Source organism: Rutilus rutilus (genome assembly GCF_951802725.1).
Source record: "Rutilus rutilus genome assembly, chromosome: 2".
Taxonomy (NCBI): domain Eukaryota; kingdom Metazoa; phylum Chordata; class Actinopteri; order Cypriniformes; family Leuciscidae; genus Rutilus; species Rutilus rutilus.
The window spans coordinates 31415782-31482199 of record NC_140210.1 but is presented as its reverse complement, the minus strand read 5'-3'; the positions used below and the strand labels follow the sequence as shown (position 1 = coordinate 31482199).

Sequence of the window (66418 nt, the reverse complement as noted above, 5' to 3'; positions counted from 1 at the left end):
GGGATAGATTGGCATATTCCCCCACACTCACACCACCAGTTCGTGTTGGCTCTCATCCTCACGTCCTCAGGCTGTTGAGCGATCGTGACCTCCTCCTCCTGTCATTCTATTTCCAAAGCACGCAGCTCATCTTCTGAAAACTCAGGTATGGTTCTAGCTCTGGCTCTTGACTGTCTGAGAAGTCACCCTCTTTGTCTTTCACAAAATTAGCCATGTTCATTGCCATTCATGTACTGTAGGAAAAATAGCCAGCTACTATTCACGCCGGTATGTTGACGGAAGTCGTGTGATTTCATGTGTTGCGTGATATCTCTGTGCCCAAGTAGCAGTGCTTCGCCTAAGCAGCAGTGCTTCGCCTGTGCTTCCCCCTAATATAGTCCCAAGTCAATATCTGCCTAGGAAATCGCCTAGTGTTAATCTGCATCGCTATTTGTACTTGTTGTGAATACGCAGGCCACAAGAAGTAATTAGGTGTGGTTTTATTTTATTTTTTTATCACTTTTACTCAGGACATGCTAGCTGGCAACAAAGGATTCCATTCATTGTGCTAAGCTAAACTAGCGCCGACCCTGTCAAACTAAAACAATGCATGCACTGAGACAAAAATGCATTTGCCCACCTATTTAAATGTGGGAAAGAAGGTGAATAAGCCCTATTTCAAAAAACGGTGGAGTGTTCCTTTAAACACCTTTTGAGCAGTTTAGGTCTTTCAACAACCATGTTAAGCCCCTTCATATGAAGTATTTGCCACAATTAAAATTATTATATTTATTGGACAATTGATAAAGGAGGCTAATTCGTACGAATTCAGAAGATTTTTGCTAAATCGTACATATTCTACGAGTTGACCAATTCGTATGAATTCGTACGAATGACCTACCCATGACCCCGCCCCTAAACCTACCCATCACTGGGGTTTAGACAAATCGTACGAATTAGCCACCTTTTACTCACTCGTACGAACTGGTCGTGAAATAGCGTTGGGAAATAATGCCTCATGAAAAAGAGGGTGTATTCTTGTTGTATGAATGCTGCATGGTTTTCAGCATTTTACTTTCCTGTTTTATCAGTGTCTTGAGGTCATTTTGAGGCACATAATTTTATGTTTCGATACCAGCTATCATTAGTGAGTAATCTCCACAAACACCCTCCATATTAATGTTAGGAGCCTGTTAGTTGGTGGTGGCTTCAAGCCCAGAGAGAGAGTGAGAGAGAGAGCTGGCTGGCAGATGGCCCACTCATGAGACTGTCTGTGGGGGGCTGACTCAGTGGAGTTGCCCTGCCCCCCTCCAACAGTACCACTTCAAGGGTCAGTGCTTTGCTGCCGAGTTAACACACCACCTCATCTGACATTTATTTGCCCTGTCCCGTTTCCTTTTCCTTTCCACCTCTTTCCTCCCTGTCCATGTTACCTCCATGTTTGATTTGCTCAGGCATTGTCTCTTCGCAACGCTCATAATTTCATAATTTGACTGTATGATGTCAGCATCCTAATTCTACATAATTGAATTAAACAGCCCTGTCCTTGTATTTCAATGCAAATACCATATTGCCTGCGCTAAGTGACCACAGCAGCTGCAAACCCGCTAATTAGAGGAGCTGCTTAGCAAATGTGCTAAGGCAAATATTTAGCTAATTATCCATTTTTAATGCCGTTTTCTAACACTGGGCCCTCTCCGAAGGTCCAGCAGATGCTATTAAATTTCACCCCATAGATACACAGTTATGACATGTAATAACTACATGAGTATAAAAGAGATTAATAATTTAGAAGGAGCTAACAAATTAGGGCCATCATTAAAAAGGAGGAAAGAGACAGAAGGGAAAAAAAAGGATCAGCCTCACACCATTTGCATTAAACTCCAAATCTAAGGTAATACTGGCTTCACTTTCTCTGTCTCTTGCCCACGATAAAGAATTACTGCATTAATTCTGCAAAGTGAACTTATTGCGCCTATTCGTTTCAGGGTTCCCTGGAGCATTCAAAGACTACACAATGATAACTGCATTTCAGGGGACAATAACTCTTACTGTAGATATCCATTTCCTCATCAGACTCAGTCTTACTTTGACCAAAAAGGGATCATGGATATTATTCAGCGCTGTCTAGGTGACGGTTTCCACCATTTGAGCATGAGATCTGCTGAGCGTACACGGGCTCGGGCATTTCCCCTTGAGGGAATAAACGCCGCTTACCTTCTATTGTTCTGATGTGTAAACATACTGACCTCTCTCAGCTTGAATCAAAGTAGACCCAATCATGTCTGTTTCTAGGTTAACATCTTAATTAACCTTAAAAGCCTTGTTTTTAACAAGCTATCCACTTGCGTTGGCTGCTTGTACCGTATCTGCGTAGATATGCTCATAAGGATGGATGTTGAGTGTTTATGGTTTGGTTGCGTGTACAGTGTCATTTACATAATGGGATTTATCAGTGTCAGAAAATATATTTGTTTATCTTAATGTTCTGTCAAGTGAGCATAGTCAGAGAAAAGCATCTCATACACCTTTAAATGCAGACATGAAGGTGAATTCAATTCCCCATGTGTAAACATCACCCACGATGATTTGAAAGAACAGAGGTGTCTTCTGAAAAACATTCTGTTAACAGTGTGCAACGCTGGAGGCACTGTCTCAAAATTGTGATATTGTGAGATTTCTTCCCCCACATGGTTTAGAATTTCAATTTGAATTATGAGGAAAAGGATCAGTCAAGGTGTATGCGTGCAGTCGTTGTTTAACCCCAGGTTTCCTCGACTAACATTCTCTTTTGAGAGCTGCCAGATGACTTGACACAGTGCTTTATACTACACGAAAGCCTTTTGGGAGAAAACCTGTGCCAGGATATAAAAAAAGCGTTTTCCCCAAGGGTATGCATGCAAGTGGGTGGAAAACATCAAGAGGCCAACTTTGAACATTCAGATCCCAGGCCTTTGTGGATCTGATGTCAAATGGCATTGTGGATTTGATGTCAGAAGCCTGGGCTGGTGTAGGTGAATTTTACTGTACACAGATCAGTTTGTGTTTCATGAGTTTTAAAAGCTTTGACTTTTTTAAATGGATCTAGAGTACTATAATACATCATGTTTGAAGACAAATATGAACTAAAAACATAGGATAACACCTATATCAGTAAGGACCATGATGAGGAAGTTAGTGATTCTTAATGGAACATTCCAACCCAATCTCACGGCTCTTCGTACTTATTTTACATGGTGGCTATTTCGTACGAATTCGTACAAATTTGTAATATTTTTGCTCCATAGAATGTATTTTACGAGTTGCCCAATTCGTATGAACCCCTGACCCCGCCCCTATACCTACCCTAAACCTACCCGTCACTGGGGTTTAGACAAATCGTACGAATTCGTACGAGGAAGGTCGTACGAATTAAGCACCTCGTAAAATACGTACGAATTGGTCGTGAGATAGCGTTGAGTCTGTAGTGTTCACATGTAACTTCTGTTCCTTGTTTTCTGTTCAACATCAGACTGTGATGTAAGCATGTATTAGTACGAAAGAAAGCATACGTGTTTGCCATGTGGTACAAAGTGAAGGCAAAAAAAGTAAACTGCACGTTTGAGAGCAACTCTTCCTGTCAATGTGTGCTTTCGTTTATTAGACAAGAAAGACTCTACAAAGTCAACCCGATCTCATAAGAAAACAAAACTATTTACGAGGTGATTATTTTGTGTAGATATGAATTCGTACGTTTTTACTCATACAGAAATGTGTGATTATAAAAAAAAACAATGTAATCATTATGGTCCACCCCTAAACCTGTCAGAGTAGCATAAGCAGGTTTGTATGAAAACATGCCAATGATATTGTACAATATTGTTCATATAAAGTAGCCACCAGTTCACCAAAATGTAAAATGTGATGAATTGTGTGTTGCTTAAGCTCAGACAACATGATGTTGATACAATGGTAATAATGTTGATACAATGGTAAATGGAGTCAATTCTTGGTGATCAAAAAAATCACACAAAAATAAATAAATATTATCACTCTTACAAAAATGTTAACACATATTGTTTATGTATTGATTATACTTTTGAAACAGTGAGTATTTTATCGTTTATGGATTTGCCCTGTTCATTAAAAAAAGACGGAAGGGGGTGGGGGGACAAGTGGAAATGAATTTTTGTGATAACATTTATTATCAAGTGAACTTAAATTATAATATATATAACATATGTTGTGTTTGAAAACTGTGCCTTATACACCTTAGTTGAGAGGAAACCAGTCCTGTCCCTTCAGGCTATTTTATAGTCACCCCACGTTTGTCCCTGTTGAAAGCAGTGAGTCTTGTGAACATTAGGGAGGGGATGTTTGAGTACATATTTCTACTGATTGTGCATGAGCTCACCAAAACAACAAAGAGACTCATAGGAGCAGCCTGAAGACATTTATCTCATTTTATATGTATGTCTTGCAGCATAGCTCTCTCAGAAGACATGAGATTGAAATCACAATTAAGTGTTTGGTATCCTCTGTGATCATAACTTTATTGCTGTTTGAATGCTTTTAAATCCAGTGACAAAGGGCATCAATGGGGAACCAAGCATCTTCCTTACTTCAAATCAGGTAATTAATTAATTCAGGGGTTCCAAAACTTTTTTGTTAGCCGAAGCACTTGACCTAAAATATTTACAGAAATGTTAACCTTATGTTAGTAAGGATAAACAAACTGTATTTAATCACATATCCACGGAAACACTCAGGAGAACACAACCACATTTAACATTGATGACACTGAACAATGAACTGAGGAAACTAAGGGTATAAATACACAGACTAGACAATTAACAAGAACCAAAACAGGTGAACAGGGTAATATGAAACCATGGAAACTATATAGCAATGGGAACACAGGCAAACCGGAAAATAGAATATAGAAAATAGAAATAGAAATAAAAAATAGAACACAATAATAATAAAACAGAACTATATAGAACATAACTGTTACAGTAGCTCCCCCCTCCCGGCTCTGGAGAAGGACAAGGAGTAGATTGAGGAAGACACCACAGAGACTAAGACCAGAGGAACCAGGGAGGATAAAAAGGTGGGACGAGCCAGGGTGCGGACAGGAGAATGATCCAAAGCCCAGCAAGGATAAACGCCCAAGGCAGATCCAATGGTGGGAGGAGCCAGGGTGGAGTCAGACATCTGAACACCAGCGGTGAATCCAGGAGAGTAGGAGAGACCCAGATGGAGACAAGAAGCCATGGAGACCGGGCGACATTGATGGTTTTGGAGACTGAGGTGGAGCTGCAGCAAGACTGATCCGGATGGACAAGGGTGCCCGATGGAGAAATAAGGAAGATGGTCTCAGGTGAAGCCGAGGGAGGGAGGAGCCAAGGTGGAGCCAACTGTTGAATGAGCCAAGTTGGAGTGGAGGCGAAAAGGAGCCGAGGGACTGAGGGAAACAGCGGAGCTAGGGCCAAGGAACTGGCTTTTATATGCAGAGGAGGTAGAAGAGGGAGGTGGGGTGGGTTCAGCGGAGACACAGGAAACTTGGAGCTGGGCAAATCCAGCAGAGACATAGGGGACTTGGAGCTGGGTGGGACCAGCGGAGACACAGGGGACTAATCAGCGGGGACGGGAGACTCCTCCTCCAATTCTTCATAACAGTATGCAGAGGCCAACTGCAGCTCACCCTCAGCTGCGAGAGTGTAGGTGGGGCTCCATTCCATCCACGAGTACACTCACTGGCACAGATGATATTGCCAGCTCGCACACCTGGTCAGACTTCAAGTTGGGCTCAGACTCCAGGATGTTGGTTGGCTCAGTCCTTACTACTGGCTCGTTCATTGCGATAGGCTCAGGCTCTGCGTCTGCTCTGGGCTCTGGCATTAGTTCAGTGCAGAGTGGGGGCGGTGGCTGGCTGGGCTCTGGGTTTGGAGTGGAGCAGGTTATGTCCTCATCCACGAGGGTAACGGTCATGTAGGAGTTGTTGTTGGCCAGCTACCCACCCCACGAACGTAGTGAAATCCCCCCCGAGGGTTAACGCTGGGCAGGAAAGCCTTGCTCCTTTAGCTCGCTAGAAAAAACACACACAGGGTTAAAAGTTAAACGGTCAGGGAAGGTGGTAAGGCACGCCAGGTCTAAGAAGTTCTTGGTTTTGTCAGAGATTACATTGTTCTTGCTCCAAACAGAGCAGGCGGACGGCTGGTAAGTCCATTCTTTGTCTCGGTTCCATGTTCTGTCACATACTGGTGGCTGTAATGAAGTGCACAATGCAGGAGATGCAGAGAAATAAACTGCATTTAATTATTTATCCATAGAAACACTCAGGAGAATACAACTGCATTTAACATTGATGACACGGAACAATGAACTGAGGAAACTAAGGGAATAAATACACGTACTAGATAATTAACAAGAACCGAAACAGGAACGTGACTAATTTGAAACAAAACTAATAAGCAATGGAAACACATACAAACTGGAACATATAACAAAACAAAATGATAATAAAAAATATGCAGAACTTAACCGTTACAGTTGAAATGACTGTTACAGTTTTACCAGAAAAGTGTTGCAACCTTTCAACATATGTATATAATAAAAATATATATGAAAATACTTAAAATAAATACAATTAGTAGGATTTTAAAATCACATGTATAGGTATTAAAACTGACCCATAAGGAAAGTGCTAATGAGACTAAATAAATAAATAAAAACACACAAGGTCGTCTTCGTAAGAGTCAAAAATTTCATTGCTGTGGGGCGCAAGAGACAGAACTTTTTGTTTTAGTAGACTGCCCATCAAATAAGCATAATTACCATCAGAATTCACATGGTGTTCAAAGACTCCTGAAGGCAATCGGCTACACTCGAATTAGCAACTACGATAAATCACCATTAATTAGCTAATAAAAGCCAGCAGGTGGTTGGGAGCCCACAGCCATTCCCTGGTTGTTTGAATTATGTATATTACATTGTTGCGGCAGTGAAGTAAATGAGAGAGCGAGAATAACAGACAAGAGTCTTTGAGGCCCTTGCGAAAGAAAAGGGGATATTACCTGATTCAAATATCCCACAATTCCCAGCATTCCACCCAGAGGACTACAAGTCCCTTTGACCCCTGCTCAAATAATGGAACCAGATGGTTTTTTAGGCACTAAGCGTATTTGAGCTGTCATTATGAGCACAGACTCTTAAGCCACAATTCATTGTAAACCTTAGGCTTACTCAACTAGTTCTCTGCTTTAATAATCCTTCACCTGTGAAGTGGGATCCATTTAATGGTTTAATGGTTATTAGTGATACAGTGTGGAGCCTATTGGACGCCCAACAGATTTGGCTAATTTGATGGTAGACCTAATGAGGCTGATGGATTTCAGGGTTTTCTTCAACAAATATTATGAACAGATTGATTGATTGTTTGAAGTTTTCAATGAAATTATTAATTAAAAAAAAAAATCAAGGATTTATATAGATATGTAAGCAATATCACTGTCTGTGCTGCTGTCCCAGAGTGTGATTTGCATGAAGATGCAGTTAATCACAGCCATGCTCATATTGCGGGTGATCTCCGTGCAACTAAATGAATCAATGTTTTTGAACTAATCGATAGAGTAAATTATTTATTGGCTAATTTTCATTCCTGAAATTGAATCAGTTGAGTGAATGATTCAATGACCCGCTCATAAAGATAGTAACTTGTTGCCATCTACTGATTTATCTATATGTAAGAGTCACTTAAAAATCCCCATCACTAATGCACAGACTGGCAGTCTATCAATCAGGAAGCAACAATTATTTAAGCAGTGGCTTATTGGTTTCAAGGCACCCCAATGGTGGCTTGACAGTTTTTAATTAAATTTTCCAGAGATATTACACTCTTAAGGTGTAGTCACGTCAGTGAAATTTTGTGGGGAAAACGGTCCCTTATCAAGTGCCACAACTCATCAGTGCATATGTTTCATCTTTATTAATTTGTTATTTTTGATGACCTTGAAATGTTTAATCAAAATAGCATAACTGGAGCGTCCAGTGAAAACAGCAGACTTCTCTTTGGTGACTGTATGCAAATCCTACATTTTTGCTTTTCCCATAATCTGTTACACTTACATCTTCACAAAATACAGAAGATAAGCTCTGTAGCTTCTTCCATTTTATTGCAACCTAAGCATTTTTTTTTAATCTCGTATCTCTGTTCGCTAGAACAGATGCCGTTGTTTGTTAACTACACTATCAAAGATGATTAACCTAGCATGGATTAACCTTAAACAGGCAATTTGGTAACACTTTACATTAAGGTTCCATTTGTTAATATTAGTTAGTTAAAATGAATTAACAATGACAAATACTTCTAAAGCATTTTTTTTTTTTTTTAATCTTAGTTAATGTTAATTTCAGCATTTACTAATACATGATTAAAATCAAAAGTTATTTCTTATTTAATATGAATAGCTAATTTAATAAATAGCTAATATGAACAGTTGTATTTTTATTACATTAACAAAGATTAATGCCTACTATTACCGATGTAGGTAACACTTTATAATAACTGTACACTATGAATCATTAGTTAAGCATTAGTCAATAGCATTTATAAATCATTGTCCCTATATTAATAGACATTAATAAGCCATTTATAAATATAGCTAAATGCTTTATTCTTGATTTATTAGCAAATCTATAATATGTTTAATAATTGTATTTTCATACTTTATTTATTATCAACTTATTTATAAATATAATATTATTAGCATTATATTATTTACAAACCAGTTATTTAGGAGTTCAAGATCATTTAGAAAGTGTAAGTAAATGATTAATAAACTATTTAAAGGTACATTTATACATCTTATTATTTAGATATATTGTAATTGTTACTACGTGTGTTAATAAATGCTTTATTAACATGTATTCATTCTGTAATTCATGATTAATTCAGGTAGTTATAATACATTTAGTAGTGGTCAGTTATCTATTTTTGTGAGGTCATCTAAAGTGAGGACTATGTATGCCTCGTAAAGCTTTTACAAAAGAGATTTAAAGGCTCAGTTATCTTCTAAACAGAAAAAGGAAACACACACAACACAGAGTAATACAGAACAGACATTTTTATTTCAAGATGCAAAAATTTTTTTTGAAACTGTACACTTGATATAAAATAAAAAATAAACATATGCAATATCATATAAAAAAGGAACTAAATAAGTAACACAATAAGCAAGAAAGTGAATATAAATAAATAAGCAAAACAATGAATATACGTCAACAAAATAAGCAACAACAAAATGTAGAAAATAGGCTACATTTTTTGGTGTAGTAAGGTTTTCTTGTTTATTGCTTATTTTGTTGACGTATATTCATTTTGTTGCTTATATCCACTTTCTTGCTTTTGTTCATTTTGTTGCTTATTTAGTTCCTTTTTTATATGATATTGCAGAGGTCAATTGCACAGTTGTACATATGTGCTTATAAATCAAGAATAAAACATTTATAGTTGTATTTATAAACTGCTTACTAATGTTTATCAATGTAGGGACAATGCTTTATAAATGATAAATTAACTATTTACCAATGATTCATAGTGTGCTGTTATTATAAAGTGTAACCCAAATGTATTACTCGTTTTCAGTTAAGCATTAACTAACAATAACTAATGGGACCTTACTGTAAAGAGATACAGGTAATTTGTTAACACACCAAGTCTCTGAAACCTTAATGATCTAGAAGTAGCACTTGATTATCAGTGACAAACACACATAATGTCAGTAATTTAACGCAAATAGTGGCGAAGAGAGCAGATGAGCTGATGCAGCATTACATCTTTGCCCCCATGAGCTACTGCTCCTCTCCCAGTGGATTCTGCTGTTTAAGTAATAGAAAATGGGTTGCTCATTGTATCATCCTGCCAATTCATAATTAATGATTTCTGTTTGTTTTTATTTTGTTTGTTTTTTTCAGCCCTGAAATTAAGTACTGTTTATTTTGAGAAGCAATAACAAAGTGGTGCTTAATTATGTTCATAAGAACAATTTATTGTGTTTTTGGATGATGGTTTGCTCAAGTATGTGTTACGTATCCTTTGGCAGACACTATATTCAAAGTTACTCTCTGGAGCACCTTGTTGTCTCTTTCAAAGCCGTGATGGTCTATCTTTGCCCACTTCTACCTAGAAATGTTAACACTCTTCAATCTTAAAATATTTGTGTTGCCAGCTTAGACTTGTTGACTGCTAACCAACCGTTTTTCTTTAAAGAAAGATATGATTTTACAGTGCCAAAGACAACAAAGTTTGTAGCCTATATCTTAATGTGGATTTTAATAATACAGAAGATGTTCTCATTTCAACTTCTCTGTGTAACGCATTAATTGTATGTGAGGCAATGAGACAGAATTCTAAACTAGCGTGTCTTTGAGATAGCTGCCTACCATGCCATTTTCTTGCCGTAACAACTTTTCTCTCTCTTCATTTTTCTTCCTCGGAAAATGGGTCCTTTTCTTGGGGACTCGTGTCCTCAGGCACTTGCTTGGCACAGGGTAAAAGAAGTGGCGACATACGTTCATGTAAGTGGGCCATAGTAGCAGATGGGACACTGATTGCTCTGTTGTTTACAGCTGTTTGTGTCCCTTCATGTGACTCAAACTAGCAGCAAAACAAGGCAATGTTGCACCCAAGTGCAAAAAATATTTGTGGCCCCCATTATGAAGTGGGCCAAGTGCTCCAAACTGTAATGGACCTTTGGCAAAATGGTCTTTTTCATTTGAAGATTGTTAGTGTGGTATTGCTGCAGATAAACTGGCCTTAAAGTGACACTATAATTCTCAGAGACCTTCTACGTGACAGAAAATTCCAAATGTCCGTGATTCATTTTCAAGGAATAACAATCATCGTGATTGTGAATTGCTCCAAAATACGTAATGATACTGCAAAAAAAAAATCTCCTTGACTACAAGTCAGCAGCACTAGGTTTGGTAGCCCGCAGCCATCAGTTGATGTATTACAACAGTAATCAACCTTTTACACTTTGGAGACTCTTACTGCTACAAGGATGTAGTTCAGTATAAAACACTCCATTTATTTAGTTATTTATTTCTTTTTTTCCTAAAATATCCCCTCTGTCATCTTAGTGTGGGGTAAAAGGCGAATATTTTAATGCATTTGAGTACACGTTGCATTTACATTTAATCATTTAGAAGACGCTTTTATCCAAAGCGACGTACAAACGAGGAGAACAATAGAAGCAGTCTATTGTAATCTATCAATATTGCGTGGATTTGTGGAATTGAGAAATGGAATTGTTTGCTTAGTTTAACTGTAGTATGTATTGTAATACATTCAAACCAATGCTTTACATGTATTTATCTTCAATTCAAATGCATTAAGTGTTAATAACGGTCAAATGTCGTATAAGAACACATCCTGCTTTTACCACAAGGAGCGAAGCATTTCATGTCGCGTGCGAAATGCAGGGATATCCTTGTTGTGTTTCGTGTAATTGTGCGTTGAAGTAAACAAACTGCACTCCAGCGTAATAATCGGCTGCCTCAAGTATAGAGATTAGTTTATTTTTAATTACATCCTAAGCCTTTTTTCCAGCACCTGTCAAAGTGCATGGAGCCCTATAAGAGCTCTTTAGTATAATAAAGATAGCTTTAAAGGTCCTATAGTAACAGTTCTGTTCAGAACCATATTGTCCTGAAGAACGCTTTTATTCTAAAATGGTTTGAGTTTAGGGTTCTTTATTCCCGCCATCTGGAACTGGCAAAAAATTCTTTCAAAGCCACCTTTTTGTTGATTTTTTTTTTTTTCCTGGAGCTCAATCATTCAACTTACACAGATTGTCAGCACGCTCTCAACAGTCAGGTACTTGATATCTTTCTTAAAAATGTCTGTAAATGTTAACTTTCAAACTGTAACTGGTTTCCCATCAATCATGTCTTTTTTTCTCTTTTCATTTTTTTTTTTTTATATATTTTTTACAGAACATATAGCTTAAGTGTGACCAGCTTTCTTCATTTAAGGACATTCCGCTCTTCTTCTCGAGTAAGCAAGTTAAGTGACAGATATTGAATTTGTGACCATATTATAAAAGTTTTCAATTATTATTTGGGTTGATGCATAAACCTGCCCAGTCCCAAAAATATTAGTCACCCCATGACTTTTGTTCCCCACTTTTTCCTATTAACATTGCGAAGGGCTCACATACTGTCACAGTGGCTACTGTTTGCTATTTTACATAAACAAATGGAAGAAACACATTGCAGAGAGAAACTGCCTCTGTTACACTGAAATACACACATAATGATGGGCATGAAATATTTTACTGGAACTTTATTACGTTTTTTTTTTTTTTTTTTTTTTTTTTTTTTTTTCATGTTGTATTCATTGTAGTCATGTTCAATGTCAATTATCAGTTATAAATGTAAAAAACTGTTAGAGCACTGCCATTTTTGTTGCAATTTCCCGTCAATAAAAAGTAAAGGTACATTATTTATTTATTCACATGACTTGCAATACATATTTATTTAAGAACACCACTAGATAGTAACAAATAAATAATAATAATAATAAACTTTAAAAAATGCATTTTCGAAGCATTGTTCTTTATGGAATCTTATATAAAATTTTTTTTTTTTTTTTTTTTCATTGTTACAAATCATCCCAATGGGGTAAGATTTAGACTATTCTGTACTATTAGTACTATTACTTATACTATTCTGCTTTATAATTATAATTAATAATAATAATACTAATAATAATATACACCTCTCTTAATAAGTGAGATGTTTTCAGTTTTCACAAAGAGCTACAATATTGTACCTTAGGCTATAGTTAGTGAATGGTGGCATGTTTTCCTTCCGTATTCTGTAGTCAGCATTTCCAGCATCTGTGATTAGTGATGTGAGCAGTGAAAGAAAACAAGGGGAGAGGCGGCTGGGGTACAATAAAGCCCTACTAATGGGTAGCCAGGTAAACCTCTACTGAACATCTCATTAGTGAAGAGAGGGATCAGACAGAGAAGTGAAAGCTCTTTAAACAGGGCAGCTCTTACACACTCTCTCTTTTTCTGTGTTTCTTTCTTTCTCTGTGTCTGTTTCATTGGCCTAGATCTCTTCACTCTGAGCTTGAATAAAACACAACCCCAGTGTCTTAAACAATTACATCACTTGAGGGTGTGACATTACAATGAGGCTCTATATTGTGAAGGACTGGTGTCACAGTCAACCTGAATTCACCCTATATAATGTTTCATTCGCCCGGCGCATTACATGCATGCATAATGCAATATAGCCAGAAATGCTTTAAACACGTTTTAGGTTTTTATGGCACTCCATCGAAGTCATTTAGTACATTCTGCCTTGGTCTGTCGCTGTAGCCCCGGGCCTCTGGCGCTTGGCCGGCCGTCGTGTCATCACACCAACTGGGTTTTTGATGAGAACCTGACCCCAGCGCCTCATCTCTCACCACTATCTCATTGCTTTTATTTACATCTGTCTTTAGCATTCTAATTACGCACTTTATTGCTTTAGCCTGGAGGAGTCCACGGAAGCAACGACGGGACGCTTGAGTTTTTAACTAATAATAAGGACCCGATAAGTCCCACCCACGGGCTGACAGCACATCACTAATTATGGAGGACAGATCATGATAAGAATCACATTTCCTAATAGTATTGATGTGCGAGTAATACAGTGACTTCCAGGGGGTCAAATATGTACAAGGGAAATCTAAGGCTCATTGTAAAAAGACAAAAGTGTGGGCTGTTAACAGTTTTCGTGAAATATACGTGTGATATGTGATAGGCCTATGAGTATACCTATACAATGTATCGTGCTAGCTACATAGACAAATAGCGAACAGAAATCGCGTTATTGTGTTTGTCGGCGGTTTAAAATGCTATATTTTTGGTAACTTTACCCTCTCCTCAACCACCACCAGTTATACAAATAGTTAAATACTCTTGAGTTTGCGTGTTTTTGTTGTGTTTAAAGGGTGATTTTCTTAATTATTTCTGAATGCAATTCGTGATTTAGATTCAAAATCATTTTTGCAAACCAGCATGTCGGTTTTATTGCATGTTACAACTTAATGCACCTGCCAGAACCCAATTACCCTACAGGATTTTGTGATCTCCCCAATATGTTACTTAACATTAGGCTAGATGTTATTCCCCGCCACTGTCTCGTTGAGTACAGCGCGTAAGACCTACACTAACATAACTTTCTAATTGGAAACAATGGTGCATCCATCCTGGTGCTCAGGAAACCATAGATCACTCAGTTGTAGGAGGAAGAGAAAACTTTTAAACGGTCCTTCACGCTTTGCAGAATTTTATAAAATAGCATCAATACCAGGGCGCAGAGTCTTTTAATGAGCTCTCAACTTTAAAGACTTGAAGGATATTAACAAGCTGCTTGACAAATGGTGCTTAGAAGCACATTAAAGACGCGGCTAATGGGGCGCATAATGACGGCTAATTTTCGATCAGATATAAATTAGAGCCCCCAACAGTTATTTGCCTTAAGGACTTTATGTAAATGATTCTGTTCTGTATAAACTGAGGACACAGAGAGAGAGAGAGAGAGAGAGAGAGAGAGAGAGAGCGTGGGGCAGTCCTTGCGGGTATGATGAATAGATCTGCAGCGGAGCACGGCTGTCAAACCTCAATGAACACACACATCCAGCAGACAGCTCTACCACCTTCTCATTATTGCCAAATGCGCGATCTAACTGCGACTTGCTCATTTGGAACGGCGCAACAGCGTCTGAGAATAAGAGAACGCAACGTGCTGTGCGTTAAAGCCTAAATGAATTTCATGACGTGCAGGAAGAAACCCAGAACTGGGCGAGAAACATACAGGCTCATCCTAGGCTCTTTAATATTTAATCACCATAGGCCTCTTTTGAAGACACAAATTTCAACAGTATATGCCACAGTCTGTACTTACAGCGTAAGAATACTAAACTGAGTTTGCTGTGAAGTAAGAATGATGTTCAATTGTTGTGTGCATTTCTTCGTTTGGGCTATAGCTGGCAGATTGGCAGATCTGCCAGTTTATAGTACATACATAGTATATACTATAATATAGCCTATACATTCACATATATATAAAATCTGCCAGCTGATGGTTATTGAGTTGTTTGATACATCGAATAAGATTTATATGTTATACTATTAGTTCAATATCAAATAAACCCTGAGGCGAATGATTTGTCGGTTGGCGTTTATCACGTTTATCACATTTCGTTTATATATATATATATATATATATATATATATATATATATATATATATATATATATATATATATACACTTGTTTTGCAATAGCTTGTGTGCTTAAATATTTATTTGGACATCTCTTTAAATTGTTTAGCATGTGTCAAAATATAATACGCTTTATAATGAACAAAGGTGCACGTAAAGACAGGTAAGAACTTCAATTCTGCAAGTCTGGAAATAATTGACAACGTTTCGTTGTTGTTTTTCAGAGCAAAATTGATAATAATTATGTAAACCGTTAGGCTAAATATTATGAGACGACACAGACCTTTTTTTAAATGACACTTTAACTGCTATTTATCCTTTTTGTATTGTTGTTATTTTTTATTTTTGCACAAATATGATTTGTTAATCATTTAAAAAGGTCTGTACTATTGTTTTACAATTCTAGATTTAGTATTTCACGTATTATCATCATCACAACTATTGTTTTTCCCATGTAATCAATTATGCCTATAACTGTATGTCGCCTTTGGCACGAGTGTGTGTGAGAGAAGAGTTCAAGACATGGTGAACTTAATCGTTCATATAGCCTATATACTTGTAATTTGTTTTGTTGAAGGTGTTTTACGATTATTGCACCTCTGTGAAAAATGTGGGGGCATTTAGCCAAACTATTTAATTTAAAATGTAATTCCTTATATTTGCCCCAGTTAAACGAACGAAATTCTTAGAATTATACCATCAATATCCTACTGCCCTTGAAAAAAAAAAAAAAAATCAAAATGCAATGGACATCAGTGACAATAGAATAAATGTTCAAGTGCTAAATAAGGGGCTCCAACACGTCAGAGGCCTGTGGTTTGTCTTAACGTGCTTTGATGGCAAACACTTGGGGTAAATGTACAGTTAAAATATTCTATTCGTAGGTCCCCAGGCGGAGCACCGACAGTCCCTGGCTTCATTAAAATTTCATCACTATCCCTATGAAAGGGGGGAAATGTTCAGGGGAAAGAGATAGAAAACAGAAGATCTAATTATAACAAAGGAAAACAGCGCTGCCCTTTCGTTTTTTGAGTGTGACCACCATGGTTTTTAAAGCATGAGAATCACATGCATGCGATACCGCTAACAGGTCAGTGCTCCCCCTTGGATCAGTCTAGTAAAGGAAGGTAGAATAAAATGACACATTCAATTTTCTTGGAAATATACATTTAAGCGCACCCGTGTGTGTATTGAATGATCCTATATTTTAGTACCTCTCTGTTTCTCCCAGACTGATTTGGTTAAAAAAGGAATAAAATCCGATCGATATTTTTCGCACCTATCTGAAAGTTAAAGAGTAGCTGGCTCAGAATCGTCCATAAGTGTCAAGCAATCAGATTAATTTCCATTCCCGAGCCTCTCCACGTACAGCCCTCCAAGACCGACTGTAATTAACAGCTCCAGTTAATGATTACTTACTTAGTGCTAGTAATTATCTGATTTTCATAATTCCATGTGTAATTTAATAATTCGTTCGTATTATCGTGTTAAGTGATCAGCTCGTTTATAGGATAACTGATTTTTTCCTTTGAAGCAGGTTAGAATTGATGAGAACTTTTGGGTCTATTTAGTCAGAGAGCTTCTATAAAATTATCTATGGCACCAAGTAATAAATTGAATGATGTTATCATTGTTATAAGGCTCTACACTTATAAATAAAAATAATTGCGGATTTAATGGAATGTTTTGGAAAATAACTATAATAGTCTACGTAACATCGAGGTTTGGGCAAAAAATATGAATTTTATTTCGACTAGATATTTTCAGAGAATTTGTCCCAGTATAGCTTAAAAAAAGTAATATTATGTCAAAAGTACTTGTTCATGTTTCAAAGGCGTTCAAAAAATGTTATTTCAAAACTTAAATAAAAACAATATACAATTCTGCTAAAAATATATTACGTTCATGTTTTTTCAAAAGAACAAAACGAAATGCAAATTGCATTCGTCATCTGTTAAATCCCTTTGAAAATCGGCAGGAAACATCAATGGCGAAACCTCTTCTATTCAGGCGGCTGTCCGTGGTGCTGAAAGCAATTGGTACGCCTAGAATGCCATGACATGAGCGGCGCTACTGAGATGACACTCCCGTCTCTTTTTTATTTTTTTATTTTTTTTTCCCTTTTTCATACGGCCTAACAGTGAACTGAGTCAGTCTTCAAAGGGCTGCCTATGTCGGCAGAAGAACGAGAACCATCGACTGTGGATTTAAATGGAGCCCGGCACGTTGGCAGGCGAGGTGTTTTTCTGGCGGCCTGACATCTGGCAGCGCTGTGCTCGAGGGACCTCCCCAGATCTCTATAGACTTCATGATTAGACTCTAATAGAATATTAGCATTTGCTCTCAGGTAGGCTTCTAAGGGTTGTGAATGCTAGCAGCAGCAAGTCGTTCGTGAATACACCAAGCGTAGCTCTACAGCTCAAGATGTCAAGACGTCTTTTTTAAGCAAACAGCAAGATACTAAACTAATCTGAGAGCTTATTTGTGTCTTGCAACAGATATAAGAAAAAATGCAAATTGGTGTTTAAGACACGTGTAATCCACACATTGATCGACATAAGATTGAGGCAAACATTTACATATTATTTATAACATATAGCCCACATGTGTATATTGAAACGTTGGACGTTTGAAAACTCTGTTTAGGCCTTTGAATATAAATGAACCCATTGAGAACGTTCAATAAAATGTTAAAATTTTGTTCTTTAATGAAACACATAGTTCAATTCAATTATCAAATAGTAACTTAAATATACATTGATGTAATAAATTAATGAATTGATCCGACAATTAAACCTAAAGCAACAGACATTACAGTTACCGCAGCTAAAACAGCAATACAGCAAATACCTGTACGGATATTTTATGTGTATGTCCAAATGAGATATTTACATTTTACGTGAATGCTTCCATGAAACTCATCTTTTTCATTAAGAAAACATTACTAAACATGGTGAATTTAACAAGCAACGACTCCATAACTGTACGCGTATATTTATACAAATAAATAAGCAGATAACATACATGAAAATAATTTCAAAGAAAATGTTCTCATATATCTCTCGATTGTGCCTTCTCGAAACAACGAAAGAAAGAAATGAACAGTGGCCTGTTTCAAGCAGTTTCCCCATTTGCTGAGGGCCACGTTTTCCTTGTTGTCTCAATATGATTTTCTCAAGCAAAAACGTGGAGGGAATCCCAATAAATATGTAATGAAGTAAACATTACCTCACATGATAAATAGTTCATAAGAAACATAGCCAGAGCGCAGGCGTATTGCAACAGATATTTGGCGGAACAAATCCCATTACTAAAAACAATTGAGCCTCACCTCGTGTTCAGTATATCCAGTATGTTCTATTTGAATAACTAAGAGGTCAGTTATAGCGAATGTATACGTCCTAAATCCATATGCTTTCACATTAAAAATACATGGATATTCTCATCGCCAATTGCCTAATTGTAGGCTATGTTTATCATTATTAAAATCACAGAAGTGGAATTAAGAAGACGACAGACAAAATTATGCATGTAACAGCTAAATCAATAATTTACAAGGAGCTGTTGGTTATCGTCTAATAATGTTGCAGAATCGTTCGTGGAGTTAATTCGTGTTGTCCTTTTTTCTTCTTCTAATGAACCCTGAAGTAACACCAGATTGAAGCGTGACATACTGAGAAATAAATATTTCAAATGAAAAACATTGACAAGACACTGTCACCCTTTTGACCTGAAGTTTTTCCCCCCTTAGGGGTGATCAGTTTATAATTACTGGTGTTGTGTGTAGCTTGATACAGAACACTTTCTGGTAAATGACTAAAATATGTTATTTCGCTTCAGGCAGTCTGTCTGATTGAGGCTTAAAGAGTCTCACTCCTCTGCTATAGAAAGTGTGCTGGAATAAGTGAGGAAAAACGAATGGTCTTACTTGATCAGTCAAACGATCCTTTAAATGATTCCACATCCCCTTTGCGTAATACGTGACAGTGATTTGGTATTTTCAAATGTCTTTTTTGAATGTCATGAAATTCTGGTTCAATGCACAAGTTATTGATGATTGAAAAAGGTGTGAGATAAGAAATATTTTACAAATCGTCTCTAAACAGTTTTAGGAGTCTCTCGACACGTCGTGTTGGTCTTCTGCTCGAGCTAGACGCAGGCCGAGTATTTCATGCGTTTTTGTTTCTGCCTCTGGTTGCAAAACCAAACCCGCACAACGTTCTTTTTGAGGTCCAGCTTCTCTGCGATGGCTGCGATTTTCTCTGAGGATGGACGAGGCTGAATAGCAAAATAAGCTTCGAGGGACCTTTTCTCGGGAGCCGCGATGGAGGTCCGCTTCCTCTTCTTCTCGGCCCCGTTGAAGAGCTCGGGTTTGTTCAGTTTCTCCCGGTGAGACTTTTCAGCCTCCTCCAGCCAGGCTTGCAGGATGGGCTTCAGGGCGATCATGTTGTTGTGGGACAACGTGAGAGATTCAAACCGGCAGATGGTACTCTGGCTTAAAGAGCCTACGCCAGGAATCTTCAGGTTGGCCAGCGCTGACCCTACATCCGCTTGGGTCACGCCGAGTTTGATCCGACGCTGTTTAAAGCGCTCAGCGAATGCCTCCAAGTCTCTGGGATCTGCATCCACGTCGCTCATGCAGCCCATGTGGGATTGCAGCCCATGGGCGTGAGCCATGTTGATGGCAGCTTGGTGCATGTGGTTCATGCCTGCCATGTGGGCAGGGTGCGCAGGCGTGGAGACCACCGAGCCGTCTGGCCCGGCCATGGCTCCAGCAAGTGCCAGTCCCGGGGTGATGTGGTCCAGCAGGTCGCCCTCCAGTCCCTGATGCGGCTGGTGATGGTGGTGATGATGGTGGTGGTGGTGATGGCTCCCGAGAGCTGACGGGTGCGAGATGGGCACGGACGACGAGGAAGACGAGGAGGTGCACGGAAGCGTGTTCATGGTGTGGTAGGTTGCGTCCGGCTTGTAGGGGCTGTGATGAGGAGGGTGATGATGGCTTTTGGTCTGCGAGACTATATCCACCGCCGCCAGAGCTTCCGCGCGGGCCAACAAACTCTCATCCAATCCGCCGAATATATTGCTCTGCAATTGCAAATAGAATGCACACATAACTGTCAGCAGGGAATTCGCGCTCCACTCCGAGCTTTTAAAACATTTCCAGCATGTAAAAAAAAAAAAGAAATCCTAAAAAAGAACACACAAAACAAGACACATGCAACATCCCAGGTCATAAAAATTAATACGAAAGGCAAACCCGGCTGAATACATAAGTTGGGGGGGAAAATGGAGGTGTTGGGTGATTTGCTGTGCAGGCATGAAAAAAACATCAAGCAGAAAAAGTGGGCTGTCAAAATGTGCCTTTAAGCGGTGATTATGCAGAATACGTACCGGTGGGGTTGGGAGACATGCTCGGCGCATCGCCTCGGAGCTGCCGCCGCCGCTGCTGATCGTGTTGCTGTGTCTGGACGACGAGCAGGACGAGGGCGCGTTGGAAGTCAAAGTGGAAGAGGACGAGGAATGCAAACTGGAGTATTTGGCCTCGGCCAAACTGGTGTGGGTCATGGCGAAAGCCTGCTTGCTGTTCAGAGACATCATCATCATATTTGCGATCGAGTCTTGGCGAGTTCCTTTTAATAAGTTAAGACTCCGCCTTCTTCTTCTTCGACTGGAGTTCAAGCCCAGTCGCTGCGCGGAAGCCTCAAGTCTCTGGCGCTGCAACGAACGTGGAGAGGATGATGCACCAAGTCTCTAGATAGCTCATCTAGTGCTGCCTGATGCTCTCAGAGAACGCTCTCCTGGTCGCTCCGTTGCGTGCCGTGGCTTGAGATGTGTCGCGAGCACCAGTAAGCCATGCAACCTGTCGGTAAACTCCTTCAAAGATTACGTCAACTCTATTAAAACGCTCCACAGAATTTTCCTCCGCCCTCACAAAATATCGTACATTTGTCACAGCGGAATCTGATGCCTTTGGTGAGTTTGTCTTTACTCACGTTTTTAGAACGAGTGCAAAAAGTTTCTCCTCTCCTTCTCTTCGCACAAATCTCCAAAACGACGTTGCTCAAAACAATATCGCTCGTTAACCTTTATCCCGAATCTTGTTGAATTTGATTATGGGATAAAGGTGACAGTCGACTACATTCAATGCTGCGGGGACTCGATCTGTCTGTGCTCCAAGGCGAAGGGCAGGCTGCGTCTCTCTCTCTCTCTCTCTCTCTCTCTCTCTCTCTCTCTCTCGCTCGCCCATTCTCTTACTCCCTCTCTTCTTACTCTCTCGGCTGTACCTGAAAAACCTTTCATGATTTATTATTCTTCATTAGCCACAGCGCCGCTGGGGACTCTGCGCATGGGCAGTTGCAATGACTGCAGCTGGTATTGTATGATTCTTCAATAAAGTTATTGTGGAAACCACAATGGTTAAATGAATAAAAGGCAACGCAGAACTGTATTCTAAAATCAAACATTTTATATTTCAGTGTCCATGTTCAACAATAATACCAAGAAAGTATATTTAGAAGAAATATATCTGCACGTTGTCGTTTATGTTGCACAGACTTGCATGTGTGATTAACTTTAACTGTGATACAAATTATTCGAAAGATTATGTGTGTTTTTTTATTTTATTTTATTTTTTATTACGCATGTAGCCTATAAGCTTTTGTCTCAGAGAAACGTGGATGAATATAAAGAAATCACCACAGACAGCCTCATCATCCGCTGTCCCTGTTGGGCGAAATAAATCAAAGTAAAACGCACGACTATCATTCCATTATAGCGAGGTAATTTGATATACCGACACGCATTAAACAAATTATGTCCAGTCGGATTTAGAAATATTGAATTTAAATTTAATTTGTGTATTTGTTCGAGAACCATTCACTAATTAACCTGCTTTGATTTTATTTAGAAAATACACTGTTGACGAATTTATTAGTTTTCCCGGTTATTGAAATAATAAATAGGAAAGACATCTTAGTTACTATTGAGCGTGTATTATGAATTTGATGTCTCAACAGAATGTGAAGTATTTCATTAATGACACTAAAAAGCAGATTTTTTACAACTCTTTAGGATTTAATTGCAAACCCAATACAATTATATACTCGTCGCAGCGGGCTATTATCATATCTTCGTTCTAATTAGACTACTTCATCAGTGATTTAATTAAAAACCTTTAATCATGTTCTAATTAACAAGGCAAGTCTAATTTGTTTAATCTATTCGAGTCCACTGGATGGGGTAATTGATGCATCATAGCGACCGACTATAGCCTCGTGTGTAAAAGTGCACAGCTAACGCGAGATGATCCAAATTTGAACTTAAACTAAAAATATTTAAATGCATGCAATTATCATTTCTTATTTTCAACATTTTTTATAAACGGTAATGACAAATCATAGTTTGACAATAATGAGTTAATATCTGTCGCATATATGCCACATGCGCAACATTAAAATACCTAATTACGCAAATGCATTATTCTGTGGAGATGCTTTGACTTGTTCACGTAGCCTATGTGTAGCCTATATACTGAATATAGCCTACCAGTATGAATCATTATCAATGTCTTAAAGGGTTGTTTAATTTGGAAATTAAATTAAATAATGTTCTGCATCATGTCTCTGTTGGGGAAAACGCACCCTTACACGTTGTCTATAACAAGAAATAATTTGACAATAACTTAAGTCTAAGGGCTAAATTAAGAAAAATGAAGAAAAGTCTCAGTTTCAGATGTGTGTGTATATATATATATATATATATATACATATAAACACTGTCACGGATTCTTATGTACAGTATGTGTGTCGACGTGACATTTGTCCCATGGCAATGATAACATTGCCGATGGTGCAGAAGCCAGAAGTACGGTATACCTCTCCAAAGGGAGGGCCACCCCACGCGCCTGCTCAGGAGACTTCAAGGCCCAATCAATGTCTCCTTGTATATACCCAGAGACTGATTTATGATGAAACTTTAACGAAATCATTTATATTTCACCACCCCTAAATCGGCAAATGAAATTTTCATTCACAATGAAGCACACAAAAGTATATCTAACGTCAAATAAATCAATTGGGCTCCGCTCTGAGGCGATTGAGTTTGAGGAGTAGTTTTTGCTCACTGTAGCGTATTTATCAGGGCGATTTAAGTGCTCAGCTTTAATACATCAGGTTAAAAGGAATCTAGGGCCAGTTATAAACATTGCCGCTAAGTGAAGAACTAAGACCATTTAGTAAGACATTGCCGCTAAGTTAAGAACTATGACCATTTAGTAATTAGTTAAGGCTAATCATTCTTACATTTCTGATTCAAAGCCTTTTTATCTAATTGACTTAAAATAAGTCTTGAAAAAAAAAAAAATAGATGACTAACTTGTAAGACCAAATAGTTTATGCAGCCGGCTACTGAATTTTAATAAAACACATAACTTCAGTACCAGTAGCCACATATGCGTCGTTTGCACGTGCACGTGCAGAGCGCCCTCTGTACACAGTCTACAAATAATACATCGATTTGAAAGTGCATTACATACCAGTAATCATTGACATTTAGCCTTTTAACATAAACAAATATACATATCACTTTTTTTTTAGGAATTTCTTCAACCCCCTTCCTCCGTTTTTTTTTTTTTTTTTTTTTGTCTCTTTCTGTGTCTATTTGATGATATTGTGCTTCAATTTGTATTACCAGACAGGTGCTTTTAGCAGCTAGGTTTGCAAAGATTTTTCTCCTCCTTCAAAAGCCTTGTCCGCATACTCATAAATACACTTTTATTTTCCCCACTAAGAAAGGGTGCTCTCATAGGAATTCTGACTAAAATTGAGCTTCATAGACATTTTCTTTTACATATAAATAAGAGTGCACCAGTAGCAACAACCCAAAACAGGAGGAGGGGGGGAAAAAAAAATAACAGCCAGACTTGATGTACAGTAGCTCAGGTGACTTGTTTGCTTTTTTTGACGTACATCAAAATCAAGGTATGCCGCTGTGGAGCTTGTGTGCTTTACACAAAGACATTCTCATGAGCATCCCTCAGGAGCCGAGCACGTTAACAATCCCAATTACATCCGGACCACCAGAGACAGCTGTTTTAATACCCACCGCTCCTTTGTGCCACCAACACAGTCACTGCAGCTTGCTCTAAGAACACAGGGACAAAGGATGCATCACCGGAATGTGAGAGGGAAAGAGAAAGCTTGAGATAAAGTAAAGGAGAGATAAAGAGTAAAAAGAAACATTGCGAATGTGCCATGCATGTGGGAGTGTGCAGGATATTTAGAGAGAGAGAGAGAGAGAGAGAGAGAGAGGGGAATCAAGAATGTGTGCGTGAGGAGAAGACTCAGAGAATGTGTTTGTGTGTGTGAGAGAGTAAGAAAGAGAGACAATTCTCTTTTTCTTCCCTGTTCTCAGTAGCTGGAGTTAAATTCGCAGCAACCTTTCTCAATATGCTGTTGACACTCACTAGGAACCAGCGAACGCAAAAAGGGCATGGCTTTAGTAATTATCTCCAAATAAGCAACATTAGACCTCCCTCTGTCCCTTTTCCCTCCGAGTTTTTAATATTTGAAACGGAAGAGGCAATGGTAATGCATTTCCGCTCAAACTGGAGGCTTTGAGAACGATATATTACTTCCTCAAATGTAAGTAAAACCAGGCAGTTTGAGTTTGAGAGACAGGACGTCATCCAAGCAGATTACATGCCTAAAAAATGTTTCTTTGACACCAGTAACTACCAGCCTATAGTAGCAAAGCCAGAGTCTCGATCTCAGTAATGTTCATCTACTCTAAGACTTCAGGGCAGAGCAGGAGAAGGTCAATCCTCATAATGATGTCACATACCTCTAGGTCCTCCAAATCAATATACTGTAGAGGGGTTCACTGCACCTGTCACTGCATCAAATAAGGCACTGGTAAAGAATCGTGGCTTTGTATTGGTCTCACTGGATGATATGAAAAATATCAACTTCCCTTTTGGCATTATTCATTATTTAATTGTAAATCTAGGAGTTCAAGCCACCATAAACCATAATAAATAAATAAATAGATGAGATCCATGTATGTCATTTCCGTATTCTTAATTTGTTTGTTTATTAAAAAAAAAAAAAAAAAAATCTTTCACCAGAGTTAATTGCAATTACACACACACACATACACACGTATGTATATCTGCCATCGTGAATGTGCAGGTATGTCAGCTGTTTTCCTTATGATTGCTCATGGACTGCTTTTGAATTCAATCCAATACAGCTGAAAATTCTCTCTTCCTCTCTCATTAATCTGGCTGTACCAGGTAATAATATATAGCGTGTCATGGGTTGTCTAATGCTTGATGCTAATTGACCCCCTTTCCGCCTCTCTTTCGCACAAATGAAAAGGTTTTCCCCATCCTCTGATGGAGCGTGTCACTATCTGATCCAACAAATTAAAGAGCTCTCACTTGTCACACTGTCACTGCATGCAGGCTCCCGCTCATCAGCCATAATTATCATTTTCCCCTCTTCATCCAATCGCCTGCCAAACACGCTATTTAAAGTTACACTGAGGCGCAACATGCCTGTATTTGTGTGACATGATTTTGAGAAGTACCTTATGTTATGGTATCTGAGAATGTGCAGAGATTCTGACTTTTTTTAAGGGGTGTCTAGCTGTTTCTAGCACAGGTTAACTGCTAACACATTAAATGTGTTCACGTTCCTGACATCTACGTAATGGAGATCAAAATCAGGTAGGACCCAATATTTTGAAGCACAAACTATGATTATCAGACATCTTTGGTTATAGCTGATGGTGGTATCTCCATCGTTGTCGCTTTTAATATTTGTATGCTTGAAAATATTCAAATTTAGTTTACACTGGTCAATTGCAGCTCTTTTTATTTTATTTTTTTTTTATCAAAAACCTCTGTTCGTTTTTGCTACAGTCGTATGACTCCCTTATGTTTCTCCCTCACATCTCATTATGTGTGATGAATCTCATCTTTGTAACAAAGTGCTCGGTTTCTAAGTCATTGAAACATCACAGAACAGTGTGTATTCTGACAGTTCCCCTCCCATCCCACTTCTTGGAAAATGAAACATTTATTAAGATGTCAGTTAGGTGAGCAGAACTATACAAAAAATACAGAAATGCATTGAGCTTGTTTCATAATCGGGGCAGAGAGTAGGATTTCATAAGATAAAAACTCCTCAGAACTTTAACAGCGTGTTTTACAATACAGCGCACTCACCGGCAGGGTCAACCTCAATGAACGTGATGCGGTATTAATGATGTAAGGTCATACAAAAGCTTTGTTATTGATCATAAGCCTTTATTTCAGATGCAGTACTTCACAATTATTGGACATCATAGTCAGTAAATGTAGAATTTTCCTCAAGTTCATGTTGTGTTGGATAAGCAAGTTATTGATGAGTTCATGCATTGATACTCAACGACGTGTGAGTTTGTTCATTGCCCAGGATGTCCAAACAGAAATGCTAATTAGGTCAGAACAATGCATAGACTCTTATTATACATGACACTTTACCTGCTGACTTTGTGTGAGTAACTTTATAATGTATGCACTGTACCCTTGCTATTGACAAAAATGCCTGGGCCTGATCAAAGCACAGTATTCAGTGGATTTGTCAGGGCCATGAAGACAGGGTCTGTAACACTAATGATCTTCAAACGCTTCCCCATTGCACCAGGAGCTGCATGACTTCCAGGCAAGTCCCCCCTCCACCCCCAAGAGAAGCCTTAATTGTGCTTGGCTTGTAGGGTGACAGGTGTCAGAGGGCCCCCTCCTCATCCAGCTCATCCCTCTGAACAGAGGGCCGAGTCTTTTGCAGCCCTCCATAAGCTCATTATTAGCATGATAATATAACAACGTGATGTTGTTCTAACATGCTGATGACAGTCCTCAGAAAATCTACCAAACACGTAATCTTCACGATGATAAATTTGGACTAGTCCAAATTCACAAAAAAAAAAATGTGTAGCCTTACTAGGGGTGCGCTGATGTTATGGCTGATGACTGATAAAATTCTATAATCTATACTATATATATTTTTAAATGAATTTAGTTGTTTTAAATACGTAATTTAGAATTCACAACATTATAATGTACAGTACTTTTTATTCATTACTGTATATTATGTTTGCTATGTCTAAATTCATATAGAAATATTCATTTTGAGGCAAAAAGTTTAACCGTTCTTAAAATATTAATATTTTCATTATTGAAATACTGTTATAGTTTGCATTTATATTTTGTGTTTAGCCAATTTTAATCATTTTTTTTATATATTTGGTAATTTTGTTGTGCGATTATTTTAAAAACGTTTTTTTAAAATAATATGTCTGTCATTTTTATTCATTTTATTTCAATTTTAGTACTTTAAGTTAAACTAAACAAAAAAGAGAAATGTTGTAATAGTTTTTTAAATATTTTATTTTATCTAAGTAAGACAAAAGGTTTTTTTTTTTTTTTTTTTTACAAAAATAATCCTACATTTCAGCAAAGGTAATCTAATAACTATTTTCTATATTATATATTGTATTTTGTATTATATATTATTATATATGTTAATATATAATATTGGCAGATAACTGATATGTATTGTGTAACCAATATATTGTGCATCCCTCCACCTAAAATACCTGAAATGACAAATGTTCTTGTTTGTGAAACTGTATAGTGATTAAATATATACAGATAACAAGGCACAGTGTGATGTGTTCGAAAGACCAACACTGTCTGCTGCACATATCTTCAAAGCCTTACCACAGCTGGTCTGAATCTCATGGGCTGGCATCCAGTGTAGTGGTGAATAGGAGATTAACGATAACGAGCATCTGATAGCTAGCATCGCTTTAAACCTGGAGATGGTGCCCTTACCCTCGATTCATTTGGAAATAAAGAGAGAGAGAGAGAGAGAGAGAGACAGAGAGCAGGGGGGAGGGAGTAACCTTTCCTAGCCAAGGTCCACATGGACAGTGTGTGTACAGTGAGGAGAGGAGTTTGTCTTACATATCCAGCTTGTCATCAGCTACACAATCCGTGGAGGGCTGCCATCAGTACCACATACTGAATAAACATGAATATAACATGAGCTTTTGCTTATGTAACATTTAGTGGTCACAGTGTGTCTGTCGTGATAAAGAGACGGACAGAGAAATGACAGAGGATTGACACAAGGATTCTCTGAACAAATGTTTTAATTTTTTAAACAAATATGCTAGTTTTGACAAGGATTATAGGAAACTCATTTCTGAGAGAGGAACTGAGCATTAATACAATATGAGCTATGCAACCAGTTATTGCTTTTAAAGTTTACACAAAAAAATATATTTTGAAAGAGGATGTCTTGATGTGATGTGATTGATTTGATTGGTTGGTTGGTTGATTGATTGATTGATTGGTTGATTGATGTAGTGATTGTGCATGCAATAGAAGTATTTAATTCATAATATACTGACTTCCCTGTAGCTCAAGAGCGTGGCACTAGCCAAGGTTAAGGGTTTGATTCCCTTGCATAAACTGATAAAATGTATACTTTAATGCAATGTAAGTAAGCATCTGCCAAATGCATACATGACATGTAAATTACTTTCAGAATATCTGCTTTTGTGTTTAGCAGAAGAAAGTAACACAGGTTTGAAATGACACGAAGGTGAGTAAACGATGACAGATTTTTCATTTTGGGGTGAACCGTCACATTAAAAATGCATGCTATGGCTGTTTATTATGTAACATGGAATAATTGATGAGACTTTATGGCATAGAAATGTTATAATTCACTTCCGATTCTAAATACCAAATCCACATGAACGGCTAAATCTGAAAAACATCAACAAGGCTTCCAAAACGTGCTTGCGCCTGCGCGTAATGAACCTGTGTAAAAGGTTCTGTCAACTCCCAGATCTGGTCGTCTCCCAATCTGGCAGCAGAATTGACGAGATGAGATAATTAGCGACTCTCCCTCTCCATGACTCTTTTCTGTTGGGGCTCTGCGAGACTATTTGGCATTGCACATCTCCGTAACGGGCTTGTTTAAGTCTGTTCTGCAAGCCCCTTCGCCAACCCCCAGCGGAGGGCAGCTCGCGAGACCCCGTCGCGCTTTGAGGACCACTTTGGAGCTTTAATCCACTCCAAATGTGCTGATAATTCTCGTTGCCAGGCCACTCTTCTCTCTTGCCTGGTGTCACAAGAGTGGTCTCACGAGATCCGATCAGCCAATGATAACAAAGTAGCCAGATGTCTGGTGCTGGCATAGTCCCAGAAGCCAGGCAGCGGTACGCGGCAGCATCCGCCATGGGCCCGAGATCAAAGCTACCTGAGATTACTTATGGGCACAAAATATGTGTTGCTTATTCTACAGTTCCCATTAATAACAATCTGGGCGAATTTGTATTTCTAATTAACTCTTTCTTTTGGGTGCAGAAGTGCTGTAGGTTTATCGGGGCCTCCGCAGATTTTTCTTTTCATTTTTTTTTTTCACAATGTGAGCAAAAAGCAGGAAGACCCAGAAGTCGGATGTTGCACTTTTTGAAGAAGCAATATCAGCCGATGGTGCATTTTTTTTTTTTCTGCCCTGTTTTAAACAACAAACAAACAAAACAGAGATTAAACAACCCTGATTATTAATGACACCATGTTTTCATTTTATTTGCCCTGCTAATATATTCACCTTAAAATATTAATGTCTAATAGATAGATGCTGATAGATTCAGCAGTGATTTTGTATGTTTGTTTCAGACAACTTCAATGGGGGGGAAATAGGCCTCTATCACAGTCTGCGCATCGTCACATCCAGCTCCAATAAATCCATAATCGAAGTTCCGCCTGCATTATTGTCAATGGATAAACTAACTTTGTTGATCTTGACAAAATAAATCTATATTTCAAAAGCTTTATTTAGTCTTACACAATATCCTAGTCGCAGTAATGCACGCATGAGTCAGGGAAAGAACAAAGGTCTTTATAACACTGTAAAAAATTCCTAACTCTCCCAAATCAAAAATTTCAAGTGACCGATAACATCTAAATTTTTCAATTGGCCCAAGTGAAATTCTGTAAATTATAACATTAAATTTACAGATTTTCACTTGGGCCAATTGAAAAATTTAGATGTTATCGGTCACTTGAAATTTTTAATTTGGGAGGGTTAGAATTTTTTTACAGTGAATGCAAAAGGAGAACACATAGGATAAATAGTCAAAACTACACATTAACACAAACAATACCGGCCAGGGAACTTACTCAAACTGAGGGCTTAAATACACAGAGAAAACAAAAGAGCTAACAAGATAATTAATGAGAACACAGGTGAACAGGATGATTAATCAAACAAACTGAGAAACTGGGTCAAACGACAAACACAGGGAAAACAGAACACATACATGTAACAACCCTATCATATATGTGTAATCTTCCATTTTAATATGCAACATTATGTGAGCAATGTGTCGCCACAGTCATGAGATAAATGCAGTTATTTTTGAATAATCAACTCTGGGCTGGAAATATTTTTTTCTTATCACTGATGATTGTATCAGTACTTAATATTTTAAGGGATGTATAACCTAGTTCTAATGCTCTTTAATGTGATATGTTGTTCGTATTATATCCTTGCATTTCTTTTGGAACTCTGAAGTACTGCGCATGCACAGCTTGTGTGTTCACTTTTAAATCATGAAATATGTGTTGGGAGGAACATGACACAATTTTTCTTTGTTTCATAATACCCGATTAATGATTGTTGATTGTGAAGTATCTGAGATTAACTGTACATCAATAAAACACAACAATCCCATACAGTCTACAACGGAAGTTATTTCATGCCACTGTTTGAAGCTTCTGCTTTTCGAATGCGGACGTGTGATAAATGCCTATTCTTCAAACAATGAGCACTTTTGGCCCTGTTGACTTAAAATGTACACTCATAGAACACGCTTTTCACAGTCTCACTATTTAGTTTCTCACTAACAATATTCAGCAGTGTATCACAGGAGAATTCCGTCATTATCGGAAATGTTCACAATATCATCTCATAATGTATTGTTTATAAATCATTCTGTGATTTAAATGACAGGAATGGAAATTACATTTTATTTTTTGAATAAAATGGCTGACTGCTTTGGCTCATTTCATAGCTAACATTTTATGAACCCTAAATAGAGTGCTGCAGGGATACCAAAGGATATCCTTTGATGGGATATCATCCTTTTTTATAGGACACCCCTATAATGCACGAGTTTTTTAGCACTTCTGGTTCAATTGTCCTGAAGTCAATGTTGTTGTTTTTTTTGTTTTGTTTTTTGCTTAATGCTTGAAATAAGGTCTGGGGTTAGATTTTCACATTTCATTCTACGACATAAAATACATATTTTTTAATAGATTTGACTTGTCTTGAAAAAGGCAGCTGCTAACAAGAGGCTAAATGGGACTACATATTAAATGGCATCCCTTCAAATAGGTTAACTCATCTACTCACCAGTTGTGCTCATAATCGTATTGTGTTCATGATCTCAAACTTTCAGGGAACATATTTAAATACAAATTTAAAGAGCTTTCAGAGCCTACGTTTAGCTTTTTACTTCTTTTGATTGTATTTAGGCTTGTGAAGATTATCATGATGAATATAATGTGTAAAAATCATAAACTTTTGTTGGTCACAGAGCTCGTTTTCTGCAAAGGCAATGGATTGTTGAGGGAACCAGGGGAATGCTAACTTCTGGGTTGGCCTAAAAAAAATACGCCATCACCACAGCACTCTACACAAAATAAATGTATATAAATATAAAAAAATTCACACCTTTTGCATAAGTTTACAAAATAGCAACTTGTTTGGAAGTAAAATACACACAGAATATCTGCTTCTATACATTGATACATTTACTTAATGTACATGGATAACAACTATTAAAGTCCTAACTTATCTTAAAAATTAAAAACAAAATGTTAAAAAGTAAATCAATTTACTAAACAATTAATGATTTAAACCAATTAAATCTCATAATCAAAAATGACATGTATTATTTTGTGTTGTTGTTGGGCCTGTTATAAAAATTGCAGTGATTTTTAAAAATTCTACTTATTTATGCATTTGAAAAGTGTTTATTTGGGGTTTAAAGTTTGTTTTAACACGTATCGCTATTCAATGTATTACTGCTGCTAATATGATAAAGAATGTTTGAGGCCAACATTTCAAAGGTTTGAATAAAATAATCTTTGCTCTCCACTATACAGTCTATGTAAATGAACACACTTCTCTTATACTGCTATGGCTACATCTATGGCAGAACGTTCAGTTCTCCAGTTTCTTCTGAATAATTTTGAAGTTGAACATTTGTTTTTCTTCCATTGTCAGTGTTTCTTTCAACCAGCTCTAAGAAGTTGTTGTTTTCTCCTTTAGGCCCTGGACTACTTTTATTGAGTTCCTCCACTTATTCCATCTCATGTGCACTATTCAGTTTGTAAATATTTAGAATAGAGCACTGCCTTTAAGGAAGAGAAAACAAAACCGGCTCTGCATCATGTTTTGGGAAGGCAATTGTTGCTTCCTTTTTTGCTCACCGAAGTATGCGGCCTATTTTATCTCCAAGAATCTCATGCATATTTCTGTGTTTATGTGTCTACTTTCAAGTCCATTGTTTAATGTACAGATGATATGCATTTGGAGGTGAGGTACCACATGCACTCAGTCATTTATTAATTATTAAGCATTGAAAGTATTGCTTCATGTCCATGGCTGATGGGAGGGAGTCCCTCCTCCCTCCTAGTTATGAATAAGAAAAAGAATAACTAAGTGGCTGTGTTGATGTGTGAATCATGCAGGTTCCTATCTAGATGAGCAAGGTATCTCTTGACATGCTGTCTTTGCTCACTGAGAAAGTAGTGAGGGTTGGCTCTCGTGATTAGATCTAGTTAGCGGACTTTAAATATTAATACCGTTCAATTCTATAGGTGAGATCAAAACCAATGGAGAACGTAGATGGCAAACAGATTGATGAAGTGATTGATTAGACATGAAATGCATATCAAGGAGTGCATTAAGCCTTGAACCCAACAGTCATCTTCCATTTGAAAACATAAACCACAGAGTGACTGACAGCAAACATGAGCAGTAATTCTAGGCACATTTACTAACAACCCATTGTTGTATGATATGTGAGATTCTTATTGTGGATGGTTCATTGAATCATTGGCTTAACTTTGGTCATAAGGTTTGGAAAATGTACTGTATGCAAAACTACATTTGTCGCAGGTAATGTTACTGTCAAATAACATGAGTATACGTAAGGTTTTGTGTATTTTTACTTTTTATTGGCCATAGCACTGCTTTGTTAATGCACAAATGTATTAACATATAGCCTTCTCTAGTTTGGCAACATACCATTTAGGTGCATTGGAACTTTTTAAAGTATAAGCTTTTTTTCTCATGTAATTTTATTTTAAAAACCTAAAGAATTACTGCCATGCAGAAACTCTGGAAACACCAACCGTTCATCACTCTTAAAACAGCTTCCTCTTATGCTGCTTTGACTTGGACTGTTATTAATGTGTGCTGAATAATTTATCAGTATAAAATTACCATGGTCTTTTTTTTTTGCCAAGATTTACAATTAAAAGGGATTACATAGATTTCAGTTGTGCAAAGTATTGTTTTGAATTTTTTTTTTTATTATTATCATTGTTATTTCTTTATTGCATACAGTGTACACACCCCAGAGAGTGGAGTTCCTCATCCCCGGGATGCTCTTTGCCTGCTGGGAAGGGTTGTGGTCTTCCCCTGACCCTATGATGAACAGCTTATGGATAATGGATGAACCACTATGTGTGCTGAACTCCCTCCAAGCAGTCCATAATGGGCTATTCCCTCTTTAAACATACTGTAGCTGAACTTGTGGGTTTGAAAAGTACAGGGTTTGTCAGTTAGAATCACTTCACATTAACTCACCAAGTCTATATGAAACTGTCATTTTACCAGATCTTAATATATCAGAAAAGAAAGCAAAAGTATTTATATATATATTTTTTAAGAACCCTATTGTATGAAATAAATATTCATAGAGAGAATGCATTTCTCAGTGGATTTAACATGAATGAACGCTATCTAGAAGAGGTCATAAGCCTGAGTTTGTTTTTTCAGCATATGTGAATCTGTTCGCCCTCCCTCAGAAAATAAAACTGGAATATTCTCCGACCCCAGTCATATTCCATGTGGACAACTGTCCACATCTCAATGACGAGGCCAACAATTGGCAGTAATTGGCACGTTGCCTCGGATGTCCTCAGAGAGATCTGAGTGTGAGAGCGGACGAGCTGCCCTTTCCACCAATTAGAGCGCTGCCCCCACGGGGGCATTGACTGGTGGGGGCCTATGGTGTGGCTTGATCCGGTTGTTTGTGGAGTTGCTGCCTCCTCAGACATCTCAAAGTTGGGAGACTTCAGTGCGAGACCTCTTACGCCACCTCCTCTGTCTGTCTGTTCCTCTGCTCTTGAGCTGTCAGCGCACACTATCACATCCACTATCTGAGGTCCTTTAAAACTAAATGGCCTGACAGACTCCCCGTTGCTCTCTCTCCATCTCTCCAGCAGCCTTACATGGATGTTTCCTCATTGACTGTTGGGCTTAAAGCCCATGATGCCCATCTAAATTCAACACTACAGATGAATCTTGAAGTAAGGAGTCTTTATAGTGAGAAGGACAATGGAAGTGTTTGTTCTTGTGTACTTTGTTATATATTACATTTTGCATAGTGCTTGTGTTTTTGAAGAGCTTCAAGCACTCAGGCACTTCAAGAGGCTTGTGTGAAGAGCCACTTGACACACAAGGGCCTCTTGAGAAAATAGACGGTTAGTCACAATTTGTGTGCATGGAGATTAGTGAATAAGATCACATGTCCGGTGTGTAGTGGGTGACATAAATTATATGATGTCTGTATTAGTTATAGAATTTGCGTTATAATTGATTTAAACTATATACAATTCTTATTATTAATCCTGAAATTAAGTCAGGGTTACAAGTGCATATTGCTAACACTAGTCAGTGAAAGCCTTCTGAAAGAAATTAAAACATGGAATAGAAAACTAATCCTTTTCCAGTGCATTTGTATGACTGGGTAAAGTTTGCTTGTATTTTAAACAAAAAATCAGATAACCTTAGTATTAGTTCACCCCCACAAAAAATGAAAATTATGTGATTATTTACTTACCCTCATGTTGTTTCAGATCAATGTGACTTTATTCTTCCCAATCTGGGGCAATAGGAGAAATTTAAAGAATGCAGCAACATTTGGAACAACATGATGGTGAGTAAATGACAGAAGTTTAATTTTTTGGTGAACTATTCGGATTGTTCTATCATTTTAGATGTCAGTACCCCAATATTTTCCCAACACCCCAAAAATTCTCCAGTCAAAATTATTTCCTGGGTTTCAATGATTTGAAAAAAAAAAATTGACATTGGAGAAAACATCAGACGGTCAAAGTCTGATGTCTGACAAAGTCGGACGTACCGTACTGATTGGTACGTCTGACTACATCTCTGTTTCCTCCTTCAGGGAACGAGGGTTACTTGCGTAACCGAGACGATATCCATAGCAGATGTGTTCATGTAGCCTGGCAAGCCAGACCTACATCAAGATGTTGGGTCTGGCAACTCACCATAGACACGGCTCAATCCGAGGGGCGGGATAAACGGCTGTCTTTCAAATTCCCTCTGCACGCAATAGGACAGCGCTTCACCCAACCAGAGCGTATTCCCAACAGCGGAGCTAGTTGATAGATTCAACTTTTGCCATATCTGGCCGGCAAAACTACGAACACATCTTCCTTTTTTTAAGAATGACTTAAGTGCTGTTCTATGCTCTTTTCTCAAAGAAAAACCTAACTCCAAGTCCTCCAGAGTCGCGGCCAAAGCCAATTCGAAAGACTGTTCGCCTGCAGCAGCAGCCATTCTTTGTTTTCAAGTGGCAGGTAACTGTCGCAACTCTGTCGTCATTATGTTAATCCCGCCCCGCCTACTCTATGCACGACGTGATTGGCCTGACCCAATTTAGGTTTTTGCAGCTCGAAGGTCAATGGAGAGTTGCTAGACTGCCCTGGCTGCAAAATACATTTTGCTGCCGCTAGGGTGCGTCTAGATTTCTAGGCTAGTGTCCATGCACACCACTTACAACATATCTAGGCATCCACACACACTACAAGATAATAGGCCCAATTCTCCCTTTCCGACAATCCTAGGTAAAGTCTTGATTATCTTGTTAGTTCTACAGATTATCTTAGCAGATTTTAAGAGCGATTGAATCTGCTCGAAAGAAGCACATATCTCAAATCGTAAATATCCAACATGTTAAATATTTGCGATCAGAAATCCTTTTGAGTGGGAGGAACCGCGAAGACAAACGCGCGCACACTCTGTAGATTGTCACGTGGACCGAAATGACATCCAATCAGAAAGCGAGCTGACGGTAGACGGAAGCATAACAACGACTTGATCCAAATGTTTTTCTTTTTTCTCCCAACGCAAATTTTCTGTAAAAAGCACTCAAAACACTATTATTACCATTTCTTCTTGTCCGTCGTCCAACATGTTTGTTTACTCTAAATGCACACGAGACCACGAGAAATTTAGCGAGATTTCTTGTGTTCACAGGCAGGACTCTGGTGGTTTGTGAATTAAATCTATAGTGCTTGGTGTGCTGTCACATCACGGCACTCCATTGTAACAAAACTGTTAAATCTATGATTTTTTTTTATCGTCATGTTTTGAAAATTGGATACGATTTTAAAAATCTTTTAGCCTGGGGCAGCCTTGATCAGACTAAATGGCATGTGATGTGTATTTTATTGTATCTTCTCCAAGTATGCAGTGCTCAGTGTTCCATCCTTCAGGTGATTGTGTCATTAGGAAGATGCATGGACGTTTCAATGCAGACAGCAGGCATTTTCATAAGTCTACCTCTTCCAGATTGAGATGTAAATTTAGCATGAATGTGTATACATATACAAAAGTTTAAAAAATAAAATCCACCCAATTGTCCTCACAACCAACAACAGTGACTCCAAAAGCCAAAAATAAAGGTTCCACAGGTTGACAGGCAAGTAATAAGACGGCTCTTTCTCCTTTGCAAGGACCCTCACAAAGGGGACCCAGCTAATATGCTGTCTGGCCCCAGGGCCTGTGGGAGCATGGCTGGATTATTATGTTAATGCGAAGGCCTCCTGCCCTCACCCTCTATCCCAGCTGGCTCTGCTGTCGTTAGGAAGTGCTTTGCTCTGACAGAGGAGTAATATGCTTCCTGATTGAAAGGGCAAAAGATTGAGCATTAAAAAGAGAGAAAGAGGTCATGCTGATAAGCATATGATAAAAGCACCATTGTGTGCCGATACCTCAGAGAGCCGGACAGATTCTGTAATTCCTGTAGATTTGGGGTAAGTGAATATGTATTAGGGTGTAAGGTGAGGTAGGATAGGTTTTAATTACCCATGCCATTGAAATGTCTGGCAGACTGTGAATGTGCATGTGACTGTTTTGCGTCCAGCCCATTTTGTTCTGTATTTTTTATGCGGTTGAACACTTCCCACAAAATCGAATTGTTTTATTAACATACTGTACCTTGCCCACACTGCAGACTAATCTTGCTGACACCAAAGAAATAGGAAGAAAAAAAGAATCCCCCTCAAAAAACTTCAAACCTTTAAGCACAGAGATCCAGGAAGCTCAGCTTTATAGTGCGGTAATTGTGTAAATATGTCAGACAAACAGAAGATGACATCTTCTTGTCTCCTTTTAAAATGCATGTCTTTTCATCTCTCCTCATCAGAAGCAAACACACCAGCATTACATATCTACACATTTTATCATGCATTTATGCTGCTGGTGTTCTTTTTGGTTTGTTTACTTTTTTTTTTTAATTGATTTTCTCTGTTTTTCTGAATGTATAGGCCCATGTACGCTCCCTTTTCATGTTTGAATTACACTAAGCTTTTTCTGTGGGAATGCAAGCATGTTTATAGTATCTCACTATTTTTTGGATGACTGTACAGCACTGCTAAAGAGATGAAGGATGTCAGTGGGTAATTGCTGAGGTAAATACTTAGCTGTGACTGTCAGGGAAAAAAAAGGCTGCAAGTATTTGTGGTTCTCAAAAGGCACAGTTGCATTTAGTGATTTTTTGTTTTTGTTTTGTTCTGTGGCAAAGTAGGTCTTGTGATGCACCATCTTAAAGCTACTAGCAAGATAATGCAGAAACCACAGGCACTTATGCTTTGTCCTGCAGACAAATAATTGTTGTGCATTTAAATATTTGCTTACTGAGGATTTATTATTTTTTACAGAGTGCACACAAAAAAAGAGTAAAGTTGTAATGTTCTCATTATGTTAAATTGAAACAATTTTCTAAAGGCATGTTATAGATGCCAATTGAGATTGTGAACAATTCATCCGTGTATTTGTTTTTAACCTTAGTTTTTACCCTTAAACAACATATGTCTCTTTGGTGATGTATGCAGGACAAGCTCGTGTTCGTCTGCCTCTATTTGATTCAGATCTCAAAAATGCCATCTCAAAATCTAATCAACAACTTTTTTTCTTTTTATGATAATCCATTGCACTTGTATGATGTATGTCATAATACGGAAGTAAACATCTAGTGCTACTACCGTTTCACCATGACTTTAAAATCAAGGACCCCATTGATAGCACATAAAAATGGAGACACAAAAATGTTTGTTCACCTCATATTTAAGGAAAATTTAAGAGAAAATAAAGAGTTTTTTTTTTTTTATTATTATTTTTAGGGCTGTTGAAATATTTAACATGGTGCTTTTGAACAATATTTATTGTGAAATGTGCTTTACAAATAAAGCTGAATTGAACTAAAATGTTTCTGTAATAGTGTATTATCAGCTAAAAGGTAAGTATTTTTTTCCAGATAATATTTTATCAGTTTAATAATTACATTTTCGTTGACTTAATTGTCTAATGACAACAAAAGCCAATTATTTGATTTTGAAACAGAGTATTTTAGGATATTTGTGCATGAAAATATACAGCTTTATTAATATTTTAGGGGATCAATGCATTTGGGGTTTCCTAGGCATCAAAAAGTTTGAACCCCTGCTACAGAGAACATGACAGTACTGATCATCTCAACAGCCTGGCCCTTAAGATCTCAGGGAAGAGCAATTTCCAGACTCTAAGCAGTGCTTAACATGATACCTTGACTAATGTTTGTTCAGTGACCTCAAACTAATAAACCGTCAAACGTGAGGCTGATTCTTGAGAGGGATGCTGGTCCAAAAATATATACACTTCTTACACAAGCTGAAACTAAACATGTTGAGTGGTATTAACATTCATATCAATCATATGGAAAGACCCAGATAATAAGAGATTTAACAGATGAAATGAGGTGCTGATGACTTATAATCTTTATAGATGACTACATCAATATGCAGTCATAGTCACTGGATCACTATACTCTTGGCTTTTTTGCTATAACAATTGTGCCTTTTAAACTCACAGGTATAAAGCAGCCAGAGAAAATCTAATGTTCAATTGTCAAGGGCAAGGGCAAGAGCCCAACTAAAGCCAACACTTATCACCATTATGGTGACTACAAATTAAACAATAATTCATCAACATCTAAACCTCTGTTAATTCTCAATACCGTCTGCTTCTCAATACTCAATACAATTCTCAGTACTCGTCCCGCTAGGTGTAGAGCCCCTTGGACGCACGTTAGACGCGGGTCTTTTCACGTGACCAGGCAGGTTTTTGATTTGGCCCCTCCCCTTCCTTATGAAACTAAACATACCAAGTTATCTCTGCTAAACCTGATTAGTGCAATGAATCTTTCAGTTAAATAGTACAAACAACTAATGTTGTTTAGTAATGATAGCAGTCTAATTGTTTAATTAGAAACAAAATCTGGGTTTACAGTGTAGCTGGAATTTTTATTATTTTACTATTTAAGGGTTATGATGTGGTTTCAGTGGTCATTGCTTTATTTTGAGTGAAGATTGACATACTAGAAAATAGGATAAACCCTTTGAGATTGTTAATACCACTATAACTCTATAACATTTTAAGATTCACTGAAATGCAAACCAGGCTCATTGGAAAACACACTTGTGGTGACATTATTGCAAAATTATATTACATTGCTTCTTGCATGTTTTGGGACACTATAAGTGAAATGTCCAGGGAACTGCGCTAAAAGCATGTTAAGATTTATCTGAAACAGATCATCTGAATCTAGCAATGTTTTATTATGTTGATTGTTGTACGTATAGCAGCAGTGAGTGGCACTAAAATGTCAATGCTCTATTGCATTTGAAAATATCATACCACCTACCCCAAACCAAACTGACAGTGTTAACAAAAAACAAATGTGAGATAAAAACGTATCTGCTGAAGCAGCCATGCCATTTTAGCTTGCTTCTACAAGTCTTTGAGCTCTTTCATAATGTGAAGGGACTCGTACCTGAGCGCTCCACTTTGCTAAGTGCAAGGCTGTGCTGCTACTGAGCAAGTTTACTACATTACAAAAGCCATACATATGGAACTGGTTATGTGATGCAAACGTCAAAATGTATTTGTTTGTAAGCGTTTTGAGGTCACAACACAGTGCAAGGAACTGTGCAAAAATAAGCCTTTTTTTAAAGAAATAGTTCACCAAAAATCATTTTCTCACCCTTATGTTGTTCCAAACTTGTATAAGTTTCTTTCTTCTGTTGAATATAAAACCAAACAGATAACGGCACCCATTGACTTCCATCAGAAAAAAATACTATGAAGTCAATGGGGTCCATCAACTGTTTGGTTACCGACAGTCTTCAAAATATATTCTTTTGTGTTCGGCAAAAGAATGAAATTTACAAAGGTTTGAAACAATTTGAGGGTGTGTAAATGATGACAGAATAAAAAAATTTAAGTGAACAATTCCTTTAATCAATAACATGCCCCTGTAATTATAATTTGTGTGAAAAGAAATAAAAGTTGTTGGTGTTTTAATGCCACTAATGTTCATTTCTTCTGGACACTGCAGTGAATTATATGCATACTGTAGGTACAATTTAGCAAAATTGTGGGTAGATGCACGTTCTTCCAATGAGACTTGACAGTTTCCCGTCAAGATGCTGTGAAAATGTGGAAAAAGTTTTGGGGAACTTTACATCTGTCTCCTCTTCTGCAAGCATACAGCTATCCAGAACTTTAAGACAACATACTGAGGCACAGCCGGCTCCCAGGTGGTGCTCTCCAAGCTTCTGGACTCAGACTTGGACAAGAACATGCTTCCTGACGGCTAGCCTGATGAAACGCGGAGACCGTCCGGTTTGCTCAGGGCATTAAAGATAGAGCACGTCGACATGGTCAGCCAGCCCAGCCCAACATATCTGCAAACCAGGCCTGACATTCTCCCCAGTAATGAAGAGGGTCCGGACTACAGGGTCAATAATTCATACTGAGAGCAATTCAATTGGGATAGAGGAAGAGAGGTAAGAGAGGGTCCTCAGCTCCACACACAGTCATCTTTGTTACATAGCTTGACCTCTGCAGAGCCAAGTTCCATGCAGCTCCATATGTCTTACTGCTTTATTAAAGGGCATACATGTAGCAGCTTCCACTCAGCTCTGGCCAGCCCTGCTTGTTCATTCTGGGATGCTCCTCTGATCATCTTGAGATGTTCCTCTCATTGATCCCCGTCATGGTTATTAATAGCCGTTGCCAGTTCCAGTTCCTCACTAAGATGGTAGTCACATCAAACCACAGCTTGTTCTGCTCTGAATCTCAAGGGTGGGCCATGTTCTTTTGAGTGGATATGATACTTGTGCTTCTGAGGGGATTTATGTAAATTATGGAGTTGTATAGGAGCTGTAAGAAAATTCAGTAGTCAGAAATGATTGTTCTAAAGTGGTGTAGGAGTGACACAATATATAATATTTAATATACAGTATACTGTATGTCGTAGTACATTTCAGTTGGTATGACTGAATGGTCTGGTGTCAACTCCTTCGGTGTGTTCCAAACATTCATGGATTTGTGGTCCAGAAAAGTAACCCTTTCACATCACATGATGCTCTTAAAAAAGTCAATCATATGACATTTTGACACAGCCAATATATCAGATGTTCATAAACGTACTTTTGAGAGTAAATTGTGGAGACAAACACACATAGGAACCTGGAAGTGTGTTCATGGAATTAGAAATGTCACATGACTCTATTTTTCAGAATAGTCTATTTTCCTGACCTTCACAGTGAGGTGTGAGTTACATTGTACCATTACATTATGGAAGTCAGTTTTCACCTCAGAGTACTTATTTATAAATGTACAATATCAAATGGCACAGTTGCAATCAAAAAAAAAAAAAAAAACTTTTTATGAGCAGAAGAACGTGGAGGCAGCCCAGTCTTGTTATGGGGGTGCTTTGCTGTTGCAGGAAGTGGAAATCTTGACTGTATGAAGGACATCACAAATTCTTTGAAGTATCAAGCCATTTTGGAAAGATGTTGATGCATTGGGTGCAGAGACTGAAGCTTTATGATCAATGGACTTTCCTGCAGGATAGCCAAAGTATTCATTCAAATCTACTTAGGCTTGTTTCAGGGATCGTAAATAAACAACGTAGAATGTTCTTGAGTGGCCTGTACAGTCTTCAGATTTAAATCTCATTGAAAATATTTGGTGGAATTTAAAGAAAGCAGTGGTAATGTGAAAACCAAAGATTATCAGTGATCTGGAAGCTTTTTCAAGTGAGGAATGGGCCAAGATTGCAGTAGAGAGGTGACAGAAGCGTCTAAGCACTTACAGGTAGCGTTTATTGGAGGTTATAAAGAATAAAAGATTCTGGACAAAATTTTACACTTGGTTGTATAATTTTGAACACAATTTTTTTTAGCTAATTTTTGTAAATTTTTTTAATCAAATTGATGTACTCAGAATCACTCAAATGTGTGTTAATAAACTTTATATAATAGTTTACTGATGCCTTTGTTGAATTGATTTCCCAAAATGTTGTTCTCTGCAGCAAAATGTCTTGCAGGTCAATGGTGATTGCAACTATACAGTATATCTCATAATTGTGTGACTATTTCTTGAAATACAACTTTATTTCTCACATTGTGACTTTATATCTTGCAGTGTGACTTTATATCTTACAACTGCAACATTATATCTGACAAATGCTACTTAGCTCACAACTGTAACTACAATATCTCACAATGTGATTTCATATCTCACAGACTTTATTTCTTGTAATTATTATTTCTTGTAATTGCTTGTAAATGTTATATCTCTTTATCTCTCACAATTGCGATTATTTCTTGAAATGATGACTATTTCACAATGTGACTTAATATCTTGCAGTGTGACTTTATATCTTACAACTGCCACATTATATCTAACAAATGCAACTTTCTCACAATTGGAACAATATATCTCACAAATGCAATGTTATTTCTTGTAATTGCATCTTTCAACTTGTGGTAACACTTTATAATAACTGCACGCTATTAATCGTTAGTTAAGCATCAGTTAACAGTTCATTCATAATTTATAAAGCATTAATAGACATTAATAAACAGTTTATAAATACAGCTATAAATGATTTATTCTTGATTTATAAACATCTATAATGTGTTTAATAGTTGTATTTTCATACTTTATTAATGATCAATTTATAATTTAGGAGTTGTCAGTAGTTCATAAGATCACTTAGAAGGTGTAAATAAATGATTAATAAACTATTTAAATGTACATTCATACTGTACATCTGAAATATTTCTGTTCTGTATCACTGTGTTGTGTTTGTTTCCTTTTTATGTTTAGAAGATAACTGAGCCTTTAATATATTTCAGTGTGAATTCATATCCTACAAATGCAACATTATATCTGACAAATGCGATGTTCATACAACTGTTCTTTATATCTCACAGTGTGACTTCATATCTCATAATTGTGACTTTTATTTCTTGTATATCTCACAAATGAGACTATTTCTCACAATTGCTACTTAATTTCTAGTAATTGTGATTTTATTTCTCATAACTGTGTCTTTATATCTCATAATGCGTCTTTATTTCTTTTTTTCTTTTTTAAAGGAGTCAAAAGGCTTCAATAGGCCGTACCTCAATTAAAAAAACATTTAAATCTGGCACATTATGAAAGAGATCTGTCAAAAGTCCTGCAAAATGTGGGCCACACAGTTGACTTTCCCACCATCTTGAATTATTAAACAAATTCCGTACATCATAAGCACCACTATTAACTAGTTATAGGCACCTGCAGTGCTGGGAGGACCTATCCGTAGCTCGTAATGTCCATCATAATCAAAAGGCTACGTAAAAATACGTCTCATGAATGACAATCCTGTTATTACTGTAGCTGTCATCGCAGAAGGGAATCTATGTTCAAATAAGAGCTTTCTAATAACCGCGCAGGTGACTGATATCTCTCCCTCTCAAGGGAGGAGGGGGATGGCAGCAGGGAGGCGGAAGGGTGAAAAATCGACACGCGACGGAATGCAGATATTGCTCTACCCTAGCATCGCCCCCCATTCGTCACTGTCTCGCAGCCCGGCCCTCATTAAGTGGCCGCAGCGTAAGCCATGACTTAATTTCCTTAAGAGGACCAGACACCTGATTCAATTGTACACCCATTATAGAAAGGCAGGGCGCCGAATTGGGCAAACAGCCACGGCTGCGAGAAGTTGTGATGAATGATCACGTGCCGTCTGTAACGCAAGTAGCAATTCGCTATATTAAATGTTGTGGACATAATTTCCCGACGAGTGATTCATGCCGAGTGCCATTCGTGAGCCCGACCCCCCTAGAGGCTGCGGGAAAGTTAGCGAGGTTAGTTCCAGTCACCCGCTGGTCCCCTCATCTCTGGCCTCCTTCTGCACATTTCAGTCTCAGTGGGGATGGATGAGAGATGTCTGTGGGAAACTGGGGTGATCCATTCACTCAGAGGCAGCACGGAGAGATCACGGACTATCTAATGTTGGATGATTCCAACTCACACTGACCTCGTCACCCTAAAGGTTCAGGCCTGCTCATTTAGGGATGGGTTAAAATGGTCGACTGAAAAACCTGCTAGTCAACTGCTGAAGTCTTTTGTTTGGATTTTTTTGTTATAAATTTTGTTAGTTTTCATATTTGTAGTCGTGGCGCTCTTGGAAAAGTCGTTTTTTTAATTTCATTCCATTTTAAAGCAGTTAAAGCATCATGGCAGTTACCATTCTGTTGAGTTGCGGTTTTTGAGTACAAGTACATGTATTATGTAAAGGCCCTCTACGAATAGTGTCCAGTTAGGATAAGGAGATCCTGATCCTCACCCTTGTGTCATGCCATAACCTATATGACCGACTGTATTCTCTGGAACACAAAATAAGATATAAGATGTTTTTCTCCACACAGCATATAAGTAAAGTCAATGTGGATCAAAACAACTTTGGACTTCTGTATGTCAAAGAATTTATACATGCATGCATACATATACATTTACATATAAAAATACACACACACACACACACACATATATATATATATATATATATATATATATATATATATATTCTTTCTGACATACAAAAGTCCAAAGTCAATGCCTTCAGGAAAACTCGATTTAAAGAAATATATAAATAAATTACATATACATACATACATATGAAATGTAATTTAAATATTTATTAATATAATATGTGAATATGATAATATTAACAAACATCAAATCAAAAATGAACAATTGAAGCCTTTTTAGGATAAATCAGATCTGGAAAGCATTAGAAAACCATCTAACCACCAACCTGACAGGGAATGTTGTTAATGAATCAGAAAAGAAAGAAAATGCCCAATACAGAACACTGTCTGTGTCGTGTTACTGAACTGCATATAATTGTTCTATTATGGCTTTCATCTGTATGGCTGGAGCCTATTTGATACCAGATGTGGATGAAAAACAATTCACAAAAGGGGTTATTTATCCATTTGTTTATTTATTTCTTTATTTTTACCAGGAGCATCATAGCAATTACCCAAAGTTATCCTTTGTGAAGTTTGGTTTTCATCTCCCCATAGTCTAATTTGATCGAAAAATAGACTGCCAACACTGTTGAGTATACCAGGCCTTGGCAACCTCAAAGGTGTTGGTATGATTTGCAAAAGTGAAATATTACATACCTCATCAACTAGCCTCAAGAGCATGCACACACACAATCTATGTATATTTCACTCATTCAGACCCACACTTTCTCCCCTTGGTTTCATTCATCCATCATAGCAGTTCTGTGTAACTCTGTGTTGAACATTATTTTTAGCATCAATTGTTTGCTCCAGCCACCCACCACCAGACAGATTCACACATAAACTGATCTATAGACCAATCCCCTGTGTCCTGACCCTCTGCAGAGGGATCAAACAGAGGAGGACACACACACACACACAGACATACACACACACACACTCACACACAAGCTTTTTGAAGATCTCGGTGAGGCCCCCCCTATGGGTGGGCTACTGGCACTCTCTCAAACAGTCTCACTACAGTAGGGGTGGAGTGTGTCTCATCTGCTTTAGCACAGAGCCATCAATCATCCTACAATCACCAGTTGGTTCAATCTTCTATCTCAAAAGCAATAGTGTCGCGTATGCATGCTGTTGACAGTGTGCAACACTTTTGGGATTGTGCAATGGGGCAGAATATGGGTCATTTTTGTTGTTGTGTTTCACACAGATACTTTGATTCAGAAACACTTGGCCTGAAAGGTTTAGAATTCTCAATTGCAACTTTTTTTCTCATAGTTGCCAAATTGTGTCCTTTTACAGTTACTACATTATATCTCACAATGTGATTAATTTACATCTTGCAATTGTGACTGTTTCTCATAATTGCAACTTTTTAACTTTTTGTGATTGTGACTCACACTAGCATTTTCATTTGTGACTGTTTCTCTTAATTATGACTTTTATCTCCCAAATCATTCCTCATAATGTGACTTTAGATCTAGCAATTGTGACTAGAGCTGACAAAAGTTTTTTTTTGTTTTAGCAATTGCATATTTTTTCTCACAGTAACAACTTTTCTCACTTTGTGACTATACTTTATTTAGAAATTCTGACTTTATTTCTTGTGATTGCAATGTTATATTGCACAGAGATTTTATTTCTCATTTAAACTATCTCTTACTCTTGAGTAGAAACGGTTTCTGTACACATGAACTATATCTCGCAAGTGTGATTGTTTCTCGTAATTTTGACTTTCTTACAATATATCACAGATATTGTATTTCTTATTTGTGACCCTGGATCACAAAACCAGTCACAAGTCGCACGGGTATATTTGTGGCAATAGCCAACAATACATTGCATGGGTCAAAATTGTCACTTTTTCTTTTATGCCAAAAATCATTAGGATATTAAGTAAAGTTCCATGAAGATATTTTGTACATTTCCAACCGTAAATATATAAAACATTTATTTTTGTGAGTGAATCGCGAACATAAATGGACAACTTTAAAGGCGATTTTCTCAATGTTTTGATTTTTTTTGTACCCTCAGATTCCAGATTTTCAAATAGTTGGATGTTGGATGTATACATCTCAATTAAAAAAAAAAAATGACCCATGTGACCCAAGGGTCAGATTTAAACTTTATCTCACAACTGTTTTTTGTCTTTTTGTTTTTACTCTGAGGCGTAAACAGGCATTCTAAACAAGTGAACAAGTTCTATATATTCATGATGGTCATTAATAGCAAATCTTCAGAAAGTGATTTTAATTTAGCCCATGCTTGTATTCAGTAGAGCTTGGTTTTGTGTGAGGTGAGGCAGGTGTTTTGGGTATATAAAATGCACTGTTTTTGGCAACCAGACCAAGCAGAATCACTTTTTGCGGTGCATCAATATGCACTCCAAACTCATTTCTTTACAAGCTGTGGTGAGAAGACCAACTCAAAGCAGAGTAATGATCTGGATATTGTGTACTTGCCAGGCTACTGTCACTTTCCATATGAACAGTTACTTTATCCACGTGTGTGTGTGTGTGTGTGTGGATACACATCCATGTGAAAGATCGAGAAGGAAAAGGTAAGTTGGTCAAACAATATCTATCTATTATGATCTGATGTCTGAAGTTTACACCCAATAACAAAGCCTCCAAACTATGAAAGTGTGTAGTGACACACAATAACATAGAAACTTCTCAGAAAACAACACTGGTCCCGTTTGATCCGCATGATTAAATGTAACACTTTATTTTTTGATGGTCCCTTTTGAACATTCTGCTGACTATAAGTTACTTTGCAACTACATGTCAACTAACTCTCATTATTGGTAGCCTCTCTGCTATCTCTTTATTGTGATGCTCCCCAACAGACATTCTACTGACTATAAGTAACTTTTCAAGTAGATATACATGTGAAATTATTCTAACCCTAACCCTATAGTCTTCTAATACTAGCACTCTAATGAGAGATAGAAGACATGTAGGTGCAATGTTATTTATAGTGAACAGCATGTTCAAAAGGGACCATCAAAATAAAGTGAAACCCAATTAAATATTGCTTTTGCCACAGTGTGAAAACAACAAAAAGAGTGCTGACACTTTAGAAAAACTGTTGTTCACCCAAAAATGAAAATTCTGTCATCATTACTCACACTCATGTTATGACTTTTTTATATATATATTTTTTGGGGGGTCCATACAGTGGAAGTCAATGGTTACCAACATTTATTTGAAAAAAAAAAAAAAAAAAAAATGATACAGGTTTGGAACAACATGAGGGTGAGTACATGATGACAAAATTGACATTTTTGGGTGGTCTCTTAAAGGGATACTCCACTTTTTTCGGAAATAAGCTCATTTTACAACTCCCCCAGAGTTAAACAGTTGAGTTTTACCGTTTTAGAATCCATTCAGCCGAACTCCGGGTCTGACGGTACCACTTTTAGCATAGCTTAGCACAGATCATTGATTCTGATGAGTCCAGTAGCATTTCTTTCAAAATGACCAAAGAGTTTCAATATTTTTCCTATTTAAAACTTGACTCTTCTGTAGTTAAACCGTGTACTAAGATCGACGGAAAATGAAAAGTTGCGATTTTCTAAGCCTATATGGCTAGGAACTACTCTCATCCCAGCGTAATAATCAAGGAACTATGTGGCTGTACCATGAGTGCAGCAGGCGTAATGATATGACGCAGCGCCTGAAAATAGTCCCCAGCTCGGTAACTTCTTCCAACGTGACCGGGACTAAGTTTGTCTAACCTATTAGACCTATTTTCAGGCGCTGCGTCATATCACTACGCCTGCTGCACTCATGGTACAGCCGCACAGTTCCTTGATTATTACGCCGGAATGAGAGTAGTTCCTAGTCATATAGGCTTAGAAAATCACAACTTTTCATTTTCCGTCGATCTTAGTACACGGTTTAACTACATAAGAGTCAAGTTTTAAATAGGAAAAATATTGAAACTCTTTGGTCATTTTGAAAGAAATGCTACTGGACTCGTCTGAATCAATGATCTGTGCTAAGCTATGCTAAAAGTGGTACCGTCAGACCCGGAGTTCGGCTGAATGGATTCTAAAACGGTAAAACTCAACTGTTTAACTCTGGGGGAGATGTAAAATGAGCATATTTCCGAAAAAAGTGGAGTATCCCTTTAAACAGTTTTTTTAGTGTTTACTTCGGGTTAGATACGGTACCATATTTGTATGTAGAGCTATGAATGTTTGCTACACAATCTGTGCATCAATGCCTGTGTGCAATGTGTGCGCTCCTCTCTCTTATTTAATCTCTTTATCAAGTAATCAAACGGGGGGAGGAGGGTTTGTGTTAAGGGGCAGGCTTGGCGAAATGGAGACGGTCTCTACACATGTAATCCCTGTCATTAAATTTAAGCAATCTTTTTTTTATTAATGAATATTTCAGGAGTTATTGCAAGGCAGCTTCTCATTTGATTTTTCTTTCTTTTTTTTAAATCCCCCCTCTCACAAGTGAATAATTATTTTAATGATTTAATTAATAGCATTGTATCTACAGATGAAAGGCTTTTATTTAATCAGCCAAAACGGTTTGAACTAAGAATAAGCCATGCCTGTCAATTATGTGCATTGTAAGTCCCAGTGTTCTCCCTAAACTAACATGAGCCGTAAGACTTTCATTCTTAATTGAGGGTTAATAAATAAATGTGATTAGAGTAATCCCACAGCTTGGCTGGTGAAAGCTTGAAGGGAGATCGGCTGGCTGCTCGTCTGGCTCTGTGTGTTTGTTTTACTGCCCTGGCGGTTTTCTCTGTGCTTTTGCCACAGCGCCAGATGATTACTCTCCAGTATTTGCCAGGTACTGTTTTATTTACCTGAAGCGCTGCTTCATTTTGACGACTGCCATATGTTTTATCCCCTGCGCTGCCTTTGCTGGGCTCGGCCATGTGTGTGTGTGTGTGTGCGGTGTGTGCGGTGTGTATGTGTGGAAAAGGTGTGCCCATATCACAGTTACCACACACATGCGTGAAAGCGTGCACAGGGACTGCCCCGGTCCAGGAGCTGTGTGCATCAATTATTGATAACTGAAAAAAAAAAAAAAAAAAAAATGGTGGCAATCTAATGAAATTATCAACGTTGCTGAATTAATGATGAACGAGAATAAGAAAAGCCGGGGTTCTCTGGAGCCGGCGAGCTCATTAGCTATGCAGTCTCATCCCATCCTCTTTTGGAGCAGGCAGGCACTGGGGCTCTTTCCTTCTCTTCCACAGGACCTCGCTTTGGACTCCACTCAAACTTTCTCCAAAACTTCCTGTTGCCCTCACCTAAGACTCCCCACTTTTTGCGTCCCACTTCTATGAGAAATCCTGTGGTTTTAGGTTCTCTTTTTTTCTTGTTCTTTTTTTACTATTGAGGAATACTAACCTGATTCTGGAATCTTCAGTGGTCCAGGACAACACCTTTGTCCTCTTTTCTCTCCATATCTTCATCCTTTCCTTTGGTCGGTGGCCTCCTCGGAGAGTGTTACAGATTCTGTGCATACAAATTTAGGGGTCTGCTTTGTTCATCAAGTTGGGATTGGAGTGAGAGAAGAGAATATGCAAGGCATCACGGGGTCTCATTAGATATATCCAGTCTGAGGCCGAGGATCATAGAGCCAGGTACTGTATGAGATTAATGTAATAGCAGCTTGTGGATCACAAGTGTGTTTTGAGTCTACAGGGTAAAAGTAACTGACCATCCCCTGTTCTTTATGTCATGTTGCGTTAAGTTGCGTGGTGTCGCATCATGATTTCATGAGATTTCATCCAAACTTCAAGCTCGCATAGACTTGTTACTGCCCGCTTGAATTCATTCGATGTCTTTGAAATCGTTCTCATTATGGCTTCATTTGAAGTTTTTAATAAAGGTAGACATGATTTGTCCCCTCATTTTAAAGTGATGCAACAGAGTCATTGTTCGTAGACCGAAACGTTAACTTTGACTTCTCTCTCTTTAAGACTTCTGCAGTATTGACACTTCCCTTTAGAGCTTGTCTGGTGGGTCTTTACTTCACAGGCCGAATTTATTTATTTATAGACCGTATTACATCAGTCGGTTACTGAGATGATGTTTTGCGTGGAAAGGGTCTTTTAAATGAATATATCAAGGTAAAATGGAAATAGAAAAATGATCATAATATTTCTTTCTTTTTTTTAATTCAGAGTATTGCTCTTTTCATACCATTTTTCTTTTCTTTTTTCAGAATGTTTATGAATTTAGAATTGGCGTCAATGTACTCAAGATGCAAATTTGTGTCAGCAAAAATACAGGCTGATAAAGCATTCCTAGGTTGCACAGACAAATTGTAGACAATGCAATTTAATCTGGAAGATGGTAATCGGATTTGTGAGGGATTCAATGATTTAATAAAAATGCAACACACTATCGTGAAAACAGACTGTCTCTGTCATCAAAATTCGAAGAGAAAGCTGTGAGGTCACAGGTGTAATGTCATCATTGAAGTCCGCTTTCCGCTTCCTTATGGTTCCCTTCTATGAATTGACTGGATTGATCCACATACAAATAAGGTTTGTCCTCAAAGGGCTCCCATCAATACATTGACTTCTTTTATGGGGGCCATCAAACAACCATTATGGGTGTCACGAGGGCGTCCCCTCGGGGAGATTGCCGCTAGTGACGGATGAGAGGGGTGGGGACGCTGTCTTGTGCCGGAGGCCCTGGTATGGGTGATTTGTTCAAATGTGTCACCGAACCTAATGGCAATAACTACCTTATTTACTTTTGTGTAAATAGGAGCATTTTAAGGGATTTAATGCATTTTGTGAGCAATAAAAGTTCTTTTTTTAAAAGGTTTTACATGTAAGACGATGTTATTTGCTATGTTACAAAAGAGTTACACACACGCACACACACACAAGATTAAAGAAAGAATCTATATTTTGCACTTCATGCGATGGAATTTAGCTTGAAGAACAAAAGAACACAAACAAACAAGCAAGGCAAGACGTGCAGAAGTAAATGAGAGGTTTAAATGTGAGCATCTTATGTGCAATTATCTTCCTTTGGCAGACAGAAGCTATAACCCATTATGAAAACTGTTGGGCTCGTATTTCTTTTCATGTACATGGAACGCCTTTGAGGTCTCAAGGCCCTCGGAATACAAACAAATACATGATTCCGTCACACCCACATCACTGTTCTAATGTCAAAAGTACAGGGCGCTCTATTACGCAATTTTAATATTCATGTCTGCAATCCCCTGGCTAATTAATATGCACTATTTTAAGTCTAATTGTTCAAGAAAACTCTGTTTTATGTTGCAGCAATGGTAATAACAAATGATCGACGCATAAAATTTGCATATATTTTCCAGGCTGAGAGAATATCTGATCATTGTGCCACAGAGAATTGCTTTAAGTTCGGAAGTTAATTTCATTATCTCCGCCTCCCTATTTAAGTGTGCACTCTACAATAATTGAAAAACAGAATAAAAGATTAGATTTTACTGGGTGACGGGCACTAATGGCAAGTGATGGAATGTTAGTGTTACAAGAGAGGGGAACAATTACGGAGAAGTGTTTAAGTGTTGCCATCGCTGGATCGGTTTCTTGGAACGCCAGACATTCTTGGATGGACTGATGTCAGGGTCATAATGACTAGGTTAATAATCTGATACTGAATGAACATGAATGAGACATTTTTAGGCAGTAAAGATGATGAAACTAATATGGCTTATACAGTATGTACAATGAGAATATATGAGTTCATAGAATTTAATAGATTATTCACTGTTAAGCATGCCATGGGTGTCATACCTTCAGCGCACACTTATTTGGGAAAATTGCAGAGGAGCATTCTGGGAGCCACTTATCCTGGCACACCTTGTTGTTAGGGCTCTATCGCTGCTGTGTTTCCTCATCAAAAAAAAAAAAAAAGAAGGGGAAAAAACAGTGTTGCTTTGTTGTCAGGCTCTTCACACGCATAACACATATTCATGTGGACGCGTTTAAGCGTTTTTCTGCTAGCATAAGCATGCAGTGTTGTCGCTCCAAACTGACTTTTTCAGTTTTTAACAGTTAGCATCTTGCCTACTCTGCTATCTTATGTCTCTGAGTGTCATGCACTGAAATGATGTTTTTTTTTTCCTCAAATAACCTTTTTATACTGGGTGAAAAAAACTCAGGTTAAGATTTTATGTGAGAAAAACAGCCTGCCTTTATTTGTGCTGCTGCTGATTCAGGTGATATCAGGTTTGTGGTAGCCAAGTGTAATTTAGTATATGTGACAAGAGTGTGATTCTGAGGCATCAACAAAGGAATGTGTATATATTTTGTTGTAAATCTAGCACTTAAAGTCTAAAACTAAGTATTTTTTTACCGTAATGATATGACAATGTTTACTGTATATACACTACCGTTCAAAAGTTTGGGGTCAGTAATATTTTTATTTTTTTTACGAAATTGTATTCAGCATAAATGCTGTTCTTTTAATCTTTCTATACATCAAAGAATCCTGAAAAACAGTTTTCACAATATTTTCGCAAAAATATTAAGCAGCACAACCGTTTTAATACTGATAATAAGAAATATTTCCTGAGCACCAAATCAGCATATTATAATGATTTCTGAAGCATCATGTGACACTGAAGACTGGAGTAATGACACTGGAAATTCAGCTTTGCCATCAGAGGAATAAATTACATATGCCGTTTGATTGATTAATTGATAAATAACTTTGTAATTTGAATATATTTAAAAAAGTAATTTAGTCCTGTGATTGCAAAGCTGCCATTAGTCCTCAGTGTCATGATACTTTAGAAATCATTTTAATATGCTGATATCGTGCTCAGAACGTTTTAAAGGAAATCTTTTTATGGTGGACAAGTTAAATGAAACCTTGCTGGAAGTGTTTATATCGTTTCAAAAAGGCAATTAGAGCCCACATGGTGTCTCTTTTACAGAATATTCATAACCAAAAAAAAACCACTGAAGACAGCTCACATGTGTCTACAGATCTGCCTCCACACAAGGGTCATTGATCTCACGGTGACCACAGATCCATGAAACTTCCCAAGCTAATTGTGTCTTTGTCAGAACTGCCAATAGAGCTTGAGAAGTGCTAAGAGTGATGTCACTGAACCCAAGGGAAGAAGACTCTATCACCAGCCAATATGACTTTCCTTCTGCTGTTCTATAGGGTGCGTTTCCCGAAAACATTGTTACTATGGTCGCAAGTTTTGTCGTTATAAGCATAGTTCAACGAGTCAGTGTTTCCCGAAACCACAGTTCCAACGAGCATTCACAAACAGCATCGCAAAGTTGTGTGGTTGGAACGACAGCTCTCGACCTGTGGTTAGAAGAACGGTTTATTGTTTGCATGACATGTGGACTCAATAAATCCTTATATTAAGCAAAATAAGCAAGCTGACATCCAATAAAATCTATATCTTTTATTTTGAATATATACAAATGTCATTTAGGCTACGTCTTTTAGTTTGTCAAGAAAAGCAGCGTTTCTGAAGCATGTGCGTATGTGCTCTAGTAGGCTACGTGTTTGAATCCTGAAATAAAGCAAAATAACTGAGCAAATTGAGAATAGTCCTCAGATGCCATGTCCATCATTTATAGTAAAAAATATATAGCATTATTTCGATCTCAAACTGTATTCATTAAAACAAGTTATTTCTCCACCAACTTTGACATAATTCACCAATGTGGTTGAACGACAAATTTGCGACAGTACAGTTTTGGGAAACAGCCGTGACTAGCTAGTTGATATCTTCAACGATACATCGCACTATGGTAGTTAAAGGAGACATATCATGCTTTTAAATTGTTCCTTTTTACATATAAATCATACATTTGTAGTCTATATAAAGCGGAACTGCAATGCTTGGGTCTGAATTCCTCATTATTATAGCTCCACAGGCCCCTTTTCTACCCCTTTTCTGATGTGCGTCTGAGAGCAACTCGTTTTGGTGCGGTCTCTTTAAATACAATTGAGACACTTCATACCCCGCCCCCTCTCCAGGTTGCAGAGGTGACACTCGGTTCAACTCCACCCCGTTCGGCCATTTTTGTAGTTTGATAGCAGAGATACGATTATCTAGCGGCACATAAACTTTTTATTCACAACTTATTAACAAAATGTCAACAACGGAAGACTTGTCCAGCCAGCCTTACATGTTCGAGCCAGAGTCGGAGCCGGAGCGAGATGAAAATGAAGACGACGAACCTGTAGAACAACGTCTTCATATGTATGTATCGCACTGGTGTGTACTGTATTTACACATGAAACTTTGGTCTTCCGACCTTTTACCACCGTGTCGATTTATTTTGATTAATATGTGCGAGGGAGAGAGAGCAAGACAGCGTCTAGTTTGGAGACGGTGATGTCTTGTTTACACTTTCGCCTGGCTCCGAAGAGAGAGAGAGAGAGCGCGCGCGCGACCGGGTCTCTTTCTCTGCTCGTTCTTTCAGTTAAACATGCGCCCTGTCACAAGCGCGGCAGTTTATCTAACGTTACATTAGACGGTGTAATGAAGCGTGTGGGTTACTACATCCAACAACCGAACATTTTAACTTACCCTTTCGTAACTTCTGCATCCTTTAGCTTGGACTACAAAATTGCAGCGAGAAATAAAAATGGCGGATTGCACGAAGTGTTGGGCCGGAAGTCGATGTCCTTATTTGGCAGTTCCGCTGCAAATACTGTGACGTAATAGTTCAAAAAACGTCATAGATAACAGAAAAATCGGAACAGGTTGAAAAATATGACCAAAAACAGAATATAAAGATGTCAACGAAGCACCTGAAGAGAATAATTTCATATTTTCTGTACTTCTAAACACTCCAAATATACAACAAAATGCATTTAAGGGCTAAAAAAGTGCATTTGGCATGATATGTCCCCTTTAAGCAGCGAGTTACATCGTTGTACGGGAAACGCACCCCTGACTGACGCTCATTAGGTTGTATGCTCTAAAGCTAAAATAGCCTACTCAATTTGACAAGTCGACGCGTAACAAAAAGGCACCACAGATGCATCAACGTCCTTGAATTTTTACTAAATCGTTCACTTTAAATGCATTACATTTCATTGACACTTATTTTCTACATACAGTATCTGAGGTGTTATGCCTGGAACTTCCATCTTCAGGAGGTTTTTCTGTATTCAAATACATGTTGAAGTCTAGTACACTGTAGCGCAGGCTGAGTATAAAGCTGTATGGAGGGCTATTTGTAATGCATCCCCATTGTAACAGCTTCATAAATTATCTTAATTAAGAATACCACCTGGAGCTCTATCCTATTGATCAGCCAGACAGCACTTCATCAAATCTAAGGTTGCCTAGTCAAAAAAGCTACATGCGCCTTCATTCAATGGTGTCTCTGAGAATTTGCGCATTTTATGAAGTTTCTTGTTTTTCAAACATCGCCGTGTTTTGTATTTTTAATTCTCTGGTCTTTTTGATGGCTTGTTGCTCTTCATGTGGTGCCAATAGGCTGTGGGTTTTAAAAGGAGATATCCTTTCAGGGAATGGCGTGTATAAATATTTTGCCATTGATGAATACGTTAGGCCCCAGACGTTCCCACTCTTCTTCTTTGATAGTTGACTACCAGGCCCCATGTGATGTCATAGTGGCAGGACTTGGGGCCCAAGGCGAAATGTCTACACACTTGAGCGGGATGAATTTTACTCCCAACGATGGCCTCTCTGTTCAATTTTGCATTACTGTTTACACTTTATACCACATTTCCAGTCCATGGAGTGCACACGCAGTTTGTTTGAGGTCATGCCACAATGCGAGTCAAGTTTTAGTTTAGTTTTACTATAACTATGTTTAACAAACTGCACTTTCAAGAAGAGTTTCAAGAAGCAGTTTCAGATTGTTTGACATCACACTTTAACTACAAAGCTAACTTAAAGGTGTTGGTGTTGGGTGTTGACCAATAGAAAAATGTTTGACAAAATAAAGTCCAAGTAAATTTGTCCACTAATAATGTCCATATGCATGCATAACATTTGGATACAATCTTATCAACTCTTTTGCTGAGACTAATTTCACAGCTAGCCTTTAATGCTTTCTAAATACAATTAAATGTAATTAAAAGTGATTTAATGAAATAAGAAATCTGCATAATTTTAATAATTAAAAATGATACAATTAATATTGAAATGGTTTATGTTGCTCTTTCTTTAGATTATCACCTTTTAAAACATTAAAAATAGTTGTTTTTTTTATGAAGGATTGTTATAGTTTAAGATTGAAAGTATGTCTAGGACAAGGGTAAAAAAAAATGTGAAACCGTTTAAAAACACTTTTTTTTTTTTTACAGACAACGCACCGACCACTTTGACACTTCAAGAGTTCATAAAGAGATCATAAAACTAATGCGGTTTAGTCCAAATTTTCTGAAGAGACTCGATTGCTTTAAATGATGAACAGATTGAATGTAGATTTGTATTCATATAAACATTGATCAGCAAACATAAACAGAAGCTCATCCATACTTGCTTGACACGAGAATGAACCTTATAGGTTTTCGCAAGTCAATCAACCATGGATGAGCTTCCTTATCTGATGTGAAGATTATTATTATTTTATTTTTTTCAAGAAATTAATACTTTTATTCAACAAGGATCCATTAAAATGGTCAAAAGTGACAGGAAAGACTTTTACTTTGGTTACAAAAAATGTATTTCAAATAAATGCTGATCTTTTAAACTTTCTATTCATCAAAGAATCTTGAAAAACAGTTATCACAAAAAAAAAAAAAAAAAATTAAGCAGCACAATGTGATTTCTGTCAGGAGTTATAAAACAATAAAAGCACACGAAACAGGACTTGTGAACCTTATCCATCTTGTTTACTCGTCACTTACGTTCTCTCACACATTACATTAGAATACAACACGCCAGATAAAACATCAACAGTTCGTCTTCCTTTGCAAAATGGTAGTCCCAACACAATTCACTCACGAACACAACAAACTGTTTTAACACTGATAATAAAACAATATTTCTTCAGCACCAAATCGTCATGTTAGAATGATTTCTGAAGCATCAAGTGACACTGAAGACTGGAGTAATGATGCTGAGAATTCAGCTTTTCCATCACAGAAATAAATGACATTTTAAAATATATTAATCTTAATCTTAAAAAATATTTCGCAATATAAAACACACGAAAAACCCTCATTGGTTCTCGCATGTCAAGCAAGGGAGCAATGAGCTTCCGTTTTCCACAATAAGGTGTGCATTGATGAATGTTTATACAGTATGTGAATAAAATCCTAAATTAAATCTGTTCATCATATAAAGCGATCGAGTCTCTTCAGAAAATTTGGACTAAACCGCTCAATACATATGGATTCGTTTTTACGATCTCTTTATGAACTTTTTGAAGCGTCAAAGTGGTAGTTGCGTAATGGTCAATGGAGGGACAGAAAGCCCTCTTCACCTGTGTTTTGAAGATGAAGGAAAGTCTTACAGGTGTGGAAAGTTTTTGGTAAACTATCCCTTTAAACGGGTGATATAAAGGACATTTCAGACTTCCATGTGAATATGCATTGATTTAATACAAAACATTCATGATACTTTCAACTCTGTACTCCCTTAATCTAATTTAGAAGAGCATAAAAAAACATTTCTTGCTCCATGATATTTTGCATATTTTGACATCACCGTAGGCCGTTACCCTCCCGCACAAATAAGAGACTGTTTATCCTGTTAAACAGGAAAGGAAGTTGGAGCAGTTCCTTAAAAAAAAAATCAAGACCCACAGTCTGCCTTTCACATAGCCTGAAACTTACACTTTTTAATTGCTAATGTTTAATGCATACGGACAAAGATGATTACTTATTTGAAATGTGCACAATACTGGAGTTACTTTTACTGATGTGTAAGAAATCTTTGGCTTTTCTTTTGTACATTGATTCACCTTTTTCGCAATAGCTGTCAAGAACCTTTTCTCTGTTTTTGAAAAATATTTTAGACGTTAGCACGATCAAACAAAGGTTAGTCCACATATATATTATACAGAGAGAGAGAGAGAGAGTGAGCTGGTGTGAGCTGAGCTATCAAACTTGTGTCCTGGTTTCCTTGATAGATAATGATCTCTTGAAACAGTGTGGTAGTATGATTTTTTTTTCTCGACGCATTCTTTTTTTGTGTTTCAGTAACAGTGCAGAGATGAAAGCGGGTTCCAGGCTTAGGCACCACTAGACATCTGACTGAGGCAGGTGTTAGATATGCTGATGACTGGCGGAGACTAAAGACAATACAAATTTGAAGTGAAAACGCTACTGGCACGCCTCCTCTGTTCTTAACACACGAAGCCCCCATGACAATCAATTATTCATCCTATTGTACATGCCTGTATGTGTGAGTGTGCTGAAACATACACATAGAGTACACTATCGCCTCGTGATTTGGGAATGCGCTTGTCTCGTGGAGGGCGCAAACGTGTTTGAGAGCGTGCATATCAAAGTGTGTATGTACCCGCACACACATTAAGGCTGTTACCCCTATTTCACAGAGAGAAGGTGGCTGTTTAGCACTGAGCCCCACGATTGTTCCATACAGGCTCGCCAACTTGTGTGCAAAGCCCCGCACTAGTGTTCTTTTAATGATAGGATCAGGGGGGAGATTTGGTGGCTAAAGTGCAGCTTCAGTTATTTGAGAGAAAGAGAAAGGAACACAGCGGGGTGGGTCGTGTGTGTGCTGGGGAGGGGGGGGGTTCGAGATTCTGTGCACTGGGGGTGCTTTTCAAAGAAACGCAGGCTCGAAGCCATTGGGAGACTCCTTTGACTTTAATCTTTTTGCGCGCCTTTGAAAATTATAGCCGAGGACTGCGCCTTGCTTCATTAAGAGACATGTTTCGCTCCTTCTTGTGTAGTTTCAGCCAGGATTTTTGCACTTGGTGCTTATTTTGCTCCCCTCACCCCAACACACCGTGCACTCTTGTTAGAGCGCACCTCGTGTTAAAGGCCACTCACTCTTGAAGTGTTGTATGCAAATATACACGTTCATTCTAATTGGCCTGCTTTAATCCCTTTCCTGTACGGCTGACCTCTGACCTCTGGTCATATGAAAGATACAGTTTTTGCTCACCTGTCATTTCATGACTGGGTCATTTGCATTCCTCTAGAATCTGCCATGACTGACATTTTCAAACTCATCATTGGATCAGAGCGTATAGTTTTCAAAGTACTAGTTCTGGGACTAAACAGCAAAAGGTCATGGGTCAAATTCACTAAAAATCTTAAGCCGGTGGATGGATGGATGTTCAAAGCAGGTTTGGGGAAGGGAGATCATCTCTAATAATACAAATAATACTCATTAATGAATTCTTCTGAAGCAATTGGAATCAGCAGATGAAAGAATAATATGGTTTGCTGCCATTTTGTAATACTAGTTAAATTTTACAACACTGTGTGTATTCAGTGTAAAACAACGAACAACCCACTGAAACCCACTTATCATGGAGAAGAAAGGCATAAAACAAAAGAAAACTGAATTTGCACGAATCACGTGAATGACCTATTTCACTGTCAGAACAGTGATTTTCGCCTAAAGCCAACGAGTTTGCAGATATGATGGAAGTTGCGTAAATCCACCCAATCAGATTAGAGCTTGCCAGATTGAGAAAGTATTTTCCAGTTTTCACTTTAATATTCATTTAGACGTTCAGCCTCCGTGGCATCAGATGCATCAGTCTCTCCCACAAGCCAAAAGGAATTGTATTACTCTCAGACTGTTACATCTTCCACGAGATGGTGTTTCCCATTTTTGTCTGTTAAAGGCCAGTATAGACAGTCACCACTAAGATGATGATTAGCATCTCCCAAAGAGACAGCAATGCTAACAGGGTGCTTTATTGAGCTGTGTTTTAAGAGGACACACTTCAATGACACAATGCTGTCTGCTGAGAAACAATATATGTATAGTGCAGAGAATTGTCTCACCTTGCTACAATTTGAGCCCAAGAGCTCCAAATGAGTGCTGACAGAAGCAAGGCGGGCAGGAGCAGGATCTTTCACGGTGGATTTTTCTCTTCACCGTCACTATCTGAGACACTTGTCGCAGGTTTGCCAGCCAGGCACCCCCTTAAAATGTGAAAGACAAAAGGAAGAAAATGCTCTGCTGACAGGCAGGAAGTGTGAGGAAGCAACATAGCAGTGCTCATAAAACAGACATTATTGTCCATATAATTTGAATTCTACAACATTTAACGTGTTCCTTTGAAATTAAACATGTATTTGATATCTAAATGAATGAAATTCAATGTCAAGTACTTGGCACAATACTACTATGGCGAATGCAAGGCCATGCTTCAGCTATGCCAGTCAAATTCAGATCTGCCTCCATTCCGGTAAACGCCGCTCACTTTTCACACTACAGTCAACAACTGATTTTTCTTTTCTTTTTCAATAGCTATTTCACTTTGAAATGCATCACAATAAGGTAGCAATCTGTCACAACATCCATTTCATGCTGACTTTAAATTCTTTCAGACACTAATGTACATCAACTCAGCATTTAAATGTAGTGCAGCTAATGCGACAGAGTTCAAGAAGCCAATCAAAATATTCAGCCTTATCTCTTAAGATTAAATTGATGTGGTAACTGTCAGGTTGATAACACCAGCAACGTAAAGGACACAATGAAATCAATTCTAAATCAAACCCTCATCTCAGAGTTTAAAGAGTGGACTCTCACCAGACATACAAATATAAAAAGATAGAAAGAAAAGGAGAGTCTCCAGTATGTTTACATTCAACAAACAAAGCAGTGGGACGTCTCTTTGATCCATCAATCCCTAAGCAAAGCTCGGCTTGGGAGTTTGAATACAGTGACAAATTCACACAGAAATAAGGCTTTATCAACGCTGGCAGAACTCTTCACAAGTACAGACTTTCGTTTGTGGTTGGAGTGATGCCACCAATTACAGCTGAGTGAAGGTATAGTACAAACATGGTTGTGTTGTGACTTAAGAGGCTTTCTTTCTTTGTTTTTCTTTGTATTTTATCTACGTTAGTGGTATAGAAAGAATCTCCATATTGTGAATGAGCTCTTGCACAAATACCCTGTACCTAAGGGGAATTAGTATAGTTTAACAAAAATATGAGGAAATTCAACACTATCTCACGACCAATTCGTACAAATTCGTACGAGTGATAAAAAGGTGGCTAATTCGTATGAATTCGTACGACCTCACTCGTACGAATTTGTACGATTTGTCTAAACCCACGTGATGGGTAGGTTTAGGGGTGGGGTCAGGGGTAGGTCATTCGTATGAATTCATAAGAATTGGGAAATTCGTAAAATATGTACGATTTAGCAAAAATCGTACTAATTCGTACGAGTGAGGTCGTATGAATTTGTACGAATTAGCAACCTTGTTGAATTGGTACGAATTGCCGTGAGATCAGGTTGGGAAATTTGATTTAATCTTATTTTCGTAAACCCTGGACTCGAAATACAATTTAAAGATTATTCTTGCAAGAGGTTCGCAATATCAATAAATTAACAATTCTAGAACTTACATTTGGTTATATGGCCTCTGTCAATGGAGCATTTTCATAAATTTAACAAATTTACTACTGTCCTTTAAGCATGTTTGATGCAATGTCCAGTTCAACAATATAATTAATTGCACACTATTTTTAATGATAACAGTTTGAAGAGAATCAAGTGCCTAATTGTGCTGTCAACTCCCCCGCTACTAGACTGTGCAGTCTACAATAGAATATCATTTTAGAGTCACAGTTGGTATCTTACTAAAATAGATCATATTAAACATTTCGCTAGTCTCTCTGACACTCCACTTTACACTTTACAAAGTTCCACTAAGGCCCTCAATAATTTATGTCAAGGATTTTCAGGAGATTTATTCTAGATTTTTGTCCTCCATTGAAGGTGATTTTTATTTTTTTATTTACACATTATAAAATAGTTTTGATTTCAGTTTTGTTCTGCAGGCCACTTAAAAAAAAAAAAAAGTCTGAAGGTTTTTGGGGGTTATTACATGGATGTTACATTCTCTATCTTTTTCGTTCTATTTCTGTTCATTTGAGTGCCTATACAGTTAAAAACATATGCCTACTCCCTATATGGTGTTAAATAGTTTAAGGTCAGTAAGATTTTATTAAATTTTTTTAAGAAATTAACATTTTTATTCAGCAATAATGTATTAAGTTGTTCATAAGTAACAGTAAAAACTTGCATTGTTACAAAAAAACAGTTTCAAATAAATGCTGTTCCTTTCAAAGTTATATTCATCACAAAAAAAAGTATTACAGTTTTTATCAAAATATTAAGCAGCAAATATTAAGCAACTGTTTTCAGCATTGATAATAATAATAAGAAATGTTAATTGAACACCAAATCAGCTCATTAGTATCATGGCAGTACGAAGGATTATAGAAATGCAGAGGTCCAAACATTGCGCTTGCTTGGGGGTCCTGACATTTTTTGATTACCCTGAAATACAAACAGTATGTGCATTTTAAGACATCTGAGGGGGAAACATTGGATAACAACTGCTTTAAAATCAAGTCTTTTTCACTTTTTTTTTGTCTGTCAGTAAAAAAAAAAAAAAAAAAAAAAGCATTTTGGTTTGAAATAGCAAAATTTTAATAGCTAAATGATAACATAATTTTGAGCACGGATTTATCAACATAAAAAAGATTGCAGACACTTTGGGTGTAATAAAGAAAGAGACGATGAAGTCACCATGAATTCAAAATGGACAATGTTGCAGTTTCTGTCAGGACCACTATCGTCAATATATATACGATTGACAGTTAGCATACAGTTTGGGTTGGCGGTATAGTTCTGTTCTGGGCAAGAACTCCCTGCGCATCCATGCAGCCTAGCATGGATAAGAGCAAGGAGAGCAGCAATAGCCCCCCTGGGGTAAACAGAACAGAACCAACATGAATGTATTGCAGATATCATTAATTCAATATTTTAATGTACGACATAATTTGAGAATTTAGTCTGATTCAAAGGGGGATCAGAATGCCAAATCCTGACTGAGGAGAGGAGGAGCTGGGGATGGAGGAGGGTAATTAGCTCCTGAGAAACGCGGTAGCTGCTGATAATACTGAAGGAGCTATAATAGGTAGACGTGGATCAGCTGAGAGTCAGCTGATGCGAGATTGACTAACGTGGCCTGCCAGAACTAACGCTACACTTGATGTTTATTATAAATGATGTATCCATGCACATCATCATTATTATTATTATTTTTTGAATTCATGTGCCCTTTTAATCTTTAATCAAAATAACTTCCCCTCCCACTTACAATGACATCGACAAACGACCCAATGATCCAATTCATTCCATTCCTAATGCACAAAATCAAGTCCCTGCCTACAATTCTTTCTCATTCGATAAGCCGTTTCACTCGGATATAAGCTATGTCTCACTAGAGAAGAAAAGATGATCACACCTCCCATTTCATGTTGACTTTAAAGAACCAGAATTTATTTTTTAAAGTAATACATTTTATCAATTTGGATTTTATTTTATTTTATTATTATTATTTTAAAAGGCCAAATGGCTGTCCTAACCAAAACCTATAAATACACTTGTCAAAGCCACATGTTTTACCATGTTCTAGTGTAGGTCATAGAATAAGAAAAGTGAAAGGCTATCAGGAAAATGTCATATTCATTCACAACATGCACTCAGTTGTCAAATAATAAATGTGTAGCATTTACATTGTGCATCTCTCTTTTTGACCATTAAATATAAAGTGTCATGCTAAAATTCACACTCGACTTCTATAAAGCATAACAGTCATTTCTGTCTTCTTTGATTTGATTGGTCGTTAAGATGAGCTCGTGAGAACGTCTCGGTTACGGATGTAACCCTCGTTCCCTGAGTGGGAACGGAGACGTTACGTCGGATGACGACGATTGGGGTTTCGCTTAGAAGCCTATCACCTTCGAGTATATAAAACGAGCCAATGGCAATGAAATGCCATGGGTCTGCGGAATTTGCATAGCGTAACTCCGCCCGCCGCAGGGGGTATATAAGGAAGTACGCTGCACAATGCAGACATGCCTTCGCTGAGGAGCCGAGACTGGCCCCAGGCGTTTTTCAGCGGTACAGCGGAAGTGGCAGGAAGACGTAACGTCTCCGTTCCCACTCAGGGAACGAGGGTTACATCCGTAACCGAGACGTTCCCTTTCGTGGTCACTCCGAGTTACGTCGGATGACGACGATTGGGGTTCCAGTCTAATCACGCCACCTCGGCTGTCTTCCAGTGCCCTGCGTAAGTCTGAGCTCCCTGTTGTGAGACTAGCACGAACGAAGGAGTCCTACTTAACACAGGGATACCAAGGTACACTGGGAAGCATATCTCCAGAGAGAAATATGCAATCATGCCCAGCCATTGATGGGGGGGGACTTAGAATACACATATGACCCAGAGGGATGCATATGGAGAATCACTGGGGTGTCCAGCCGCAGGTGGAATTTTAAACCCCAGGGTTGGCAAGGTGGCTTGCCAAGGGAAAGACACACGCTCACAAGGAGACTTACAGTGGAATACACATGTGGGGGTCGCCCAGAGGGGGGACCATGCACATGGAGGCACCTAGTCAAGCGCAAAAGCTGCGTTATGGCAGATTGGCATAACTCAGGCGTTGACGTCACCAGTGCTGGAGGAAACTCAGAGCTTATCAG

The 66418-nt window shown here is 37.9% G+C and overlaps 1 protein-coding gene across 1 annotated transcript; it reads right to left on the bottom strand.

Annotated features, from left to right (window-relative positions):
• Positions 1-19256: 19256 nt before the first annotated feature.
• Positions 19257-21395, bottom strand: pou4f2 (POU class 4 homeobox 2). The gene is made up of 2 exons (XM_084396550.1): positions 20633-21395; positions 19257-20326 (listed from the first exon to the last, which is right to left on the bottom strand). Exons 1-2 carry the CDS (start codon positions 20843-20845, stop codon positions 19391-19393), a joined length of 1149 nt encoding a protein of 382 aa, XP_084252676.1. The 5' UTR covers positions 20846-21395; the 3' UTR covers positions 19257-19390.
• Positions 21396-66418: the final 45023 nt, after the last annotated feature.

Coding starts and splice junctions, on each gene's coding strand:
- pou4f2 (XM_084396550.1), bottom strand. CDS start 20,845: ATGATGATGATGTCTCTGAACAGCAAGCAGGCTTTCGCCATGACCCAC. Junction 20,327..20,632: donor CATGTCTCCCAACCCCACCG/GTACGTATTCTG, acceptor TTGCAATTGCAG/AGCAATATATTCGGCGGATT.